This window comes from Diplotaxodon limnothrissa, linkage group LG17, assembly GCF_057381915.1.
Source record: "Diplotaxodon limnothrissa isolate DT_005_m linkage group LG17, D_limnothrissa_male_GT1.1, whole genome shotgun sequence".
In the NCBI taxonomy this organism is placed as follows: Eukaryota; Metazoa; Chordata; class Actinopteri; order Cichliformes; family Cichlidae; genus Diplotaxodon; species Diplotaxodon limnothrissa.
The window spans coordinates 17,202,924-17,256,161 of NC_140612.1; the positions used below are offsets into that span (position 1 = coordinate 17,202,924).

General features: G+C 44.2%; 6 protein-coding genes across 8 annotated transcripts in view; 2 read left to right on the plus strand and 4 right to left on the minus strand.

The window, feature by feature from the left end:
* Positions 1 to 421: 421 nt before the first annotated feature.
* calua (calumenin a) lies at positions 422 to 9,006 on the plus strand. 2 transcript variants are annotated; one of them, XR_014906991.1, is made up of 8 exons: positions 422 to 486; positions 736 to 967; positions 1,429 to 1,622; positions 1,715 to 1,881; positions 1,955 to 2,015; positions 2,606 to 2,805; positions 2,886 to 3,448; positions 8,983 to 9,006. XR_014906991.1 is itself a non-coding variant. In XM_085375505.1 (7 exons), exons 2-7 carry the CDS (start codon positions 747 to 749, stop codon positions 2,988 to 2,990), a joined length of 948 nt encoding a protein of 315 aa, XP_085231631.1. In that variant the 5' UTR covers positions 422 to 486; positions 736 to 746; the 3' UTR covers positions 2,991 to 3,455. The 2 variants fall into 2 exon arrangements, 1 of the variants encoding a protein (XP_085231631.1); XM_085375505.1 differs by lacking the exon at positions 8,983 to 9,006 and having other exon boundaries at positions 2,886 to 3,455.
* On the minus strand, positions 4,028 to 5,440 carry opn1sw1 (opsin 1 (cone pigments), short-wave-sensitive 1). The gene is made up of 5 exons (XM_085376395.1): positions 5,101 to 5,440; positions 4,856 to 5,024; positions 4,620 to 4,785; positions 4,241 to 4,480; positions 4,028 to 4,120 (listed from the first exon to the last, which is right to left on the minus strand). Exons 1-5 carry the CDS (start codon positions 5,438 to 5,440, stop codon positions 4,028 to 4,030), a joined length of 1,008 nt encoding a protein of 335 aa, XP_085232521.1.
* Positions 9,007 to 10,356: 1,350 nt separating the features above from the next.
* Positions 10,357 to 20,711, plus strand: tnpo3 (transportin 3). 2 transcript variants are annotated; one of them, XM_085375818.1, is made up of 23 exons: positions 10,357 to 10,602; positions 11,875 to 12,075; positions 12,475 to 12,548; positions 12,628 to 12,784; positions 13,063 to 13,206; positions 13,309 to 13,484; positions 13,570 to 13,708; positions 13,835 to 13,981; positions 14,319 to 14,426; positions 14,512 to 14,603; positions 14,684 to 14,823; positions 14,962 to 15,153; positions 15,330 to 15,430; positions 15,514 to 15,590; positions 15,667 to 15,727; positions 15,818 to 15,958; positions 16,302 to 16,418; positions 16,514 to 16,608; positions 16,696 to 16,852; positions 16,932 to 17,099; positions 17,190 to 17,302; positions 20,220 to 20,303; positions 20,394 to 20,711. In XM_085375818.1, exons 1-22 carry the CDS (start codon positions 10,483 to 10,485, stop codon positions 20,278 to 20,280), a joined length of 2,781 nt encoding a protein of 926 aa, XP_085231944.1. In that variant the 5' UTR covers positions 10,357 to 10,482; the 3' UTR covers positions 20,281 to 20,303; positions 20,394 to 20,711. The 2 variants fall into 2 exon arrangements, with proteins under 2 accessions (XP_085231944.1, XP_085231945.1); XM_085375819.1 differs by having other exon boundaries at positions 15,330 to 15,421.
* A 1,131-nt stretch (positions 20,712 to 21,842) lies between these two features.
* Positions 21,843 to 30,514, minus strand: irf5 (interferon regulatory factor 5). Its single transcript, XM_085376656.1, has 9 exons — positions 29,982 to 30,514; positions 29,596 to 29,866; positions 28,641 to 28,827; positions 28,537 to 28,562; positions 28,435 to 28,462; positions 28,044 to 28,355; positions 27,307 to 27,696; positions 27,119 to 27,237; positions 21,843 to 22,571 (listed from the first exon to the last, which is right to left on the minus strand). Exons 2-9 carry the CDS (start codon positions 29,767 to 29,769, stop codon positions 22,383 to 22,385), a joined length of 1,425 nt encoding a protein of 474 aa, XP_085232782.1. The 5' UTR covers positions 29,770 to 29,866; positions 29,982 to 30,514; the 3' UTR covers positions 21,843 to 22,382.
* Positions 30,515 to 33,707: 3,193 nt separating this feature from the next.
* Positions 33,708 to 42,211, minus strand: cdhr5-rs (cadherin-related family member 5, related sequence). Its single transcript, XM_085376667.1, has 14 exons — positions 42,139 to 42,211; positions 41,437 to 41,645; positions 41,302 to 41,358; positions 41,127 to 41,219; positions 40,912 to 40,998; positions 40,720 to 40,830; positions 40,354 to 40,518; positions 40,037 to 40,127; positions 39,856 to 39,962; positions 39,291 to 39,491; positions 39,093 to 39,215; positions 37,161 to 37,239; positions 34,716 to 34,909; positions 33,708 to 34,058 (listed from the first exon to the last, which is right to left on the minus strand). Exons 1-14 carry the CDS (start codon positions 42,209 to 42,211, stop codon positions 33,708 to 33,710), a joined length of 1,941 nt encoding a protein of 646 aa, XP_085232793.1.
* Positions 42,212 to 49,931: 7,720 nt separating this feature from the next.
* drd4-rs (dopamine receptor D4 related sequence) overlaps positions 49,932 to 53,238 on the minus strand; it is a 6,531-nt gene continuing 3,224 nt past the window's right edge. The window contains exon 4 of the mRNA XM_085375768.1: positions 49,932 to 50,134. Coding sequence (XP_085231894.1) covers positions 49,932 to 50,134 — 203 coding nt within the window. The remainder of the gene's footprint in view (positions 50,135 to 53,238) is intronic.

Below are 53,238 nucleotides of genomic sequence, written 5' to 3' on the forward strand. Positions count from 1 at the left end.
ACAACTATCCCCGGTCTCCCCTACTTTTACTTTATTTAAATGTTGCTGTTTGTACGTGAGATTATAGATAAAGTTTTATTGGGGATAACCACAGTGGGGGTCACGTGTTAAAGTTGCAGTTAAATAAACGTGAATGAAAGAATCTGCAGGAAATAAAGTTTCATCTTTTTTAAACTTCATGATTTTTCCGCCCCGCCCCCTGTATGTCAGCGCGCGGGTCTGCGGACGTGGCATGCGTGCTTCCTTCTTTCCTCTCGTGAAGAAGGACCAATGAGAAAAGAGTCCGCGGACAGCAACCCTCTGACATCACCGAGGGAGCATGACGTATAACTGAGGTGGACCAATCAGGTCGAGGGAAAAGTCTGACGCGGGCTCTGATTGGCTGCGGAGGCCCAGAGGCGGCTCCGCGGGGTCGCAGACAGCGGGGCTCGGTGTGAGGAACGAGCAGAGCAGCGGTCGCCAGGTGTAAGAGTAGCACGCGCACAGGTGAGAGGAGAGCAGGTGAGCTGATGCTCCAACAGCTGTAGCGAGTTTGAGGCAATCAGCAGTTTTATGAATATTAAACAGAAACTGTGATGTTTGTAAAACCAGAGTTTATTATCATGTGACTGACGTTTGCGAGAGAAGCTGACTGTGAGTGAAAATATTCAAAGAGGAATTTAAAGCTTAAAACGTAAACTTTGTTTCTGTGTGCGTGCGCGTGCGTATGTCTGTGTCTTTGTATGTGTGTCACAGTGTGTGTCAGGATGGTGCGTCCAGTGCTTGTGTTCCTCATCCTTGCTGTGGTGGTCAGCAGCAGCAGTAAGCCCACAGAGAGGAAAAGTCGGGTCCATCATGAGGAGCCTCTGAGCGCCCTTGAGCATGACGACCAGAAAAACTTCGACTACGACCACGAAGCATTTTTGGGTCAAGAGGAGGCCAAAACCTTTGAGCAACTTCCTCCAGAGGAGAGCCAACGCAGACTCGGGTGAGTTCAGGTCATCTGAAGCTTCGCCTGGTTTTTCTGAGTGATGAAGAGAAGCAGGCCGGCCTCGGCTCTCCACATTGAAGTACAGCCCGATCAGACTGTGGCTGAGCGCTGTGCAGGGACAGGGTCCACAGGGCATAATGAGAAATTCAGACAATCACTTCCTGTAGCTGTGTCATGCTGACCGTGAGGAAATAGACGTCCTCACTGGTCGAATCGTCTCCACCTCCAGCTGCTGCAGACGCAGGAGAAACTTTACAATTTCAACTCACATACTCAGCTCAGCTGTGTTCACAGAAAACTCAATACAATTAAAATAAAGTCCAGTGTATTTCCTGGACCTGTGAGCTCAGTTTGGGTTCAGTTAGGTTAGATATTTCTCAAGTCTAGTCTTTATTTTTGTTGCCTCTCATAAAGATGTTGTTTTTGGCTTTGCGCTCTGGTAATTCGTGTCTCTGCAGCATCATCGTGGATAAAATTGACACTAACCGCGATGGTTTCGTCTCTGAGGAGGAGCTGAAGGCCTGGATCAGAAATGCTCAGAGGAAGCACATCTATGACAGCGTGGAGCATCAGTGGAAAGACTTCGACTTGAACGGCGACGGCCGCATCAGCTGGGACGAGTACAGGAACGTGACATACGGCAGTTATCTGGGTCAGGACTCCATCTGAGGTTATTAGGTCTTCTTTGATAAATGTTATTGTGCTGTAATCAATCTGATCAGGTCTCTCATTGCTTGGTTCCAGATGACCCTCCAAAGGAACCAGAGTACAACTACACCTACATGATGTCGAGGGACGAGCGGAGGTTCCGGGTCACAGACAGGAATGGAGACCTCATCGCAGACAAACAGGAGTTTACCGCTTTTCTTCATCCTGAAGAACACGAGTACATGAAGGACGTCGTGGTGCAGGTGAGACTGATGTCGTGGGGTCATGTGACCCACTGTTTCGTTTCAAATATTTAACTTTCTTTTTTTGTCACAGGAAACGATCGAAGACATCGACAAGAATGGAGACGGGTTTATCGACCTGAAGGAGTATATCGGTGAGGTTTTATCGATCAGGTGGAGCATTAGAGGAAACAGGAAGCAGCTGATCTGAAGGTCAGGAGGTCAGGCCTTTACCTTATCCTGACAGACGGACTAGACAGTGATGGTCTCATGGAGCCTATGCATGCTTTTTGTGATGTCAGGCAGCAGGGGGCAGCACTGTGACGAGCTCGCTGCTGAATACCACAAAATTTACCTGCGGCTGAATTTATTCTGTGTGCTGCAGCTTTCCTTTTTATGATTAGCCAATCAGTGCTTGTTAGGTGGGAGTGTGTGTGTGTGTGTGTGTGTGTGTGTGTGTGTGTGCGTGCGTGTGTGAACAGACTGTAACCAAACAGATAACAGATTTAAGTTCCTCTTCTAAGTTTGGTCACTTCTTGTCACGTCCAATTGCCCCTCCCTGAGCCTGGTTCTGCTGCAGGTTTCTTCCTTTTAAAAGGGTGTTTTTCCTTCCCACTGTCACCAAAGTGCTTGCTCATAGGGCGTCGTATGATTGTTGGAGTTTCTCTGTATTATTGTATTGCCTTGAGGAAAATGTTGTTGTGATTTGTGCTATATATAAACAAACTGAATTGAATTGTCGTAGGTGACATGTACATGTCTCAGGACGGCGAGGAGGAGCCTGAGTGGGTGGCGACAGAGCGTCAGCAGTTCTCGGAGTTCAGAGACAAAAACAAGGATGGGAAGATGGACAAAGAGGAGACGATGGACTGGATCCTTCCCTCTGACTATGACCATGCCGAGGCCGAAGCCCAACATCTGCTGCATGAGTCTGATGCCGACCAGGTGAGGCTGAACCAAATGCGCCCCTCGCAGCTTTCGGTTTACCTGCTTGCATGTGTAACAGCTGATTTTTGTGTCTTCAGGATGGAAAACTGAGCAAGAAAGAGATTCTGGACAAGCATGAGGTGTTTGTCGGAAGTCAGGTGACAGACTTTGGAGAGGCGCTACTGCGACACGACGAGTTCTAGAAGGTCACATGATTGAAGCGTCGCTGGAACAAACTGCTTCTGAATTTTGGTGGAAACTTTATGGAGATAATTTATTTTTAGAGCCAAAGAAGAAAAAACAGTTTTGATGTTCAACAGTTACTGCCAGGTTGTTAGGCCAGACTTTTTTATTTTTCGTATGTGTTTTTGCTCCTCACGAGTTTCTGCAGTACAGAAGCGTAAAACACTGACCCGCCATTTTCACTAAAATCCACTTTTATTTCATTTAGCGTTGAAGAAAATTATGTCATTGGGACACAGTTGGACTAAAAGGAGTGCTCATGTGATTTCAGGTGAGAGCGCCTTACTGTCGTAGCTGTGTTGGTCATTTGGAAAAAAATCTCACGTAAACGTTTTACGCTTCGTCCTTCAGAGCGTTGCCACTTTGGAGCAAATAACAAATGGTTTTTATAAAGATTTAAAGATGCCTTAAAGCATAGGTGTCAAACTCTGGCCTACTGGTATTATACAACTACCATAATATATATATTGTTTAGTATTAAGCTTTGCTTGTTCCATATTCAGTTTTTCAGCAAAACTTGTTTGAGTCCATAAATCTGGAGGAAGATTTTTTTTTTTTTTTTCAGTAAATATTAATGTTAGCCCGCGACCTTGTTACAGTTTTGAATTTTGGCCCACTGTGTATTTGAGTTTGACACCCCTGCCTTAAAGCTTAAAAAAATCTACAGACAAAGTCTGAGTTTTATGTCGCATTTTTACCTGTTTATCAATAAAAAAAAATAAAAAAAGTGAAACTCAGAGTTTGGTTTCGTGAACGTTTTATTCAGAAAGTCTAAAGAAAGACACTTCACTGTTTTTAATGTTTATTTTTGCCTTTTATCTAAACACGTATGTTCTACAGGAACATAGATATCAGCTGATCGTGTGTACGTATAAACTTTATTTACATAACGATGAGAATACAGGAAACATTCGTCCTCCAAACTCTGACCTGTGAAGGTCCTCTTCAGCTCAGTCACGCCCTCTTAAAAGTTCTTTGTGTCACTTTGGTGTGAGCATTAAGAAGCTGTGGACACTTCAGTCTTTGTGGAAACTTCGGAGGATTCGTCCATTGTCTTTCCAAACACCATCTCCATGATACAGCCATTAAACTGAGAACAGAACAGAAGAACTCATCATCACTTCAGTAGCAGGGACAACTCAAACTGTCAGAGAAAAGCTGCGAAAAACTAAACCCTGCGTTCTGCACTGTGTTATCTGAGTGTGCTCACCTGTTTGTTCATGAAGACGTAGATGAGTGGGTTGTAGACGCAGGCGCTCTTAGAGAAAAACGCCGGGATGGTGACAAGTCGATAGTCTTTGTTTTCATCTGTGGAGTAGGCAAAGTAAAGAGCTGCCAGGGCGTACGGGCCATAGCAGGTGACGAAGGACCCCACCATAACGATGATCATTCTTGACACCTCCTTCTCCGCCTTCTGGGTGGAGGCTGACTCAGCCTGCTGGGCTGCAACCTGCAGAGGAAACAACAAGGCTAAGCTTTAATGGAGTGAAGTTCTCAAGCTCCAAACACACTACCAGCACAGAGACTCAGTTAATCACTTAGTGCTGGCTGATTGATTGATTGATTGATTGATTGATTGATTGACTCACTGCTCTCAGAGCACCCAGCAGCTGGGAGTAGCAGAAGATGATGATGGAGAGAGGCATGATGAAGCAGGTGACCATGAGGAAGTGTATGTAGCTGGTCGTGTTGTACTGCTCATTGTGAGTGTACCAGTCGGGTCCACAGGAGCAGCCCAGACCTTCAGGGATGTACCTACCAACACAGACAGTCAGCTCACCTGTGCAGGACACACACGGCCAGAATCACCTGATGCCTACAGTACCTGCTCCAGCCAAAGAAAGGTGGGCAGGCACAGCCGATGCCCATGAACCAGGCGAAGGCCACTGCAGCCAGAGCGTGATTTGAGCCAAACTTAAAGGCTCCGAACGGTTTACAAATGACCAGGTACCTCTCAAAGGAAAGCACCGCCAAAGACCAGGCGGTCACCAGACCTGAGGAGGAGGGAGAAACACACCATTGCACCTGCACACACCTGTACACATCCTGCCGATGGATTGGGTGGTTTACCTGCCACGGAGCCCACAGCACCCTCCAGAGCACACAGCGTGTGACCCAGGAAGAAGTAACCTCGCATGGAGGCTAAGAACACCTGACTGACAGAGAAGGTGACGAAGATGAAGCTGGAGAAGGAGATGTTGACAAGAATGAAGTTGAGTGGGACTCTGAGCTTCTTGTACTTCATCGTCGCCACGAGAACAATGAAGTTTAAAGGAGTGCCAGCAAAAAAAACAAAACCCATAAAGGCGGCCTGCAGGTAAAAGGCCCAGACAGGGGCCAGGTAATACTGGGGCCCCTCAAAGGGACTGACTTTGGAGATGTTCTCGTACAGTTGGAAGTGTTTTCCCATTGTGACCCTGAGCTCTTTGCCGCTGCCGCTGTGTCAGCCTCTTATATACGCTCATAAACCACTTACAGCAAAGATTATGCTGCTGGGATTTTTCTAAACTTTCAGGATTAAGAACTTCTGACTCCTTAATCTGCTTACAGAAGGTTTTCTCTGTGAACACACAGATCCACCCGAGTTCACCTCACTGCTCAAAAAAAACTTTGTGCTTTAACAGCCAATAACATGACAGTAAAACTTTAATTATGCTAAATGATTTATCTGTACTCTTTAAGTTTGGTTACACGTAATAACTAGAAACATTAGCATCCCGCCAACCAGCTCACTGTTGTGGAGAGGTCAGTGGGTGAGAAGCGAGGTACACTTGGACAGGTCACAGATTCAAACAAAGATCTCTTTTAGTGAGGCAACAGAGCTGACTGTTGCTCTGCTGCCAACTCTAAAAATCCTTCTTACAGATGAAGAGGTAAGTCCCTGCTGTGTGATATGGTTTGTGATGGGTTTATAAAGTTTTTAGTGTAATAAACACAAGCTGTTGTCAGGCCCACTGCAGGGCGATGAAGACGCCTGATGATGAAGAGCAGCAGCAGGTGGCTGACGGATCTAAATCCAATAAGAGTCTTTTGTTTTTCCGTGTGCTCAACTTCCGATGTAATCCGGATATTTCAGATTTACCTGACCAGGTGATCCTCCTCAATCCTCCAAATCCTTAAAACATCGTCACACAGTCAGATTAGAAGACTCACGACCACTGAAACGGTTAAAGGGGTTCAGCGTGAGGAAGACTGTGAGGAAGAGGAGGAGGAAGAACACTGAGCCTTTAAGAAGGAGCTGTCCTCCAACCTTCATCATTTCTCCTGCTCAGAGTCCGGAGAACGTCGCGGACAAGAAGAAACTGCACTGTCTCCACTTCTGTTGCCCATTTTCATCCTGGACCAGACTGAAGAGGAGACACATTTATTGACTGATCGATTGATCGATGGCTGTAATGATTGCTGACCTTTAGAGCGGGGGCTGTATCATAACCAGGCTGTGAGCTGCATGGAGCATGGGTATGATACGACCTCAGTTTGGAGGTGACTTGCAGCCTTAAAAGACTGATTAATCACTGATGTATTGACTATTGATTACTTGCTACTATGGATTATTGATTAAGCTCCTGGTGGTTCAGGTATGAAGACCGGAGATTATGTCTGCTGCTTTCACTGTTTAATGTTAGGTTTCTGTTTGTTGTGAGTCTGTGCTGTAACACTTAAAGGTCACAGTGGCCTCAGGTGTTCATGTATCCTGTATTATTTATTTTCATCTTTAATGTCTGTTAAATAAAAAAGAACCTGCTGATCAATGAAGTAATTTGATTGTGTGAATCATTACTTTACTTCAAACATTTAAATGAAACTCAGAAGCTGTTTTGGTTTAATTATTATTTTTTAATAAAATTCCTTTTTGGAGCATTGAGGCACACTATTATTCATCAGATTTATTATCCTGTTATTACAGTTATAACTTCAGAAATGTTTTTAACTTCCAAACTTCTGATTATTGAAACTGAATCAAACTCCAAGCAGCTCAGTTTTTTTCTGTGAATAAAAATGCCCCACTAAAATGACTTATTGATCAATCAATGCCCTAAATTTTGTTCACAGATGACTTGCCGTGTTTCTTTGGGTTTTAGAGCAGTTAAATTCGACTCGATCATTAGAGCTCCGAGCACGTCATCAGGTCCCTGAACGTCTCTTTATCCAGGATCTCTTTTCCTTATAGGGCTTCATTTATACTAACATCATTAGTCAGGGTCAGAGGTCACAGGAAGTGGGAGATGAATGCGAGAAATGAACCCAAGGTTTGTCAGTCTACCTGAGAGTAGTCGCCACAGCCTGCATCAGGTTTGGTTTAGTTACAAAAAAAATAAATCTGGAAGCATCAGAAACATGTCAGTCATAAGAACTTTAGCTCATATCATCAGCCGTTGTTGATCTGTCTGTAACTTCCAAGCCTGAACAGCTTCATTAAAATCAGAAATGAAGCTGAGCAGATGTTGCCACTGGTAAAACTCTTTAACATTGATGTCAGTGATGAAACTAACATTGTACCTGCTACTTGTTCATGTTCCCCTAATAAACGAAATGATCAAAAGTGTATTTGTATTCACTCAGATTATCTTTGATATTAAAGTTTGTTTGATCTGAAACAGTGTGACTGCACACGCACACACACTCAGGGTTAAATGTGATGATTTTAAATGTGTGTAGGTTCTTCAATATCCAGGTTCAGCATGTTAATTTAGTAATTACAAACATTTCAAGTGTAAATGTTTGTGAACATATTTATTTTTATTTGTACTCCTCCGTGTACGATCCCCTCCGTAAATCGCCTTGCTGTAGTGGAGGACTTTTGTGTCCCAAGTATCCATGGAGCTCTGTTGGCTTGGGGGGCCCGGTGGTAGGGCTGCTCAATCTGCTCAACATTTGGCAATAAACCCTATTCGGATTCTTCTGAAGTGTGGCTGGCCTCTCTGTCACAGACAGGGTGAGGAGTTTAGTCTTTTGAGAGGGGCTCAGAGTAGAGCTGCTACTCCTCCACATTAAAAGGAGCCGGTGCGGTTTTAGATACAGGCGACACGGGCGGTTGCCCGGGGCGGCATCGTGGTGGGGGGCGGCATCACGGGCATCGTAGTACTCATGCTGCCCCGACGTCAGCCAGCGCATATTGGGAATGGCATAGGCACCGATCGGTTTTCCCTCGCCCATTTGCTGGGAGTAAGGGCGCCCTCCGTTTGCCAGGTGCGCCTGCTTCTTGCGGCGCAGAGAGGAGAGGGCGGGGCGGCGGGGGATTCACTGGCTGGCTGGAGCAGCATCTAATAACCAACTCGCAAAATAAAACAAAATTAAAACAAACCAGCAAACATGAAAACACCAGACATTATGCTACAGACTTATAATTTGCACCGATGTTTTTTCTAAATTCTATACACAAAAAGTGAGCGCGAGAGCCCTCGGTGCGCCTGCTCGCTGCTGAAGTCAAAGTAAACTTTATTGTCATCTCCGCTACATACAGTCCAGTATATAGAGAGACGAGGCTCCAGTTACAGCAGTGCAAGTAAACAAACACTATATATAAGAAGAGTAAGAAAATAAATACACACTTTAGGACCAGGGGTAAAGGGATCAATAACATCCATCCATTCGCTTCCGCTTATCCTTTTCAGGGTCGCGGGGGGGCGCTGGAGCCTATCCCAGCTGTCATAGGGCGAGAGGCAGGGTACACCCTGGACAGGTCGCCAGTCTGTCGCAGGGCCAACACACAGGGACAGACAATCATTCGCACTCTCATTCACTCGCACATTCACACCTAGTGGCAATTTGGATTATCCAATTAACCTATCCCCAAGCTGCATGTCTTTGGACGGTGAGAGTAAGCCGGAGTACCCGGAGGGAACCCACACAAACACGGGGAGAACATGCAAACTCCACACAGAAAGACCCCGGCCTGATGGTGGAATTGATAACAATTTAAAATTTACAGTTTGATGATTTAAAGCATAGGTGTCAAACTCTGGCCCGCGGGCCAAATTTGACCCGCAGCCTAATTACATTTGGCCCGCGAAGCCATACCAAATTACTATTAGAGCTGGCCTACTGGTATTATACAGCTAATATATATATTGTTTAGTATTAAGCTTTGCTTGTTCCATATTCAGTTTTCCAGCAAAACTTATTTGAGTCCATAAGAAAAGATTCATTCTTATATCTGGAGGAAGATTTTTTTTTTCAATAAATATTAATGTTAGCCCGCGACTTTGTTCCAGTTTTGAATTTTGGCCCACTGTGTATTTGAGTTTGACACCCCTGATTTAAAGTCTCACACACATAAGCCATCAAAAGGGGAGGGGGGCCGGCTGCTTCCAAATAGAGCACATTTCATTCATAATGATGTAAATCCAAGCCCATTATGTATTCATGATTTGAATCCTGGGTTGTGTAAAATCTCAGAAATAAACCCTAGACAAAGTGAATCTGTGAACTAAGGTGTAGGTGTGTTAGATCATGTTGTGGTGATCCTCGAGCTGGGGGATATGTGTTCATACTGGAGTGCAAAATTAAAACCAATGGAAGATGGACAAGAAAAGTTCAATAATGGCAGGTCATCCTGAAACAATCAGAATCAGTATACTTTATTACTCCCTAAGGAAATTATGTGCGTTACAGCTGCTCCAAGAAGAAATGGTAAAAATAGCAACAGTAACAGACTAAACTCCAAACAATACATTATGTTACAGATTATAATATTAATTAGTCATTGTCAGTTGTTGATTCGTCCTGTTCTCATTGTATGACGAATTATGATTGCTGATTGGTAGCCGTTTGCATACTATGCATACTCTCTCTCTCTCTCTTCATATGTGTGTGTGTGTGTGTACAACAGTTTTATGTTAATGTACAATCCTTAATATGTTGTGTGTGTGTGTGTGGGGGGGGGGGGGGGGGGGGGGGCGCCAGAGGGACTGTTCGCCCAGGCTAGGACCGCCACTGTTAGGGATGCTCTCACTTCAGAGATAAAATCTCTCAGCTGAAATAGGATCATCTCGGTGTTCCCCCTGGATGAGCTGGTGAAGGTGACTGGGGTCAAGGAGGTCTGGGTTTTTTCGCTCAGGCTACTGCCCTCACCACCCAAACCCAGGTGTGAAGCAGAAGATGGATGGTTATGATAAGTTGTCATTAAATTCAAATTAATTTTTATTGTACTCCATTGTAATTTATTGTATCGTATTATTATTGTGTCCCTAGTTTTGTTTTATTTTAATATGCTGCATTTTATTTCATCATTTTATTTTTTAATTGCCCTCTCACAGAAGTCTTCTTCCGGGAGGACAAAGCGGAACTTCTTTTGGTGCCCGTGTTTCCGGTGGGACCGGGATTGCCGTTGCAGCGGAAAGCCTGTGAGATGGCGGTCGGCTCTCGGAGCGTTTAGGACCCTGAACCCGGATCCGAGCACCCGGACCCCGAGCTGTCTGCCTCACCGCGTCCCTGTGTCTGACCCGAGCTATGGAGGGCGGCAAACCGAGCCTGGCGCTGGTGTACCAGGCGGTCCAGGCCCTGTACCACGACCCGGACCCGGCCGGGAAGGAGCGCGCCTCGCTGTGGCTGGGAGAGCTGCAGAGATCGGTGAGAGGGCGGGGGGGAGAGGCCCGGGCGGGCGGAGGTCGCTTCGTGTTTTTGGGGATCTGTGTGAAGCGGATCTCAGGGTTTTACCTGTGTGAAAACGCACAGGTGAAGTGTAGTGCGCAGTCTCAGAGGAGCCACCGCTTCCGTTAGCATAACAGCTAAGCTAAAGAAAATGAATGGAGGAAAACATGCCGAGCTAGCTGCTATGCTAACTGCTAGCTGTCTGTATGTTACTTTGCCTGCCTGCGCACGTGTGTGTGTGTCTGTTTGTTTCTTTCTGTTTGTGTGTGTGTCTTTGTGTGAGAGAGTGTGTGTGTGAATGAGTGAGTGAGTCACCTTGCTGCAGGTGAGTAAATGAAGCGCTCCCCTGCCTGTGTTTGGACTTCCTGTTTGCGGTTCCGGCTTGTTTGTTTTTATTCAGCTGGTAGCATGTTAGCATGGTCACAGTCAGGTGACCTGGGGTAAAAGGTCAGCCACTGTGCGTGAGGGCTGAAGTTATGCAGGTGAAAGTTTCCCCCTGTAGCAGTCAGCTGATCAGTGAGCATGCTCAGTGGAGTGTTTGTGGAGCCCCAGCTCACAGCCTTCAGTCACGTGAGAACTAATTCGAGCGTCTCAGGTGGACCTGAGGAGAACACCTGAAGAGAACCAGGTTCAGTCAGGTGGTTGGTCTTTTGGGGACAACAGATCAAACGGTTCATTGTAATGTCAACTAGCTGGAAACGTGAGGCTTCTGGTTCTGGTCAGATGTTCTCCCGAGTGGCTGATGGGCATTAATGATAAGGAGCAGAATCAGCAGACAGCCCACGATTCAATCTTATGAAAATAATTCACTGAAGATTTTTTTTTAACATTTTACAGTGTGCGAGTATTAGAGTAATATTCGCAATCACCACCTTTAAACTGTAGATTATGTTGTCAAAGTTAAACTTTGTTAGTACCTGTTTTATACAACAATGTAACATCATCTCTTCATTTATTTTCTTACCAAGCTCACCAACATTTCACTAAGACCTGCATAAATGTTGCCGTAATACGAGTCACTCTGCAACTGAATAGAGTCAAGTTGGCAATTATGTGCAATCTGTTTGAGATAATACAGCAGTTACCTGATAAAGTTGCCTCCTTCAATTTAGTCAGAAGTCCTCTTGTTCATATTTTAATTAGTTTATTTATTTTTGTTTGGTGTCCCTGTATAGACAAAATATCATAATGTTATGCTGTGTCGATTGTTTTCTTCTCCCATCCTTCGCTATGACATCACTTCTTCCTCAGATGTATGCTTGGGAGGTGTCAGACCAGCTGCTGCAGCTCAAACAGGACGTGGAGTCGTGTTACTTCGCCGCACAGACAATGAAGATGAAGATCCAGACGAGCTTCTACGAGCTCCCGCCAGAGACCCACAATGCACTGCGAGACTCGCTGCTGACGCACATCCAAAACCTCAAGGACCTGTCACCCATCATTGTAACCCAGGTAACTGCACCTGTTCCGGCGGTATAAGCATCGGAGTCAATAGGACTTCATTGACTCTTGACTGATCCTCACCTTTTGTACTCGACTGTAAAGTTGTCTCAGTGGGGTTTCCCTGGAAACAGCTGATTATCGCTTCAGTTAAGAGGAATGTGTCCTGTAACAGAATCAGCCAATCAGAATCATCAAATATTTCTTACCTGTGATGTTTAATGTTGGCTTGAGCTGGTTAACACCTGCTTTAATACATCTGTGTGGTTGTTATCACACCTTGTCGGAGGGCGGGGGTTTAACTGTAAAAAGTAAGCTGAACTTGCAGTGACATCATCAGGGTTTAAAAACAGGAAGTTTGTTTGTGATAGTTCTTACTTGAGTAACTCAGACCATCACCCTTTCCCTCAGCTGGCTTTGGCGATCGCTGACCTTGCCCTGCAGATGGCGTCCTGGAAAGGATGTGTTCATACACTGATAGAAAAGTAAGAATTCACAAAATCGGCTAACACAATGTTTTCTCTGAAGCTGGACAGTGACTAACCTGTTCTTCTGTCTTCTCAGGTACAACAATGACATCAGCTCGATGCTCTTCCTCATAGAGATCCTCACCGTGCTCCCAGAGGAAGTTCACAGCCGCTCGCTTAGGATCGGAGCGAATCGGAGGACGGAGATCATCGAGGACCTGGCGTACTACTCAAGCACCGTGGTTACCTTGCTGGTGAGACACCTGTCTGACTCTCACCTGTCAGACAGCTCAGTAATATTTCTGTCTGAACACCACTGAATGTTGATCGTATCTGTTCACCAGGCCAGTGGCTGTTTAACTGTCACATGATTGCCACATTAGCTGCATGTTGTCATTAAGGTAGGGGTGTGGCTAGTAATAAAACCATAATGATAATGTGGCGGAAACTGTTATCACTCTAAAAACGGAGATGTCACTGATGATGTCACTAATCTTTATTTAAACAGGACTCTGACTTTATTTGTCCTCAGACAACCTGCGTGGAGAAAACGGGGAATGATGAGAAGATGCTTATTAAGGTGTTTCGCTGTCTGGGCAGCTGGTTCAACCTGGGCGTCCTCGACAGCAACTTCATGGCGAGCAACCAGCTGCTCATGGTGCTTTTCCAGGTCCTGGTAAGTGTGAGAGTGCCGTCAATGTCAATGATCTGATGATCACGTGAGCCTCGATCTTGAATCGTGTGAATATTTCTATGTTACCCCAAACTGTCTCCACAGCAGAGGGACGAAACCTCTACCAACCTCCACGAGGCGTCCTCCGACTGTGTGTGCTCTGCGCTCTACGCCATAGAAAACGTGGAGACCAACGTCGCATTGGCGCTGCAGCTCTTCCAGGGCGTCCTGACACTAGAGACGGCCTATCACATGGCAGTAGCCCGAGAAGATCTGGACAAGTGAGGACAAATCTAGTTCTGATTGTGGCATTCATGTGTTGTTTACATATTGTCAGTAACACGCGTGTTCAATTCTCATCCTCAGAGTGCTGAACTACTGCAGGATCTTCACAGAGCTCTGCGAGACCTTCCTGGAGACCACGGTCAGGAGTCCAGGACAGGGCATGGGAGACCTGAGGACCCTGGAGCTGCTGCTGATCTGTGCAGGACACCCCCAGTACGAGGTACGAACACACCCCATGGCATTGCATATGACATGGCATATGAAGCTCCTGTGTGTTCTAATTCGGATGTCGGCCTGTCTGGTCTGCGTTATGGTTCTGTGTGTGATTCTGTTCTCTGTGGTCCAGGTGGTGGAGATCTCCTTTAACTTCTGGTACCGTCTTGGGGAACACCTGTACAAAATCAACGACCCGACTTTGCACGCCATCTTCAGACCGTACATCCAGAGGCTTCTCCACTGTTTGGCCCGGCACTGCCAGCTCGATCCGGATCATGTAAGAACCAGAACCTGAACCTTTTCATGCTGCAGTCTGGCTCCAGATCCTTCTGTGTAAAGTTTTTATGATGCTGAGTTTGAACACACTGCTGTAAGTTGAACCCTGACTGTATTACCTGTCCTTGTTGTCTCCATGGTGGTCCACAATAATGCACACAGGTGTGTTCACCGTGAGTGATCAGTAATCAGTGAATCACTTTGAATGTGAAGTCAGGAACACAAACAAACTAAAAATGTCAGCGTCTGTCAGACTTCCAGCTCTGGCTCCACCCACAGGTGTTGGCTTCAGGTGTTCAGGTCATGAAATCTTAGTCTGAATTTTTCTCCGTCCACAGGAGGGAATCCCGGAGGACACAGACGACTTTGGCGAGTTCCGGATGAGGGTGTCTGACCTTGTTAAAGATGTCATCTTCCTGGTTGGCTCCGTGGAGTGCTTCGCTCAGGTAACTAATCCTCAGGTGGTTTCAGGCTGACAGGTGGGATCTGTTTCACCTTTATTCTTTCATTAACATCACTTCCTGTCCTCAGCTGTACTCCACGCTGAAAGATGGGAATCCTCCCTGGGAGGTCACAGAGGCCGTCCTCTTCATCATGGCTTCCATCGCAAAGAGCGTCGACCCGTGAGTATCTGTGTCACTGCCACGGGAAGTTCTCACAGACGCGTTCATCAAGTAAACATGTTCTCCATGTCTGATTTCAGGGAGAACAACCCGACGCTCACGGAGGTGCTGCAGCAGATTGTGTTACTTCCGGAGAGCGTTCACATGGCGGTGAGATACACGAGTATCGAGTTGGTTGGCGAGATGAGCGAGGTCGTGGACAGGAATCCCAGATTCCTTGGTACGGAGGAATGATCCTGAACAGTGGCAGTGTCCTGATGATGCAGTCAGCCATGTTTTAACTTCCTTGCCTTTCAGGATGTCGTAGCTTCACAGGTGCGTCTGGGAATACTGAATAATATTTTGTACTTCCTGTCAGACTCTGTGTTGAACTACCTGATGAAAGGTCTGCGAGAGAAACCGCTGGCATCTGCGGCAGCAAAGGCAATCCACAACATCTGCTCCGTGTGCAGAGATCACATGGCTCAGCACTTCCACGGGCTGCTGGACATCGCTCGCTCACTAGACTCCTTCGCCCTTTCCACAGAGGCTGCCGTCGGCCTGCTCAAAGGTACCTGCACTGACATCATCACATATTTGTACTGTACCTGCCTTGAATTTATCAGATACCTATGGTCACATTTAGAAGGTACAAGGTTTAAATCTCTGACACAGGTTTATCCTCATGAGTGGTGTAGATGCAGCAGGCTCATGTGTAATCACATCAGTGTACTATTACCTGTACAGGTACGGCTCTGGTCCTGGCTCGACTTCCTCTGGAGAAGATCGCAGAGTGTCTGAGCGACCTGTGTGCTGTTCAGGTTATTGCTCTGAAGAAGGTCAGAGGGGTGTGTGTGTGTTTGTTTGTTTGTTTGATTGTTTGTTTGTTTGTTTGTTTGTTCACTTATGTGTTTACTTGTTTGTGTTTTAGCTTCTGACTGAGCAGTCCACAAACGGTAAATCAGCTGATCCGACGGTGTGGCTCGACAGGTTGGCTGTGATTTTCAGGTGAGTTCTCCTGTTTGTTCACTTCCAGTATAACTTTAATGAAACAGCTGACGGTGGACACATCATTTCTCTGCAGACACACAAACCCGATCGTCGAGAATGGACAGACTCACCCGTGTCAGAAAGTCATCCAGGAGGTAACACACCTGCGCTCACCTGGAAGTCTGATTTGAATAGAGTGATTTGAATAGATGTGATAGAGGTACCTCTGGTCATGTGACTTGCAGATCTGGCCCGTATTGTCGGAGACTCTGAACACTCATCAGGCTGATAACCGCATCGTGGAGCGCTGCTGTCGCTGCCTCAGGTTCGCTGTGCGCTGTGTCGGGAAAGGCTCCGCCTCCCTGCTGCAGCCGCTTGTCACACAGGTGAGACCTCATATCGGACAGCGAGCAGGAAGCAGGTTCAACAAGCTCTGAGTTTAAAAATAAACTCTGAGCTTCCAGAACAGCTGATCAGAGCTTTTCCAGTCGGGTTTGAGTATGTGCACCATGATGTAGTCAATCAGTAATCAATCAAATGAAGTTTGTTGTTGAAACTTGTCACACAAAATAATCATCTGTGAACAGATTCAAAGCAGTTTGCCAGACTCCAGGGGGCGCTGTGACTAAAGTGTCAGCAATTCTGATTGGTTTAGAGAGAATCTGTGATCCCCGGTGATGCAGTGTTGTTTTGTTTCCAATGAAACGATCACATGTGTGTTGTTGTCAGATGGTGGGCGTGTATCAGGTGTATCCACACTCCTGCTTCCTGTACCTGGGCAGCATCCTGGTGGATGAGTACGGTATGGAGGAGGGCTGCAGACAGGGATTACTCGACATGCTACAGGTGAGCACACCTGGGCACTGAGGCTCCACCTTTCTGTTATGTGCTCATTGAGCTGGTCAGTGATGATGATGGTGGTGTGGCTTCCTCCTCCTCAGGCTCTCTGCATGCCGACCTTCCAGCTGTTGGAGCAGCCGAACGGTCTAAGGAATCACCCTGACACTGTGGATGACCTTTTCAGGCTGGCCACCAGGTGAGTCTGAAGCTCCGCCCATTTGAGCCCGATGGTGCCACGCTCCGTAGCTCTGCCCGTTTTCACCCGTTATCCTCTTCTGCTCAGGTTCGTCCAGCGAAGTCCTGTCACACTGCTCAGCAGCAGCATCATCATTCACATCATACAGTGCGCCATCGCCGCCACCTCATTGGACCACCGAGACGCCAACTGCAGCGTGATGAAGTTTGTCCGAGACCTCATCCACACAGGAGTCGCCAACGATGTAAGTCTAATGGAAACGTGCTGTAAACGCCAGTAATGTCACAGGAGTCTGCTTCACCTTAACACCTGTGGGTCTGCAGCACGAGGAGGACTTCGAGGTGAGAAAGCGTCTGATTGGTCAGGCTATGGAGCAGCACGGCCAGCAGCTCGTCACTCAGCTGATGCACTCATGCTGCTTCTGTCTGCCGCCGTACACGCTACCTGACGTCGCCGAGGTGCTGTGGGAGATCATGGTGTTCGACCGGCCGGTGAGTAGGTGGTAGGGCATCTCAAACCTGTGTGCATGCTGGGGGTGTCGGGTGACTCTAGGTGCTGATGATGGTGTCCTTGTGTTGCAGACGTTCTGCCGCTGGTTAGAGAGCGCCCTGAAAGGTTTACCGAAGGAGACGTCAGGCGGCGCCGTGACAGTCACCCATAAACAGCTGACTGACTTCCATAAACAGGTCACCAGGTGAGATAACCAGTGTTGGGCAAGTTACTTTGAAAAAGTAATTAATTATAGTTACTAGTTACTTCTTCAAAAAAGTAACTGAGTTAGTAACTGAGTTACAATATTCTAAAAGTAATTAATTACTTGAAAAGTAACTATTGCGTTACTTTAAAAAAAAAAAAAAAAACCTTTAACCCTCTGAGGTCCAGGGTATAATTGGCCATTTTTAACTACTTGATTTTCCCTCCACATTTTACCTTTAAAAACTATTTACTTTGCCTTGTTTGGTCTCATCCTTTTCAGCACAACCTCGCGTGTCTGAATTTACAGTCATGTTTTCATTTTTGACATACTGTGTTAACGCAGTTGATCTAAAATCAGACAAAAAACATAAAATCAGAGTAGAAAAAGTTATATTTTTTAATGTAACAACAACAAACATGTTTAATGATAATATTTCATAACTTTAAATGTAAATATAAATTGTCAATTTTAAAATCCTCTGCACAAGTTTTGCAAACAACAAAGTTATTTGCAGTCATTTACCTTTTACCCTTTGTTATAACCATTTCAAACTATTTACAGAACAATCAGCTGTTCTGCATTCAATGAGATGCCACGCAAATTATTTGTGCCACTCCAAAAAAATAATTTCTGTCCACTATAAAGGAGAACATCACAGCCTGATACCTGCAAGTCTGACAGCAGCAGGTGTATCATTGTTTTTATTCAGCAGTCGTGTCATTTTACTGACACACAACACCAAACTATCCTCTACACTACACATTAACTACACACTCCAAACACGCTAAACGTCACAAATCTCTCACATCTCTAAACTCGCTCTCTCTCTTTTTCTGCTCTCTCTCTCTCTCTCTCTCTCTCTCTCTCTCTCTCTCTCTCTCTCTCTCCGTCACTCCTAAAACTTCCCCCTCTCCCAAAACAACCAAATGTCATGTTGCCATTAGAGATGGACCGATCCGATATTAGGTATCGGTATCGGTCCGATACTGACCTAAATTACTGGATCGGATATCGGAGAAAAATAAAAAATGTAATCCGATCCATTAAATATCATGAAAGCACCTCACAAAACTTGCAACACGCCGTAACTCACCTCAGAACGTTAGCACGTCGGAGCAGTATGCATCACGTGATAGAGCGGCTGTGGCATGCGGGACCTGTCGGTGGTCTGGATAGCATGTGGAGCTTCGCTAGCAACCCGGCATTTCATCTCTGACAAAGTTATCCCGAGAGAAGTAAAGCAAGTGTGTAAGTCCATCTCTGAATGTTTGTAAAGCATTCCTGCGTTAAGCTTAACAAGCGACTGCCTCTCCTGCTGCTACTTCAATCATGAAACTGCTTAACGATCAGCTGATCGGCTTTTCTGTCGCGAGTCCGTGTCTCTAGTTTGCTTTTGGCCCACTTTGCACCAGAAAGAGGAAACCAGCGGCTGAACAACAGCAGCACGTTTAAGCTTGATCAGCTGTTGTTAGAATTTATTTAATATTACTTTCTACTCGAGGATCTTTTTCTACGTAGCTGACGCTGGTAACTGTGCAGGGGCGGATCTAGCAAAGTTTAGCCAGGGGGGCCGATAGGGCATTAACAGGGAAAAGGGGGCACAAAGACATACTTTTCTTTCTTATTCTCATTTCAAATGTCGAGCTTTTAATAAATAATTATCTGACACCCAAAGTTTTAATTTGATGCAAAATGAATAGAAGTCCATTACTGTATATAGTAACTATTAAGTCTAATATATATACCCTAGTAAGCTATAGTACTTTTTCCTTTGGGAAGGTACCATCTGTGCAGTCTGCAATTTTGTTGAAGAAAGATGTTGAATCTATTTAATATTTCTTGAAAAATAATTGATTTCTGTGCATTTTTTTTTTCACACTGCATCAAATTAATGTTGATTACGTCGATTAAGCATCATGAGGTGGAGTGTGAGGGGTGGTTCCCTATTTTTTATTTATTTATTTTTGTTGTTGCTGGGAGTTGGAACCCTATTAGTTAGGTTGATTAATATTTATGCTAAGTACTCTTTAAAAAACCAGAATAGGGAGGATGGTGTAGGTTTAAGTTTATTAGATTGATCAGTATTGCTGAACTATGAAATTTTTTTTTTGCATACAGGTATAACAGAATAGCTTTAGTGTAGTTGTTGTTTTAAACTTGAGTATGAACTTATACAAAATGCAGCAAGATATTTAAAAAACAGTTTTGTTGATTAAAAAACACTATATCGGATTCATATCGGTATCGGCAGATATCCAAATTTATGATATCGGTATTGGACATAAAAACGTGGTATCGTGCCATCTCTAGTTGCCATATCATTTTTTTGGTTGGTCGACATGGTGCATTTTTCCACCAACACGAACAGGCTGTTTTTGGGTTGGGTTAAACTGAACACAGCTTCAACGTCTGTTTGTTAAAAAATAGTAACGCATTCACAGACAGGCGTTGCTGACTGTGAGGCGTTCAGGGACAGGCGTTGCTGTCTGTGGCATTAAGAAACAGACGTTGCTGTCTGTGAGGCGTTCAGGGACAGGCGTTGCTGTCTGTGGCATTCAGAAACAGGCGTTACTGACTGTGAGGCGTTCAGGGACAGGCATTACTGACTGTGAGGCATTCAGGTAAGAGTGCGTGAGGTGTGTAGCAGGTTTTGTCGAGACTCACTCGTCTGATGGTGGAATGCAGACAAACTGGAGTCCGGATTGAGCGAGTCTGGACTTGTCCTGACCTGATTGGGAGGTTTCAGGTGTATGAAAAACACTATATGCACTGGTAAAAAAAACTCTTCCAACTGAGGAGTTTATTTCCTGTAAAATTGATCTCATGGTCTGGTTAAATGTTTTTGATAAACATTCAGTGTGTGGAACACCTGCATAGGTGACAAGTAGATAACCTCACATTTGTTGTTCTGCAGCGCTGAGGAGTGTAAACAGGTGTGCTGGGCCATCAGAGAGTTCACCAGACTGTTCCGATAGCTGCAGCCTTCTCGCACCGCCAGGTGAGCCTGTTCTCAAGTACACTCAGGTGTGTATTCAGCCTGAGTTTGTTTGCTTCTCTGATATGTTTAAGACTTCTTTTTTCCCCACAGGTAAATCTTTTTGTTGACGAGCATTCAGAGGTGACGGCAATAATCTGCGTCTGCAGACGAGGATCCAAAGGGATGAAGATGATGAAGGACTTCGAATGTGAACAGGGCGGCTCACTCTGAAGGACTGACAGATTGAAGACTGATTGGACAGAATGAGTCCACCCCAGCTCACCTGAACTCACCTGACCTCACCTGCAGCAGGTGGTGAGTGGGCGGGGCTGGGTCCGGCAGGTGGGCGGGGTCAGGAAGCTGCGGTCGTGAATCGGAGGATGTGCCTGGTCAACAGTTTTTAGAGATTTATTTTTGGACTTTGGTCGTGGTGGGGTTTTTTTTTTTTTTTTGTTTTTTTTTTTTTTTTTGTCCGTGCCATAAAAGGAGCCAAAAGATTTTCCATGATGCTCTTGGCTGCAGCGTGCTGCGGGAGGATTTGGCGTCACCTTTGACCTTTTTAACTTTGGTTGAATTTTAGTTGTTCTTCCACAAAGTGAAACAGAGTGAACTCTGGGTAATGAGGCGGAGAGACTGACACCATGACATCATCGGTGATGTAGCCTTGTTGTAAACAAATTAAAAAAAACAAACTGCTCATCCAGTGTGTCTGTTATTACTGTCACCTCACTTACCTGTGCCAGTTGGTCAGACAGCTGCATGGTAGCCAGGTGTTTGGGTTCTCGCTCTGGTTAGCAGGTGTTGGAAGGAATGAGGTTGGGAACCTGATGAATTGGCTCAGAAGGGTGCGGAGGCTTTCTAAAATAATAGAAACCTTCATCACAGAACTCTTCAAAGTCAAACAGAGCAAATCTTTTTGCTCCTCCATCAGAGACGCTCCAAGGTCGGTGACAGACTCGTGAAGGCAGTGCAGCAGCTATATTGGGCATCGGAGGGCGTGAGTGAGCTGGTGGTTTGCATCGTTCCAGGTCTCATGCTACAGCACAGAGAAGATGGAAAAAGTTTCTCTGTATGTGGAGCTGTTGGTCTGCAGAAGGCTCAGTTTAAATGCGTCACAGGTGTGATGTAAGCGCGGTTAAACCGTCACGCAGGAACAAATCCGTGAGTCAGACCTGAACCTGCTCAGGACCACATCCTGGAGCTCACTGAAGTGCTCTTCCTGTCCTCAGACCTCAGGGGAGTGTCTGAGTGGCTTCTTGCAGGAAATTCTCAAACTGACTGTCAGGAGCTGAAGTCTCTAAGCCCCGAGGAAAGGAGCCCCAGTCCTTCATTTATCCCCAGCTTGAATGCAGAGCCATGAACGCTGGGGAGGCGAGGAGCTTGTAATTCAGACACGTCAGTAAATCAAGTGTGACGTTCACTAATCTGTCAGATCCTCTGCATTGCCGAGCATCTCTTTTCCTAAGTCCTTATCTCCTTTCCTTGATGTTTTCCATCATTTGGTGAGGTGCGTAAGGTAAAGAGATCAGAGGTCATTCAAACCATCGTCTTTATTCAAAATACAAAAAACATTTGATTATTTCTGATGTAAACAGACACAGGTCATACTGATTCTGGAGCTGCAGGTCAGGTGAGCAGGAAGGTTCAGGTGTATGGCATATTTTTCCAAGACTGAAACTACTGATTATTAAATTCTTATTTACTCACAGCCCAAAAGCAGACACCTGCAGGTTCAGTCAGGCATCAAAACACTGGCTCACTCATTTAGTGCATTTAAATTGATGCTTCAGGTTTTACCTGAACAGGTAAACACCGAAGTAGAGTCTGACCCTCTCAGGCCTGCTAGACCTATTACCTGGTCTAAAAACAAAAACACCTGGTGTGAGAATACTGCAACGGCCTTTATTGAAATTTGAACATAGAAACCTCCCAGAAAGGTGTCGGCATGACAACAGAACAGGGAATACACCTGCAGACCTCCACCCGTTTGTCTCAAATGTTCAGTTTCTGTACAGCTGCACCTTCCCTCCAGTCAGGGTTTCCTACTGTTTGGGGGAGGGTGCAGTAAGCAGTGTCTGTGTCGGGTCCAGGGCCCCTGGTTCAGGGGCCGGTGGGGTTCCAGGGTCCTTGGATGTTTTGGCTCTGCAGGAGCCTCTGCAACTCTTTGAACTGTGCCACCGTCTGATCCTTCACATCGGGGTTTGAGATCTGCAGCCGGATGCTGTCCGTGGACCAGCTCAGCTCTCCGGAGAACATCTCTGTCAGGATCCGGGCCACCACAGGAATCACCTGAGGACAAAAACAACAAAAAACACTGTGAGACATCCACAGGTGTCTGGAGCTCCATGAACATGAGGCAGTCAGGAGGTTGAAAGGTGACTTGGCTTGTGTGTCTGCATCCCACACAGTGAAACTTTATTCCTAACGCTGGGTTAAAAACAGGAAGTGCACAGAGAGAAAGGTGTGGAGGGAAAACTACATGCTTCGAGGGAATTATTCATAAATGTGTTTAGTCGCACACCCACAGACAGGTGACCAGGAGAGGCTACAGAACAGATATTCAACATTTTACTAAAGAATCGGGTTTGTGCTTTGGGCAGAAAAAATTGGATTCTTACATGTGCGCCATGTGTCAACAGCATGTAGAAAGCAAGACTATCATGTCATATTTGACCTCCGACCTCACATTTATGTTCACATCTGCATTTATGTATCTGTTACCTCTTTAACAAAGTGCACAGAAACAGAAAGAGCTGCTGAGGTAACAAGAAATATACTGAAGTACAAAGGTGGAAAGTAACAAAGTACAAATACTTTGTTACTTTACTTAAGTAGAATTTCCAGGTGTCTGTGGGCCAGTGCAAGTGTGGGGAAGCATGAAGGCAGTGACACTTTTTTAAGTGGCAGCTAATTTCAAATGCAAGATTGTTAGTGAGTTTCCTTGCTAACAACCTAGCTGCTGAACTTCTCAGGGAGAGAAAAGAATAAGAGGTAACTTCAGTCAGAGGTGGAGGAAGAAGACAGAAGAGGAAGAACAAAGGGTATATTTAAAGGTGAGGCCTGCTCAGGGAGATTTAATGATTACATGTGATGTCATCATTTTAATCACATCTGTGTGTGATGAGTTTTCATATTGTGAAACGTGCTGCATAACAAATCAAGTAAATAAACTGTGTTATTCAAACATTGCATGAAGTGCAGATAAACAGGTTAGCGTGCTGATGTAATGTAGATTACATAAAGCGCAGCAGAGATTAATATGAAGTTAAGCTGATGGCGCTGAGATCAACACTGAATTCCACCTTTGTACTAACGGATACAACTGTGAAACATCTGCTGACACTGTGTTCAGGTCAGCTGATCACAGCCTGCACTGTGAGCTGGGACTCGCCCCCCGCTGAGCCCCCTTTACCTGTAACACGTTTTCCTGAAGGCAAACTCAGCCTCTACCATGGAGGCAACATAAACTACCTTTTTTAAATTCTTTGTTTACATCACAGATTCAAGATGAGTGCATTCATGAGAAATAAATTTCAGATTTGAATAGCGTTTTTCATTTATTCTCATTTACTAATACTATGTTATTATTGTATTAATATAACACAGGCTCCTTTTACCTTTGCATAATAATAGCTGATAGAGATGTCCTAATCCTAACCTAATGAGTACACGTCACAGCGTGTACTTTTTCACTTTTACTTGAGTAAAGACGTTGAATCAGTTCTTCAACGTTTACTGCAGTATTTTTAAGTATCTGCACTTCAACTTAAGTACAGAATGTACTTTTACCACCTCTGCTGTAATGTACTAATATACAATAAGTTCAGGGAAATCATGTCCAGTTACTTATGAGCTGCACCTGCATGTTTGTGTAATCAGAGTAAATTTGTCATGGAAATGTCTGAGTTTTACTGCAGTACAAACTTTGTGAAGTATGTTTTAAACAACAAAGATGACAAATATTAGCACAAACCTGTTCCCTGTTACATGTGACCTGACAGCTTCATGCTAGCATCACATATATCAACAGAGCTAAAACTGACCCAACAGAGACCACACATAATAGAGGACACACTCCTGACCTACTGATCTCCATGGGCCTGAGCATTTTAAAGGTTACTGTGTCTGATGTGGGCCTGTCTGATCATTACTGTGTTTTCTTTGAAAGTATAATTTCAGCCCACATAAATATGTCAACAGCAGTGATCACAAAACGGTGTATAACTGAAAACAGTAGTGAAATCTTTTACCAAGTTTTCCCATTAACACCTGACCTGTCCAGAGGTTCAGTCAATGAGCTCGTCAATAGCTTCAATGCTAAAATGTTAAATGTAATGGACACTATTGCTCCCATTAAGGTGAAGGTTATCTCTGGAAGGAAAAAGTCTCCATGGAGAAACTCCACACTGGTGAAAAATGAAAAAAGAGAGTGTAGGAAAGCTGAGCGCAGATGGAGAAAAACAAACCTCCAGGTTCATTATGACATCTATAAAGAGAAACTTCACAATTATAATTTACACCTGAGGAGTGCAAGGAGGTCCTACTTCTCTGACATCATCACCAAAAACAGCTCGGGTCCTATTTGCTATAGTTGACAGGCTAACAAACCCTCCTGTGTCAGTGGCAGCTGAACTTCATTCAACCATGGCCTGCAATGACTTTGCCAAATTCTTCACAGACAAAATCCAAAAGACTAGACAATAAATTGGTACATCAACAGCAGATAGGGTATGTACTGTATCCACTAAAAAAATGTTTAAACACCATCAAACAGTTTCACCCGATTAACAGCAAAGACCTGGAGGACATCTTAGGTCAACTGAACTCCTCTTGCTGTTTAGATGTCCTGCCAACAAGTTTTTTCAAAAAGGTCTCAAAGACTTTAGAGTCAGACCTGTTACAGATCGTCAACTTTTCCTTAATGTCAGGTGTGTTTCCAGAACCACTAAAAACTGCTGTAATAAAACCTATACTGAAAAAGGACAATCTCGACAAGACACAAATGAACAACTACAGGCCGATCTCAGATCTCCCATTTTTAAGTAAGATCATTGAAAAAGCAGTTTCTCAACAGCTTAGTTACTTCTTAAAACAGAATAACTGCTACGATGCCTTCCAGTCAGGTTTTAGACAGAACCACAGCACTGAAACCGCTCTGACCAAAGTGTTTAATGACATATGTCTGAATACAGACAGTGGAAAAATGTCAGTCTTAGTTTTACTGGATCTCAGTGCAGCATTTGATACAGTTGACCACAACATATTACTCAAACGACTGGAGAACTGGGCAGGTCTTTCAGGAACTGTACTAAACTGGTTCAAAACATACTTAGAAAACAGGAAATACTTTGTATCAATAGGTAACTTCACATCTGAGCAGACAAGTATCACATGTGGAGTTCCCCAAGGTTCCATCTTGGGACCCCCTCTGTTTAACATTTACATGCTCCCACTGGCAAAGATTATAAACAACAACAAAATAAACTATCACAGCTATGCAGATGACACACAAATATATATCACAATGTCACCAGGAGACCGAGGCCCTGTACAGGCTCTTGGTAAATGCATTGAGGAAATTAATGACTGGTTGTGCCACAATTTTCTCCAGCTAAAGAAAAACAAAACTGAAGTAATAGTCTTTGGTGCCAAAGAAAAACGATTACAGGTCACCAGAGAACTTCAATCTATACACCTAAAAACCACAAACCAGAAGAGAAATTTGGGTGTAGTGATGGATGCAGACCTAAACTTAGAAAAACACATTAAGACAATAACAAAGTCAGCTTACTATCACCTCAAGAATATATCAAGGATAAAAGATCTGATGTCTCAACAGGACCTGGAAAAACTAGTCCATGCATTCATCTTTAGTAGGCTTGATTACTGTAACAGCATCTTTACAGGTCTACCTAAAAAAATCAGTCAGACAACTACAGCTCATTCAGAACTCTGCTGCTCGAGTCCTCACTAAGACCAAAAAAGTGGACCACATCAGTCCAGCTCTGAGGTCCTTACACTGGCTGCCTGTCTGTCAGACGATAGACTTTAAAGTTTTGATGCTGGTCTATAAAGCTCTGAATGGTTTAGGACTAAAATACATCAGTGACCTCCTGACCCAGTATGAACCTTCCAGATCCCTCAGGTCATCTGGATCCTGTTTTTTATCAGTTCCCAGTAAGAACCAGACATGGAGAAGCTACATTCAGCTTTTATGCTCCATATATCTGGAACAAACTCCCAGAAAGCCTCAGATCAGCTGAAACACTCAGTTTATTTAAATCCAGGTTGAAGACTCACCTGTTCTCAGCTGCATTTGAATAAAGCACCAAATCCCCACTGTTTTACTTTTAAGCTCAAATTTCAAAACTTACATTTTAACTACTGGTTTTATCTACTATTCCTTTCTTTTTTTTCTATTTTAAATCATGCTTTTTATTTGTTTTTGTTTTTTAATGTCTCTGTAAAGCACTTTGAATCGCCTTGCTGTTGAATTGTGCTATACAAATAAACTTGCCTTGCCTTTTCATGAATTTCCAATGGGAGCTGACACTGACTATTTCCTGGCATCTGCAGGACTGAGCTCTGACTCGGGTCATGTTGTTTAGTTAGGAGTTTGGAGACAGACAGGTTCTTCACAGCAACATCAGCCAATAGGAAGTACTGAGGCTGCTCAGGAGGAGGTAAGTGATGTAGTGAAGGTTAACTGGAGGTGGAGGGGTGGAGCTCATAAAGATTCTGGTTCTGACGTGTTCGGACCCAAGGCTTCTTCATTTTTTTTGCACTTGTTATAAAACCGTTAGCACTGCCACTCAGTTTAAGCTCTGCCCCCTCACCTGCACCATAATAAGCTTCTTCTCTTTGGGTTTATTGTCGGGCCAGTCCTCCCCGAAGCAGAAGTAGATCTCGAAGGGCGGCGGATTCGGGGCTTCGCCTTTCTGGAACAAGATCAGCCCTGCGGACAGAAGCATGTCGGTTAGAACATATCAGGCAGCATGTCAACAATCCCGCACACCAAACTCACCTTGCAGGAAGTCATTGAGGCTGAAGACCTTGATCTTCTTCTCTCTCTCCATGGGGTTGGACGGGCCGTGTTCTGGCATGCCCGGTCCAGACCAGAACACCTTACACTGGCAAAGGCGGACGGCGTAAATGTCCTGCTCACAGATCTCCAGGATCAGGCCGCGGTCCATCACGTCCAGCAAGGCCTCGGTGTAAAATCGCTGTTTCTCGTTCTGCATCTCTGATGTTCCCGGGAACAGCACCTGCTGGAGGTTGACAGGTCCGAACAGGTCCACCTGCTCTGGGGTCGGTTCCAGGTGTCCGTAGTACAGCCGGCAGCCCTGAGGGTTACTGACGGTCAGAGAGCCCATTGTACGGCCCCGGTACTGGAACTTCAGGTCCAGATCTGTTACTATAGCAACACGAGATACAGGACCATTACTGTGCCAGTAGAGGGGGGACCATGAATTAGCAACAGTCACCACAGTAAAGCCACCAAAACAAATCGTTATCGGGACAAGAAATGACATCAGGGTATGAGATTTTGGTCATAAAGCACAGCCCTAATGTTCACCTGTGAATACGCAGGTGAACCTCATGGGTCTGTGAAGGTAACCCTGAGCTCTGCTTTGTGGTGCTGTATTGTTAAAGTGTGACATCAGAGTTGGTTTGATGGTAAACTGTCTGAGCAGCGCCACGTGTGGTAGCGTTTTAGCCCTGAATCTGTGACAGGAAACTGCATTAGAGGTCAGGACTCACGTGGGACGCTGCTCAGCAGGTCGTACTTGCAGGGCTGGTGGTTCTGAGGCTCTGCCTGGTTCTCGACGCCCACCATGCCGCTGGCCTCCATTAGGTCCGGCTCTGGTTGCGCAGTGGCAGCGTTCAGATCCTGAAGTCCATTATGGAGGAAGTGTGCCTGACCCTGGAGATCAGAGGTCATGGTGATGTCAGGAAGCAGAGGCACTGGGATATGCGGTGGTCCAAATGTCCCGTTAGGGGGTAGGCTGAACTGGTTCATCTCTGAGGGAGCCGGGAAGGAGGCAAAGGGGGCGGAGTCACTCAGCCTGGGGTCTAAGGAGACATGGCATCATCACATTACATCAACAGCCACAGTGTTTCCATGGTGACACTGAGTCGAAGGTGTACTTACTGATGGAGAGGTCCATCAGGTTCGGCATCTGAAAGGATCAAAGTGTTTCGGTCAGTCACGTGAGAACATGTCAGACTGTTTACATCATATGATCGTTCTCACCTCCTCGTCATCGTCCTCAGCGCCGTCTGAAACACAAAACAGGGATCATCACTTCCTGTCATCATTGCACATCAGAAGGTTACAGTCATGCAGGTGAAGCTCACCTGTGCTCCCGGGGTGCTCGCACACTTCGTAGATCTTGTACGGCTGGACCGGCGTCTCTTTGGTGCCATCATACTTCAGCTGAAACTCGCGGCTTTTGTTCAGAGCACAGCGCAGATTTGCCTTCCACTTGGCAGGGTCGGGTTCATCTACTCCCTCCTGGTACTTCCCCGTCTCCAGAGCCCATGCCTAGGACACACAGACCAGGGCATAACTCACATCTGACAGATAGGACTCACCTGTGCTCAAGCTGAGAGATGTTTTGCTGTGCCAGCAGTTTCCCTTTGTTTCCAGTGTTTATCATAGGCAACCCTACTCAAAGTCAATAAACACTCAGACTGACACACAAAAGAGGAAGCAGTCAGCAGAGGAGGAGGAAGTGACATCATCACCTGTGTTCAAACTGAAGTTGTTCAAAAACTGTGAAACGAAACTCCGCTGGAAGGAGGAAGTCAAACGCCTACTTCCTCTTCACATGTGTCACTCAAGAACCCGCTTGTAGTTTTTACTTTGGTTTGTCTGTGTGTGTGTCCGTGTATGTGTGTGTCCTTGTATCTGTTTTTGTGTGTGTTTGTGCACATGTGTGCATCTGTCCGTCTGCATGTGTTTGTATTTGTGTACATGTTTAGACATCTTGTGAGGACAGAAAAAATGGTATGCTACTATACTTGTAGGGACTAACAATTACCTATGAGGACAAAATGTGTCACCATGTGGTATTAGTGACAGGGTTACAATTAGCTTACTTAGGATTAGGCTGTGGGTTAGGATTCAGCATTCATTTTTGATGGTTGGGGTTAGGGAAAGCATTATGAAATGAGACGAGGTCCTCACAAAGATATGAAAACGAGTGTGCGTTACTATTTTCTGTAAAAAAAAGTTTTTTGAAACTTGAAACATGATCACAGCAGATGCTATATCAGAGGTTAGAGGTCAGGTGTGAAGGGTTAACCTGACCTTGAAGATGGTGTTCTCCTCGTCTGACACGGGCGTGTGGCGCGTGGCGTGTTTCCAGGGGATCTGGAAGAGGCGGTGGTCCGCGCTGAGCCACTGCAGACCGGGGTACCTGCCGCTGTTCACCTGAGCCAGCAGCCAGGGCTTCAGGCGGACACGCCGGGGCTGGACGCTCATGCTGGGAGGACTGGGAGCGAGAGAGGATTCGCTCAGACCGCGGAAACGGTCCCTGAGCACGAGCCGCTTCTGACACTTCGGAGCTTTGAATTGATAACTGTAATAAGTGAAAAATTGTCGAGGAATTGGTTTTTGATCGAACTGTTTCACTCCGCGCGGGTTCACGAGCACAGATACATGACTGCGTGTGCGCGCTGGGCGGATGGACTCACCTGGCCGGGTCCGGTCCTGGTTCAGAGTCTGCGCGCTGTGTTCCTCCTCTGCGGCGTGACGTCAGCAAACAAACAAAGAAAGGAACAAAAACAAACAAACAGAGGGCGGCGGAGCGCTGAAGGGCCGGAGAAAAGTCCCGAGACAAACTCGTCCTCAGTCCGATCACATGACGTCAAGTTAACTTGAAGGAAAACTGCTTCCGGTGGCAGATCAGCTCTCGACAAAATAAAGCTTCCGCAGAAGTTATTTAAAAAAACAGAAAGAGTCAAACTGATGCACAGTTACTTAAATAGCCATCCCCGAGGAACCCTAACCATGCATCTGTTTGAGAGGAACCAGGGCCCTGTGCTTCGTACGTCGCTTACTACATCCAAGATCAAATGAAACATCCAAGACCAAATCATCGCGCTAACTCTGAGCTCGCTATTCCGGTTCCCCGAACACACCTGTTGTTGACGATTAGTATAGCTGGATGAAGTAATGTGAGATCACTGGGTGGCCCAACAGGGGCTACGCATCGATAGTAGAAACATTGATCGGCAACCCTTTGATTGGTCGGCGAAAATGTCGAAGGAGCGCGCTCGGTATTTTTCGGCAGCAGAGCAAGAACTCTTGAGTGAGGGATTTCAGGAGTTTCAGAGTTTAATTAAAACGCAAGGAAACACTGCAAAGGCTGCAAAAGCAAGGAGAGAGGGCTGGCAGAAAGTTGCTGACAAATCAAACTCGTAAGTAATTCAATAATAACAATAATAATGGAGTGGATTTATATAGCGCTTTTCAAGGCACCCAAAGCGCTTTACAATGCCACTATTCATTCACTCTCACATTCACACACTGGTGGAGGCAGCTACGGTTGTAGCCACAGCTGCCCTGGGGCAGACTGACAGAAGCCAGGCTGCCATATCGCGCCATCGGCCCCTCTGGCCAACACCAGTAGGCGGTAGGGTAGATTTATCATATCACACCATATTATCCAATATTATATTACATTATATTATATTATAATATGTTATATTATATCCCCTTTCACATTAGAGCCACAACAGGACCCACTAGAACATGGGAACAAGTAAAAGTGAAATATAAGAATATTCTACAGAATGGTAATATTTATCACTTATATTGCTTGTCGTCTCTTGGAAAGAGACCCTGGAATACTCTGTTTGTTCATAACAGCAACCAAGAAAAGGGCAGAGCAAAAAAAAAAAGACAGGTGGTGGTCCTGCACCCCCTCGTCAACAAGTTGGTTAAGTGAATAATACCCTCACGGGAAAATCGATATCTCTCTATGAGCACACTGTCGCGCTGAGCTAAAGGATCCTGTCTGTCCCGCAATATACGCTGAATTCTGAGGACTCTCCTTATCAATCTTGCACCTTCCGCAATGGGTGGCTCGCGTATACGGACAGGACATGGCTGCGACAGACTTCCCAAATCCACCTTCGCTTTTATAGCCTCTCATCTTGATTACACGAAGTAATTTACAATTACTACTCTGAAATATGAATTACATCTGTAATAATCACATACATGTAATAGAATGTTAATAGTATATTTCCCTTTTTTAGGGAATGACCTGTATGTATCTGTGTGAAATCAATAAAAGGATCAAGTGCTGCATTATCTTTAGTTACATTGATGTTATTTATTTATGGTGAAACAGTGGTGGAATATCGCTGTTGCTTTCGTATGAATGACGCGGACATACCTGCGGCCTGATCCTGTAAACATCCTGTTTACATAAAGTAAACCTGCTCCCCAGCAGGTTTACGCTTACGGCTCTGTTGCTATGACAGCAAGTCCCGGATGGGCTTCGGGGAACCGAACGATCCAGGATCACGCGAAATCGTCAACAATCTCATCCAGCTAACTCACTTAGCGCGGTACGAAGAACAGGCCCCTGGACAGAACCACACCGCAACAAACAAACATCCTGACAGTTCTAAACGCTAAATCTTTTATTGTGAAGGTGTGTCAGGCGGCATCCGGCGAGTTACGCCTCTCTTCAGGTAACTTTACGGACTTTGTTTTCTTTGGTAGTCTCCAGGATCCTCCCTTCCTCCTTCCGGAAACTTAAAACAAGCGTTTAGTTTTTGTTGACCTGTTTATCACAAACAATCAATATCCATTCAGAAAGAATTAATCAGAATAAAACAATAAAGAGCACAACAGAAATTTGACAGATACCAATGAAAAATATTAAATAAAATGTGTTTTATTATCAGACATTATCAGTGCAGGTAATCAATACTGATCCGTTTTATAAATTTTTCTTTATGTGTTTAATATGCTTTTTTCTGCAACACGATGATGTCACAAGGACTACCGGTCACGTGATCTCTCACTGGAAACATGATAACTGTTTTTAGTGTGAAGAAGAGCCAGGGAGAAGTGAGGAAGGTGAAGAGCTTTAGCTTCCACCTCGAGAGCTGCAGTAGGGGATGATGATTTTTTTTTTTACAACCAAAAAAAGAAGAAACTGATCAATAGTCCTGATTGATAAACATGAACACAAGACTGACTCCTCAGGTGACAGGTTAGGGTAAGGTAAATGTAATGTATGTTTGCACTGATTGCCGATCACGCTTCAACTGAGTCGTCCTCGGTCAGAAGGAATGGTACTCCACAGTGATGTAGTTCAAATAACTTTACTAAGGAGGTGGCAGATGACATCAACAGGATGTACAGCGTTGGTAGGGAGGCATTACAGTATTCACATGCAGGTAAAGGGGGTGTGAGTGTGTATATGGGTGTGTGTGGTCATCTGTAAACAGAAAAACAAACATTTGTATTAACCACTATGGATAGCAGTGTACCCCTTCTACAGTACTGTGGGTTTCCAGCGTAATGTTATACAATCTGCCATAACCTCATGGCCACTAGATGGCACCCTAAGACCATAAATTAATTTCTGGCTCGGATATACATTGGCAAACCAGACCTCTGCAGATTACAACGCTTCAGAGAATAAACATAGTAAATAGTTACATCCACCTACAACCACAATGCTTGACAGTAAGTCATATATGGAATGAAATCTGGGCTGAACACAAGCCTGCCTGTAGTAGGTCAAAAAACATATCTTAGCGATAGCAACGGGACTAGCCTCTTACGTAGCAAATTACACAGATAAAGTCAAACAAGCATCACTCTCATCTTACAATACTCACATGGTAAGCACGCACACAGTATTAACTCACACAGGAATGCAAGTAAATACGTTATCCTCCGACACACCTCCCATCTGTGCAGAACTGCACTGAACACGTTCCCAACCGGAAGTACAGATACCGAGGTGCATCATGGGTAACGTAGTATAAACAGTTACAATGAACAAGCGGACTTTTAACAGTAAAGGATGGATGGACAGACAAATGGATACCTGGATTGATGATGGCTGGATGGACGGACAGATGGCTGGGTTGATTTTACAAATGTGTCTGTAAAATCCTGATTTATTAAAGTCGAGATCTGATTATCAGAACAAAATTAATTAATCTTCTGGAAACAATAAAAAGACTGACATCATTAAAAGTTTGTTTTTATTTTTGAACTTTTTTTCTCCACAAAAAACCCCCAATAAGGCCGCCAGAAGAAAAAAAAGTGAATCACGAGTATGACTAAAGTACAGTTTGGATTCCTGCTCTTTAATTGGCTGAATATGTGACTAGTTTCTTTCTGGTTTCTGATTGGTAGGGTTTGGACACCAGTGGCATCTCCTCTGATCAATCAGTCTTCATGTTTTCGTCTCTCTGAGGCATCCCAGTGTTGACTGCTGGTATGTCTTCACCATGAATACTTGCGGGCTCAACTGGCAACCTCAGATCCTCCCAGGTGTGAGCTCCACCTTCATGTTTCTCTGCAATAGTAAACAGGTGTGATGATGATGATGGAGGAGGAAGAGGGGGTCTGGTCCTGCTCTCTCCAGGCTCGCTGAGCTGTGATGATGATGGAGGAGGAAGCAGAGATGGCCTCCTGGTGTAAACTCCTTGTCTGCCATGAAAACTGCCAGACTGACGAGTAAAAGCTCTGCTGCCGTGTGACGACTCGTCCACGAAGACAGGTGGGCTGCTCACCTGAGAATCACACAGCACAGGTCAGTCTCTCACCTGAGTCAGACTGCGCATAAAGTCCTGCTATAAACAGGAGCTAAAGAGGAACCAATGTGTTAAATAGTAAAATCATGACATCAATGAAAGCTGTGTTTGAGGACTTCAGGATCTACTGTTCACCACATGACACGAGTACTGAAACCACAGGAAGCGACATCACATTCAGAATAACTCACCATGTGAAACCACAGTAACCTCTGCAGAGAGATGACACACATGACTCAGTTTAATATCTGAGACACAACAGATTTTATCATCTGAACCTGTGAGCGGAACAAACCTCAGAAACAGCAGTCTGAATATGTGATGCTGCAGAAACGCTCTAGACAACAGTTTAACATCTCAGTCTGACTCATAGCTTCATGTTTCAGGCGGTTCAGCAGAATGAACACAGCATTTATTTCCTCATGAAATTTCAAACAAAAGACTATTCAAAGATTTCTAACCTGTGGTTTAATAAAACGGGTCAAAGAGGCAGCTGTCATAGGCTTCAACACCAACTCCATGAAAGGTGGATGGGTGGATGATGAATTACATCACATTAGACCCTCATGCTCTCTGTCCGGCTGGTGTGTGAAATTCAAACACCCCCTCAGGTGTGTTAAAGGTTTTACTTCGTACCACATTGGGATGTTTTCCGAAGGCGATGGCGGGGTGATCCTCAGGGTTCTGCACGCGTCTCCTATGGACGGTCCAAAGTAGCAGAAACAGAATCGCAGAGAGCAGCACGATGAGGATAAGCACAGCGATTCCTCCTGCCAGCGTGCTGTTCACGTCTCCAAACAACTGTTGCTCCTTGAACGCACCACTTGGCACTGAAACACAGAAGTTATTTCAGTAAAAGCATCATGGGAGCTGTGAATGTGTGTGTGTGTTTATCTAATAAAGGAAACAGATCAATGTCCTTCCTACTCATCAAAGAATTAGTGATCAGTTACCTTTGACCGCTCGCATTCAGTCCCCTCTTGTAAGTAAGTAAGTAAAATTTTATTTATATAGCACATTTCTAAATAAAAGATCACAAAGTGCTTCACAAGGTATAAGACAAAAACAGACAAAAGTTAACAAAATGCAATTCTAAAAAGATGTGTTTTTAGTTGTTTTTTAAAAGTGAGTCCGCAGATCTTAAGTTCTGAGGAAGAGCGTTCCACAGTCTGGCGGCCACAGTGGCAAAAGCTCTGTCTCCCTTGGTTTTCAGCCTTGTATGCTGAATAACAAGTAGGCCCTGATCACAAGACCTCAGGGACCTACTAGGGACATAGGGCTGTAAAAGTTCAATGATGTAGGCTGGTGCTTATCCTTGAAGAGCTTTAAATGTCAGAACCAGTATCTTAAAATGGACTCTGAATTCAACGGGGAGCCAGTGCAGCTGTATAAGCAACGGTGTTACATGAGAGTACTTAGATGTTTTTGTCAGAAGCCTTGCTGCAGCATTTTGGACAATCTGCAGACTGCAGTTTTTGTTTAGACATGTAAACAGTGAATTACAGTAGTTCAATCATGGTGAAATGAATGCATGAATAACAATCTCCAGTTCAGTATGAGATACTAAAGGGCTCAATTTAGAAATGCTTCTTAAATGATAGAAGCAGGACTGAACCAGAGATTTGACGTGAACATCCAGGGTAAGAGCAGAATCAAAGGTTACCCCTAGGTTCCTGATAGACGATTTCACAAATGTTGAAAGAGGACCAAGAGCATTCATTATGTTAGGTACATGTCTGTCTGGAGCACATACAAGGACTTCGGTCTTTTCTTCATTAAGTTGGAGGAAGTTGTCAGCCATCCAACCTTTGATGGATTCTAAGCACACATTTAGAATCTGCAGCTTAGAAACATCTTCTGGTTTAAAAGAAATATATAGCTGGATGTCATCTACATAGCAGTGGTAGCGAATGTCCTCAAAGGGGCTCAAAATATGCCGGAGAGGAAGTAGATATATTAAAAACAATAAGGGCCCCAGCACAGAATGTTGTGGCACACCATAGGACAGGGACGTGGAAGATGACCTGTACTTAGAGACCGCCACAGAAAAGTATCATTCATAGAGATATGAGGAGAACTACTCTAAGGCAGACCCAGATACACCAACCCAGTATTTCAGCCTTTCAAGAAAAATGTAATGGTCAACGGTGTCAAAGGCTGACGTGAGGTCCAACATTAGGAGTACAGAACATTTTTCTGCATCGTTTTGCATCAGAATGTCACTGGAAACTCTAAGAAGGGCTGTCTCAGTAGAATGAGCTCCACGAAAGCCAGACTGAAATTTGTCAAATATATTATTGAATGTGTGAATGTGAGTGTGAATGGTTGTCTGTCCCTATGTGTTAGCCCTGCGACAGACTGGTGACCTGTCCAGGGTGTACCCCGCCTTTCGCCCTATGACAGCTGGGATAGGCTCCAGCGCCCCCCGCGACCCTGAAAAGGAGAAGCGGAAGCGAATGGATGGATGGATGGATGGATATATTATTATGTTTGTCTAAAACTGCTGTAAACTGCTTAGCCACAACCTTCTCTAATATCTGAGCAATTAACAGTATTTTTGAGATTGGTCTGTAATTGCTAGTGAGAGATGGGTCCAGCGTGGGTTTTTTTAACAGGGGGTGTATAGCAGCAGTTTTAAAATAAGCATGGACTTTACCAGACCCCAGTGAGGTGTTAACTATGGTGAGCACACAGGGACCAATAGAGTGGAAGACATTTTTGAAATACGATGCGGGTAAAATGTCGAGTGAACAGGAGGATGCTTTCATTGCATTAACTATTTTTACCAGCTCTGATAGTGAGACGGGTAAAAAGCTTTCTAAAATGACAGGCCGAGATGGCGTAGGAACTGACAATGCAGATGCTGGTGGGGACAATTTTTTCCTTACATTACTTATTTTTTCTAGAAAGAAAGAAATGTTTCACAGTCTTCATTAGAAGGAATAATGGCAGCAGGTGGAGCAGGAGTAACAATATCAGTAATAGTGTCAAATAACACCTTGTGTAATGTCACAGCTTCATGTTTGTAATATGTGTGTTTGTATGTTCATATTAACGCATGTTCTCAGGTTTCATGCTCACCTGCTTGGCCTCTCTGCAGGACTTCGATGTCCACTGAAGCTGACACTTCTTCTCCCGACTCTTCATCTCTGGCGATGACCTGCAGAGCGGACATTAGAGCATTGTTCACGGGTCAGCCTTAAGGTTAAAACCAAAAATCATCCAAAGTAATGATTAAAAACTGTTGTGTTTGTTTGATTTTTCTAGACCAACATTAAAGTGTTCAAAGAGCTGAAGGGGATTCACACTGTGAAGCTTTTAGTCCTGATCTTCAGTCTCTCCTCCTGCTGATTCTGGTGTTTGGATCACTTCCACCTGAAAGATGTCTCACTGCAGCCCGAGGCCTTGTTATTTCACAGAGATGTTTTCTTACAAATCCAAACAGATTTATTTTTAGCATTCTTTGACTACAGGGGGACTTTTCTTTCTTCAGCTTAGTTTGTTTCTGTAGAATCACACTAAAACTGAAAAATTGTACTGCAGTGAAAAAAAACTACTTTGCTGTCTTCCTATTGTCTCCTCATCGGTTGAGGCTCTGCTTTTTAACCACCTGTCACTGCCATCAGACAGGGGTTTTGCACCCTTTTTTTAAACATCTGCAACTCCCGTAACCCCCAAACCATTTGCTCAGTTGAAAGAATTCCAATGGTTCCTGAAAGCAGTGAGTCTGTGCTTTTCACTGATATTAGGGTCATTACTGTAATCTGCTAAGCATGGTGTCACAGCAGCTCCACAGAGACGTTTTTGCTGTTTGCTGTGTTGTTTTCAGTTTTATTTGCCAAGATTTGGATGTGGCGCCCTGCCTGGGGTTCCAATAATGACTCCAATATCAGTGAAAAAGCACAGAGTTAATGCTTTTTGGACCTATTGGAATTTTTCGATACCGCCAAATGTTCAAGAGTTATTGTAATATGACCTAAAAGTTCTAAAACCCAGTTTTAACAAGTTAATGTGCTCCAGGCCTCTGTTTCTAGTTTCATTGGATAAAAGTATTTATTCTCAGCCTCTTCAGCCTTTTATTCTGTGAAGCATGTCTTTAAGTTTTTAAAAACTTGTGGTGCAACTGCACTCTGTCCGCTCACTGGGTGCTGGACACCAAAAATTGAACGTCCCAGAGAAGAATCAATGTGGATCTGAAGCTGAGGTCCAGAACTTTTTCAGAGTAATCTAAACCAGGTAGCAGTAAGAGTTACTGAGGATCACCTCAGACCTCTGGGCTGACCTTGGTCTATTTTCAGCATCTTCTTCCTGTCATATGGTGCCGTTTGTCTCTCAACATGAACTTTACTGATATCACTTTAGCAGATAGCAGATGTTCCTCCATCTTTCTGTGCTCATAAGTTTATATTAGCGTAACTACCTCTCTGCAGTTAACCATCAGCTACACTTTCACTGATGTTCCAAACATGGCTGTTAGTTTCTTGCTTACTCCATATTTGAGGCACAGCTGTTTTATTTCAATCGGCACATGATGTATCATCGTGAGATATAAACTATCTAATTTCCTGATGTTAAACATTATTCTACCAAGCACACTGATCATTTTATTGGAGGTGAAGGAAACTGGACCTGGTAATGGTCACTGACCTCCTGCAGACACTGATACACACAGAGAAACCATCCAGGATAGATCCACCCTTTAAAATAATTTCAGGTTCAGCTAATTCAAACCACATCCAACCAACCTGGGATTAAAGTTAACAAACTGAAAATCACCTGATTCCCATCTTACAGGTGAAGGTCAGGCCCATCAAGCCTCTACCCCTCATTATTGCTTATTCAGACTTCTGATATTATTTTAAGGTGGAAAAATTCCACCTATAAGACCATGGATCCACTCTCTCAATGAGACATTGAGTTGGTGCTAGCAGCGGCAGCTAATCGTGATACTGGTGGTGACAGTATACTGGTGGTGTTTAACAGGTGAGTTGGTTTGATCTATGTCTAACTCACCTGTAGGATTTGTCTGTCAAAGGCGCGTAGTTGGTTTGTCTTGGCGATCAGAACCCCCTCCTTTGTGACTTGATACAATTCGGATGGAGGATGGAGCAAATAGTGGATATTTGGGTTCCTGCCCTGTGATTTGACAGTAGAGATGACTCACTGATATGATGATGTAAGTAACACAGGTAGTGTAGCATGTGTTCTTACATCAGGGAAGTCACGGTCTGACACCTGGACCTGCAACACCTGGTTCCCATAGGTGGAGACGATGGAGGCAGGGCTAGAGCTCTGGATGATGAAACCTTTGTAAGTAGTTCTGTTGAAGGCCGGAGGAAATGCGTTCTCATAGAGAACTCTGACCAGAACTGACGCCACACTGTACTTCAACCTGTCATCCACCTGGCATACCTGTACAGGTGAGAGGGAAAGTAGATGTCTCACAGTTTTCAATTCAATTCAATTCAATTCAATTTTATTAATACAGCCCCAAATCACAATATCAGTCACCTCAAGGCACTTTATATTGTAAGGTAGACCCTACACTAATGCATAGAGAGAAAAACCCAACAATCATATGATAAGTGCTATGAGTTTGGCAACAGTGGGACGGAAAAACTTCCTTTTAACAGGAAGAAACCTCCGGCAGAACCCGGCTCAGGGAGGGGCAGCCATCAGCAGTGACAGGTAGGGGTGAGAGAAGGAAGACAGTATAAAAGACATACTGTGGCCAATTGCTGTGAATGAAGCAGAAAACAGGAAGGTATGTCGTTACCATGATTGTGAGCATGTAGTTTGTTGTCAGTCGTTGATCATCTGCTGCTCTGGTTAACCTGATCTCACCTGTTGTGTTGTTGATCGTGAACCTGCCCTGATCATCACCTGTGGGTGAAGCAAACACACCTGTACACACATGTTTGTACATGAGTCTAATGGTGAGTGTGAGTGAGTCTGACCTGAGAGGATGGTGTAGGTGAGAGGAGCATTGATCCCTTTGTCTCCATCCTCTGCTGTGATTGGGCCAGGAGAAAAGTCCAGACCCACGTCCTGAAACAAAAAATAAATAAATAAATACCTGCAGGTATGTGGACAGGTATAAAACTTGTTCCCTAAATGCTGGGACGCTAAAATCTAAATGACTTGAAAATATTGTGATACTGAAAAACATCTCCAGAAACATTGGGCTGTTTTTATTGACATTTTTTTGGTCTGGTAATGTTTTCAGAAGCCAGTTTGTAAATAATTGCATCCACCTGGTTCCTCGGGTATTTACCTGGTGTTTCTGTGTGATGTTGGTTGTGTAGGTGGGATTCATGCAGACAGGCACACCTGGAGACACAGGTGTGCAGGGCAAGAAGTGAGGATACTGGTCATCACCATCCTCGATGTTGATGTTGAGAACAGCAGATGTGTTGAACTTGTCCACAGTGTTTGATTCCTGTCAGGTATGTAGAGGTGTGACATTATTTTCACTTTTCTGTGATAATTTGACGATCAGATATCACAGGGTTTGTTTTTTTTGTTGAATAGTCTTGCATTCCTGCTGGTTAGAGTGTAATGTCCTGTGATGACTTCGCAGTAAAATAAAACCTCTGACCTCACCCTGATTACCTGGATGTATCACCTGTCTAAATGTTACCTGGGCCCACATGATGAGCTGCAGGTGAGTTCTCGTCTCATAGTCCAGAGGTTTGTTCAGAACTACCTTTCCAGTATTGGGCAGGTCGATCCTGAAGAACTCGGCATCTTGCTGCAGGCAGACAGATGACAGGTGAGATAATAAAGAGCTGCAGCTCGTGGTCAAGCAGCAATTGGTGGGCGTTATTCTTACTGATGACGGGTCGATGATGTAGCTGATCATGTCCCCATCTGCATCAACAGCCTTCACAGTGAAAACCACCGAGTTCACTGCTGTCAGCTACACACAAAACAATGAAAAATCCTGTTTACACAGGTGAGGAAACACCTGAGGCACCTGTTAAAACGATGTACATGTGATGGATGCTCATTGGCTGGTTAAGATGAAGGTAATTTTTCTGGTTGTACCTCACTGATGGTGAACGGCTGAATTGTCTCCAACAGGAAGTTTGGTTTGTTGTCATTTTCATTCAGAATCTCCACCAAAATCCTGTAGTTACCCTGAAACAGGTGCAGACTCACCTGAGCGACTCTGAGTCATCAAATGTATTTACCGCTCAGCACAGGACCTCAGGTGACTTACCTGTATGATGTCATTTTCATAGCAAATTAGCTCTGCAATGAGCACTGATCCCTCCACCTGTCAGACAGAGATCCAGCATGAGGTGAGACATTTTAAGATGTATTTCTGCTGCAGGTGAGAGGTGTTCAGGTGTACCTCTCGGTCGAGGACTCTGAACACTGAGGAGTTGAGTCTGATGGTCCGGCCCTCTAAGTAGAACCAGTTGGCGTTGCGTCCCGACAGACACAGGCGGATGGTGTTAGCTCGTGGACCTGCAGTGATGTTGATGCTGGAGATGAATTCACCTGTTGGACTATTCTCTCTGACTGAGGTGAAGATGTCGGAGCAATCCCGACATAGGCTCGCTGAGGATGAAGCAGAGGATATCTGATGTGTCCGTGGCAGTGAGGACGATCAATAACTGATTATGGTTTCATTGATCCGGTTCTGTTGTTATCTAAAGACATATTTAAAGACAAACTTCTCAGGAGTGTCTGAAAGTAGAGAGTTACTTTTTTAGTCCTGATTAGGACTTCAGGATCTTTTTATCACATCACCTTAAACCAACCTTAGATTACTAGCCACATTTAACCAAATCATGCTGCACCGTATTTACCTCACATTCCCATTATTTTACAGTTGCCAGTTACCCAATCGAGCACGTCTTAGGACTTGGAAGGAAGCCAGGATATCCGACAGAGCCCACACAGGCATAGATCATGCTCAAAAAACCCTAATCCAACATTGAGATTCAAACCGGGAACCTTCTTAGTAACCGCTGCACCACCGTGGACAAAAAGGCACTGACGACGGCAAAGTGCCTGATATCAGAGAAAAGCCGTTTTTGAATTGTCTTACCTATAACAACATTATAAGAAAGTCTGAGAGCCACCTGCCACAGCAGCAGCCTGCAGGACCTCAACATCTTCATCTTTGACCTCCTCCACCTGGTAACACAAAGTCAGTGAGCAGTATAGGTAAAGAGCATCAACAAAGTCAACCAACCAACAATCAACACAACCAGCCAAGTTTCTCAGGTAGGGAGGGCTATAGCCTATCCCAGCTGTCTGAGGGTACACCCAGGGGACTGTGGGAGGAAGTCAGAGTACATGCAAACTCCACACAGAAAGGCCCCAGTTGGTCAAATTGAACTTAGGAACTTCTTGCTGTCAGGCAACAAGTGTGGCTCAGTGGAATATGTAAAAAAAAACCTATATATCTTGAAATATATTTGATATATGAAGTTATGACTGAGATGAAATGACCTTAGTCTCTACACCATCGTCTAACTGCTGTGGATTTCTCTCTAATATTGTTGTTCATCACCTTATAGTATAAAACATCTGGCTCAGCTCCGTTGAGGTGATTTGTTAGCCTGTTTGTGTGAGTTCTCAGATTCATTTCACTTGTTTCATAATCACTGTGTGAACGTAACATCTGAGCAGATTTTATCTATGAGCTGGAAATACGAACTCAGAGGTCACAGTGTAGTCTGCTGTGTTCACATGTGACAAAAAGGTCCTGAGGTGGAACTCTGCAGTGGTCAAACAGAGCTGACCTCAGAGCGGTGAACAAACAAGACGTGACCAAACTGAAAATATGAGCCCTGAGCTCTGCCGCGGTCCACTAAAATGTCACATGATCATATTTTTTATGACCTTCAGCTGCAGCTGTGGAGTCAAAACTGGATGAAACTCAAGCTGTGGTATTTTTTTTTAAAATTCGGATCAGCGAGAGGAGGATCAGAGGCTGACACCGCTGCTCATATGTCTTTATCAGGTCATCACGACTTTATACGTGTTCAGCTGAAAATCATCACTGCACCTTATCCAGGTTTTATTTTGAAAGGCTCTGCTGTGTTCTCTCCATCTACATCAGGGATGCTCCTGCAGCCTCGAGGATGTGTAGAGTCTCATAAAAAACAGACTGATGATGAAGGCCTATGATTGAAACGTCCTCCTCGAAGGTTTCCTGCTGGTGAACAGTTTCCTGCATTGGTCTCCTCAACCACGAGCTCAGCTTCCTTCTCTTCAGTCCCTGTGTGCTCAAACATAAACCTCACACCTCAGTTTGATTCAAGGTCCCATCACAGGCTGAAAAAGCTTGATCAAACTTGATGGAACAAAGTGTTTAATGTTCGCCATACATGCACACACTCACGCACACTCACACACGCACAATCATTTGTGCGTGTGTGCGGATTTGAAAGAGTTTAACATCCCTGATCGAAAGTGTAAGAGAACAGAGGAATAAAATGACACAAATCACAAGGAGTAAAACAACACAGCGACAGACACACACGACCAGAGTTTTTACAGCCGTTGGTTCAGATCGCTGCGTGTTGGCCTGTGTTAACCCTTCACCTGCCACTTCACTTTTTCCTCTTACCAACTCTTCATCCTCACACAGACTCACCTCGCTCTCTTCTGCTGGCCTACAGTCGGCCGATGTCTCTTGACCTTGCTGCTGATTTCATCCTCATGTCATCACACATTCATGTTTTTGTGTTTCAGCCTTGATCTGTTGTTCTGCTTTGTCCCCAGAGAACAGAGCGCCTTGTCACTGTGTGTGTGTGTGTGTGTGTGTGTGTGTGTGTGTGTGTGTGTGTGTGTGTGAGAGAGAGAGAGAGAGAGAGAGAGAGAGCATTAGAGGCTTACCCGGCATTAATGAGCAGGATAAGTAGGCCAACATGCTGCAGGACTTTGAAGCAGCAGGATCCTGTTGGTTCCACCTGCTGCTGCTTTCAGAGCTTATTTCAAACACACAGAAGTAAAACATCCACATCCTTGGAGACGCTGTTTTAGTCAGTATTTCCTGTCAGAGAGCCAATAAGCTCTCAGCTGACTCCTTTATTGTTAAGTTTTGTTTGTAGAAGAAGAAAATGTTTAATTAATGTGGTGTTACAGGAGGCTCTGAGTGGGGTGGGCACACAGACAAACACAGAGCCATAAATGAACACGTCCTGTTTCACAGGTCACAGGACTGAACATGTCACATGACTATGAGTAACTGTCACTGCCATCTGCAAGGATTCTAATCTTGGGTTGAGTTACCACCTTGTCACATGTCAGAAGTTCTTTTGTCTCATTGGTTGTGGCTGCTGTCACGTGTACAGTTTTCCTCACTGACGTTCATGAACATTCAGTTTCCTGTTCGTCATATCTGTCCAGGTTCTGGTAGTGTTGAAAGCCTGAAAAGGAGGCAATTTTTCTTCCTTTTCGTCTGGTGCCGTGTTTGATCCATTCGCTTCCACATCTGGAAAGTCTAAAACAGCTGTGATTCTTGCATTCAAGCCCTTTATTTTGGCAGGAATGAAGTCGGCTAGCTCAGGTGTGGGGATACTCTTAATGGACTTAATGAAACAGTCGCTACTGAGCATGCTCTTTGAATGGAGGCGAGCATGCTCTCATTAATCAAATGACAGCAGTTTTATCGGGGAACCTGGATCAGGACTCTGAGGTCCACCCTCATCCTCACCTCCTCCTTTTTGGGCGGTCAGAGAACAGCTGGAGGAACCAATCAGAGTCAGTGACCTCTGATCCAAACATAGTTACAAACACATACACATCCATGTGCGTGTCAGATGTTTGATCACTAATCACGCTAAAAGAAAGCTTTAAGGCTGTAACCGTGGGGATGAGTGTAGTTTCACTGAGTGTATGGATAAACTGATTCCTGACCTGCACCTGCACACAAAAGAAGCCTAATCGGTTCTCTGTGCAAACAGTAATCTGTTAAAATATGATACTTTAAAAGATAAAGAGAAAAACAATCACCTGTGAAGATTTTTTTTCGAAATTAATGTTTGTTTTGTTAACCTGTCAGTCAAGCACTTTTGTGGCAGTTTCGGGCATTAACATGCTATTCCACATCCAGACACTAGAGGGCGTTTATCATACAGGTGGTAAGTGTGTGAAGCAGAAAAATAACTCTTTGTATTGTGAAGCTAACACCGCTCAATGTGTGTGTGCTGTTTCTGTTCTTTACCACGGGTTAGTAAATATGCATTAACATTATTGAAGACTAGAGAGATTACTTACTAAGCTTACTAAGTGGAAAACTTAGTAAAAGAAGTGCTTTGTTATGAGAATTGTGTATGAATTGTGATTTTTGGCTGTAGCTTACTTGATGCTAATGCTAGCAGGCTTGGCTTAATGTAGAATAGTGTGTGTGTGTGTGTGTGTGTGTGTGTGTGTAAGTTAACCTAAACCAAACAAGAAACTGCTGAACTACTGCTGAGCTCAACAGTTTTCATACTATGTGGTATTTTTCTGGCTATGAGAACATTTTTGTACTTTAATGCCGGCTATTAGTTAATGAAGTTACTTTATCATTAATGGTGACTGCCTAGGTTCAACTCAGTAAGAGAGCCCCCCATTAAAAGGAGCATTGCACTTTATATAGTTTGTAGATTGCATTAAAACAGTAAGTTTAAATTATTTTTGTAAAGGAGGTGAAAAAATAATAAAAGAGGTGTCACATTGTCAGTTGATTAAAAAAAAACATATCATGTAAATTGTTTAGTGCCATAACAAGTATTAAAACAGTTAAAAACAAACCAATTTATTATGTTTAACAAATACAGTTAAAAAGGCAGATGGGAGGACAAGTGTGTTTATGTTAATTCATTTTTTAAAAGAATGTGTTTATTGTTGCACTTTGTGGTTGTAATATTATTAATGGACTCAATAAGCCTTTTCATTGTGTTTTGTCAAAGTTGTGGAAATCCTAAGAGATTCATATAGTCTCTACCCCAGGAAAACTATGACCATGTCTTACACTATTACCATGTCTTGTAAGTGGGACTGAAGCAGAAGGCCATTGGTTTACATTCAGTGTAGTAATACCTGCAGCCTGTTCATAGATACTGTTGATAGAAAACGTGTGTCATTTGGTTCCTCAAACAGGGAGTAATTTCACAGCTTCATCGATGACATCGAGCATCATTTTCTGTGCAGAGTAGTGAACAGAGTCGCCGATCAGCCCTGAACCATCACGTTTCATTCTGATAGCAAACGGCAAGCTTCAGATATTTCTGACTGTTTCAGTCTGCAGATGGGAAACCTGACCGATGAGCTCAGATTACAAACACTCAAAACACCAAACCATGCTGGGAGAGTCAGCGCCACACACGGTGCTCCTCTTCTTCTTCTTCTTCTTCTTCTTCTTCTGTGGCCTGACTCATGTCAGTGACTCATTGCTTTCACAGTGGAAAGGACCTGCTGAACACACTCAGGTGTGAATCCTGTGATCAACACTGTGTGTCCAGCTGTTCTTCTCCACATTTAAATCCTGTTTTAAAACCTGGAGCACCCCTACCCTTCACCATTATCCTGCACCTTCGTCTTTCTCATCCTCATCTTTCCGCCTTCAGCATTATTTAAAGGTTAATTTGTCCGGCTGAGCTGCTGTGTCTTTGTTCTGCTGCTCTGACCTTTATGTGGATCTCAGATCTGTTTCTGGTTGTCTGACCAAGGCCAGAGCTTCCTGTTCCTCCTGAATGATCATTTGGATATGAGATAAGTGAGAGGAAGCTGAAACAGCGATCCTGCTGCAGGGAGGTCACTGTGTACTGATCATGGAGGTGATCCAGCATTGAGGTCATTAGTACAAGTCTGGGAAGATCTGCCAGCTGTGTTCATGTTCCCCTGAAGGTCCAGTTTTTAAAGCCTAAGTAAAAGCTGATTTTTGATCACAGTGAGTCCCACTTACCCAACATGTTAACAATGTTAACTATGGTAAACATTCACGGTTTCAGAAACTAGACTACATTTTAGGTCACCTCCAGAGGCCTCAGGGTTCAGGTGTTATTACATGCATGTCCGCAGTACCTCGGTGGAGGTTCAGTTGTATATCTGGTAAATCAGTCCTGACAGGACATGTTGATGTGTCTCTCCTCCTTCAGCTGCTGCTCAGCAGCTTCTTCTTCATATACTATCAGGCCTGAAAGCCTCTGTCAGCACACAGAGAGCTGTTCCTCTAATTTTCAGTCCACTTCTAGTGTCATTTTCATGCCTCAGTCTTTCCTCCCTGTTTCCCTTCATTAAGAACAGCCTCTTGACAGCTGAGAACAATTCTGGCGAGACTTGAGTGAACAGTAGATGATCAGCTGAAGGTCCAGATCATCTCTCAGCTCCTCTGTCAGGTCTTTGCTGGATTTTTTTTAATGACTTTCAGATCCTGTTCATCTGTTGTAGAAAGGTTTAGCCCTCACACTTCTTCTGTACATATTTCTCTCTTATTTTTAGGGACACACTGCACACCATGCTGAAAACCAATTCCAAGTTGTCAGCTAACAGCTCTTGTGGAATCACCTTGTTGTGTTTGTGTGACATGCTGCTAGTAATAAAGAGCCTAAAGACACAATTTAAACCTGGTTCTTTCCTCAGGTGTCTATTATATGCAGACATAACACTGGTTCATCCTTGATTTAGGAGCCTTTTCATGCTTGATTGATTCAGAGGTCAGAGTTCTGTCAGGGTCTGGGTAGTTTTCCACTGCATCGGTTCCTCCCCTCTGGGTGGAGTCTTTGTTTTTCCTCACCTGATGGCAATCACACCGGCAGTATTTATGACCTGCGCACAACTAGTCTTCGCCAGATTATCTGCCAACTTTAGTCAGTTCTCGGCCTCACGTCTGTACCTTGGTGTATCATCGTGTGTACTTACCTTATTCCTCTGTTTTCTCGTCAGCATCTGGAACCCACCTACCAAGTCTCCTCCGTACAAGCTCTCCTGGATTCTGGTTTGCAGCTGCCGGTAACGTCTCCCCTTTCAAACTGCCAGTCTCTCTGGCCTGCCTCCCTGCATTTCACGCAGTACTCACCTGAACCTTTGTCTCCTGTCTTCCCCCTCCAAGCAACCTCCACCTGCAAGCACGTAAGGCAGCCCAGTGTAATTATTCTCGGATTAACAGCTCTCTGTTGGATTCCCGTGACTGTTCTCTCCTCTGTTTCAGTGCCCTGGCCAGCCAAAGTTTCCCCTGCCCAGTCCCTGCACCCAGTCGTCACTGCTATCTAGTCATAGTTTTGTTATGGTCATAGTTTCTCTTGCCTCAGACGTCTAGTTTAATTTCCTTAATAATAGTCTAAGTTTTCTGTTAGCTTCCAAGCGTTGTGAATAAAGACTCTTTTGTTACACCGAGTCCATCCCTTTTCCACGGGCCACTGTGCCGTGGCAAGTTCAGGCACGCAAACTTCTAACACACAAAAAACATTCCAATACAAGGACTGGTCTAAAACAGTGAAAAGCAGCCTTTAGAAAGCTGCAGAGCTATTGCTCAAGAATACTTTAACAATACAGAAAAATCTGGCTGCTTGGATTATAAAGTAATGAGGGGTGGCCCAAGACTTTTGCATACTGTGTTTCAGCCCTTCACTCATTTTTATTTCCAGCCTTTGTTCATGTTTTTATGGTGTTTTCATCACTGCTGAGCATGAGTGTGTGTTTCAGCTCTCAGTTTGTTTTGCAGAGGGTGGCCGAGGCCCGGGTGTTTGTACGGGACAGTTAATAAAACACGGCCTGGGAATTGGTCTGTGAAGTGAAGAGCTGCTGCTGTCTGTGTGCTGTTCATGCTTCAGCTACATCACAGACACCCTGAGTCTGCAGAGTCTTGATGAAGCTCAAAGCTGAGATAGAAAAGCTCTCTGTTTTACTCTACATGTTTTTATTGAGTAAAACTAAATCAACACACAGATGAAGCAAAGTCAGCTCCACAACTTAGTCATTTGAGCAGAATAAAGCCCTCTGATTTCCAGATGGACTTCTGAACACCCATGTTTATTACATGTGTGGATGAGATGCTCCCCATCACCATGGTTACCTCTGGTCATTAAGGGGTCTCCCCACTCTGATGAAGGAGGTCATCACATCAGACTGTGATGAAGCTACTTCAGAGACACACAAACTCAGATATCTGCAGGAGTGCTCTGACAGGTGCAGGCAGTTCCACCCACACAGTGGGGTGTCATTACTTTAAAACAAAAGGTGAATGAGCAGCTTCACTGACAGCCTGCAGACAGGCGATGCCTTGGATGCGACGAGCACGAGAACAGGTGAACAAACTGGAGCTTCTCTGATGAATCAGTGGCTCTGGGCTGCATCCTGACTCTTCTTCTGCATCTTTTTAATGAGCTGCCAGACCTCCACCTGTGACATAAAACTCACCTGGCCAAGACCCCCACCCCCAGGGCAGTCACATCCTGCTGGGTATCTGCTGTTACCCCACAGATCAGCTGCTCCCATCAAACAGTCTTTAATCTCTTTATTGTGTTTGTTCAAATGACACAGAAGTTTGCTCAGCTACATTTCATCACCTTCATGCCACAGATCAGAATACTACAAACACCATCTGTCCTCAACGAGCTTCACCACAAAACTGACGGAAACATCCAGGTCCACATGAAGCTCTCTGCTTCAGTCACAAAAACACTGTACAAACAGTCAAAGTAAATTCTTATGAGCTGCAAACTTTAAACACGGAAACAGTCAGATATCAGAAACATGTTTGCAGGTTTTATGCCTCTGGGCTGTAACATCTCCAAACTTTTAAAATAAGAGCACGCACACATTAAAACCTTAAGAAGTCTGAGAGTGTTTGAGTCGAGTTGAGTTCCACGCTGGGGCTTCTTCCTGTTGGATGTTGATCTGCTTTCACGTCTGACAGCAGAGCAGTTTGTGAAAGACGTTCCTGAACTCTGCATTGAAGGCCGTGTAGATAATCGGGTTGACAGCGCTGTTCACATAGCCAAGCCAAGTTACCACGGAGATGAGTGTGGGACCAATGTTGCATGACTGGCACAAAACTTTGGTGACATGGACAACAAAGAACGGAGTCCAGCAGGCCAGAAACACACCTGAGACACAGAGAGAGAGTTTCAGTTCAGTTTTGTTTATATAGCCCAAATAACAACAACAGTTGCCTCAAGGCACTTTATATTGTAAGGTAAAGACTCTACAATAATACAATGAAAACAAAGAAAACCCCAACAATCATATTACTCCTTATGAGCGAGTGTTTTGGCGACAGTGGGAAGGAAAAACTCCCTTTAACTGGCAGGAACCTCCAGCAGAACCAGGCTTAGGGAGGGGCCGCCATCTGCCGTGTTCGGTTGGAGTGAGGAGAGGAAGACAGGACAAAGACTTGTTGTGGAAGTGTGCCAGAGATTAACAATTAGAGCAGGGCGATATGGCCAAAAATATTTATCACGATATATATTTGAAAATTTGCGATAACGATATAACTGACGATATAATTGATGCGAGACAAAATACAACTCCACAACATTACTAGCGCAAAAAGACAACCTTCCATTTATTTTCACTTAAACAAGAAGCTGGTTTTTATGTACATTAAAGCTTTATAAAAATGTAACAGTGCAAATGCAAATTCCTTGCTGAAAGTTTAACCAAAAGGCATTTCCAGTAGAAATGGGCTGACATATCCTGAGCATAACCATGTATAATATCCACTGAAGTTAAAAAGAGGTGCTTTGCAACATTAAACTGCAGTGTGCAGTATGTATTTTTTGGACCATAAGGTGCACGGGATTATAAGGCACATTAAGCGAAACAAAGCAGTCAGATAAATCAAACTTTATTAAACTCATTCTTCTTGCTTCCTCCACTTCTGTACCATTGATTCCTTAATGTTGAATTCTCTGGCAGCTGCTCTATTCCCATGTTGTTGCAGTATATTAATGACTAACCTCGTATTGTGGATGGATTATCTCAGTTGTTCTCCTGACTGAAGTTTGGTCCGTTTACAGCATCCTGCCATGCGATTGCGTTTGTCTCTAACCATGAAGAACCTTCACGTTCACTTTTATAAGTGGAAAAGTGTTAGTGTTCGTCCTCCAGCTTCACTGTTTATGTTATGCTAACATAGCTGTGTCGCTAGCGATCACGTAGCACATCATTATATACCAGCTAGCCCAACTTCAGTAACCCTACAAACGTCACTGCTGTTTAGTTTCCTGTCTTCATTTATGTTGGAAGTGATAGCAGAGCTGTACGTTTGATTTTTTTCAGAAATCTCTCAGTCAGAACATGCAATATCATGCTTAGGTAACTAGCGAAACTAGCGAGCTAACTTCCGCTAGCTTCCTGCTAACTTCTAACTCCGTTAAATGTAATAACTTTTGTTTTCATGGATGCCTGGAAGTTAAACTTTATAGTTACACCTGGTAAAGCAGCAATGCTGATCGTTTTATTAAAGATGAAAGAATTTAGACAGTTTTTAACTCTAAGTGATGCTGCAGTGTTGTTTGACCTGAAGCATACGGAGTTTAGGACCCAGATTACTCCCAGATTTAAGAGCATCTTAGTCCGACAAATACGACAATAACAACGGCCGCTTGCATGTTCTGCAAAAAAATGTGCTTTGTTGTGTATCTGACGGACAAACACCAAACCAGTTCCACATCACGGAAGTTGCACCATTTTTACAAACCAATTCTGGTTCATCAGTTTCACTCAACAATCGGCCATGTGCGTATGAAAACAAAGGCACTGCGCATGCGCGTTTTACTCCCATTCTATCGCGATATTTCATTTTCCTATCGTTGCCTAACATTATACCGGTATTACCGTGAACGGTATAATATGGCCCAGCCCTATTAACAATGACTATTAAGTTTGAATTTTGAATAAACCTGGTGAATTACATTTTAGGGAAAGAAGTTTAAATTCACAGAGACTCCAGTCTTCCTGCAGACCAGTTTATCCAAAATGACTCCTACCTCTGTTTTTACTCAACACTTGATCTGTTTGATGTTCCTTTGAAGCTCTAATTGCATGTTTTCTCTTTAACTAAATCCTTCACACCACCTTCAGCCTCATGGTTTTGGATGAGCTGTGAGTGTTAAACACTTTGTGGTGTGAATTAAAGCAGTTTCCACAGAGATACAAGAAGAGGTTTCTATTTTTACTGAGATTCACTCAACAAAACATTACGGTTAGTGCAGAGACGTCCAGCAGAGACAGCTCTCGTTTAGATGAAAAGACACAACAACAAGCCGTGCTGATGAGCTTTTGTGTTCACATTTATCTCAATGTCCATTTCTTAATGCAACAACTTTGAACATAATGATGTTTGAAACTGTGTCTGCGCTCATTTGCTTGTTAATAATAGTTGGAAGTTTCTGACAGATTGAATTCTTGTCTGTAAACCTGACTTATGAGACCTGGTTTCTGATGCACTGGCTCTATTTGGGTCGACTGATCCTTCAAAGTTAAGGATGTTGCAGATCAATACACAGTTTGATCACCTCCATCCTCTGATCAGATGTTTCTGTCTGACTTGGGTGGTCTTCTTTTGGCACTGCACAGCAGAGCTCATTTAATGGTTTGATGAAGAAGATGTGCACTCTCCACTAAAACATCAAATGAGGGAATGTTTATGGTGCATTAACAGCAAATATAAAGTTTTTTACACAGTGCAAGTCCAAACCTTAGATCTTGCTTTTACACAGAGAAAGTAAAAACTATTTGAGTTAAGTAAGGTAAAACAGGTTTGGTGTGAATGCACTGTAAGAGCTGAGTCAAAAGAATGTATGTAGACCTTCAAAGCTGTTCTGGCCCCATGTGTTCTAGTTACACTTCTGAGAGCTTTAGTTTTATAGAAATATCTCTGGAAACGTTAGACCTGTTGCTGCTTCAAACCTCCATTTGTATCAGATTTGCACCCACTTCAGAAGTAGACCTCCTTTACACTTGGATCTGCCTCAGAGCTGGGAATACAGTATACAATGAAAAAAAAGAGTTTGTTCAACTTTTTTGTACATAAACTGTAAAGTCAGTATTTGGTGTGACCACCTTTATTCTTCACCAAACCCAAAGCTATCTTAGGCTGTTTTTTCCTAACCTTTCTTTCTTTCAGAACCAGGTACGACTTCAGATCTGGTACTACTCAGACCTACTACTGGCTTAGAACTGGTCTTATTTTCTACCTGTTTGTGTC

Excerpts from the sequence above, each read along its gene's own strand:
- cdhr5-rs (XM_085376667.1), bottom strand. The coding sequence starts at position 42,211 with ATGAAGATGTTGAGGTCCTGCAGGCTGCTGCTGTGGCAGGTGGCTCTC. Across the intron at positions 41,359-41,436 it reads TCAGAGTCCTCGACCGAGAG|GTGGAGGGATCAGTGCTCAT; the intron begins GTACACCTGAAC and ends TCTGTCTGACAG. Across the intron at positions 40,831-40,911 it reads ACATCATCGACCCGTCATCA|CAAGATGCCGAGTTCTTCAG; the intron begins GTAAGAATAACG and ends GTCTGCCTGCAG.
- irf5 (XM_085376656.1), bottom strand. The coding sequence starts at position 29,769 with ATGAGCGTCCAGCCCCGGCGTGTCCGCCTGAAGCCCTGGCTGCTGGCT. Across the intron at positions 28,463-28,536 it reads CTGAGGACGATGACGAGGAG|ATGCCGAACCTGATGGACCT; the intron begins GTGAGAACGATC and ends TGATCCTTTCAG. Across the intron at positions 28,356-28,434 it reads CCTGATGGACCTCTCCATCA|ACCCCAGGCTGAGTGACTCC; the intron begins GTAAGTACACCT and ends ATGTCTCCTTAG.
- tnpo3 (XM_085375818.1), top strand. The coding sequence starts at position 10,483 with ATGGAGGGCGGCAAACCGAGCCTGGCGCTGGTGTACCAGGCGGTCCAG. Across the intron at positions 12,076-12,474 it reads CACCCATCATTGTAACCCAG|CTGGCTTTGGCGATCGCTGA; the intron begins GTAACTGCACCT and ends CCTTTCCCTCAG. Across the intron at positions 14,427-14,511 it reads CCGTGGAGTGCTTCGCTCAG|CTGTACTCCACGCTGAAAGA; the intron begins GTAACTAATCCT and ends TCCTGTCCTCAG.
- opn1sw1 (XM_085376395.1), bottom strand. The coding sequence starts at position 5,440 with ATGGGAAAACACTTCCAACTGTACGAGAACATCTCCAAAGTCAGTCCC. Across the intron at positions 4,786-4,855 it reads CCTTTCTTTGGCTGGAGCAG|GTACATCCCTGAAGGTCTGG; the intron begins GTACTGTAGGCA and ends CTGTGTTGGTAG. Across the intron at positions 4,481-4,619 it reads TGCTGGGTGCTCTGAGAGCA|GTTGCAGCCCAGCAGGCTGA; the intron begins GTGAGTCAATCA and ends TTTCCTCTGCAG.
- calua (XM_085375505.1), top strand. The coding sequence starts at position 747 with ATGGTGCGTCCAGTGCTTGTGTTCCTCATCCTTGCTGTGGTGGTCAGC. Across the intron at positions 968-1,428 it reads GAGAGCCAACGCAGACTCGG|CATCATCGTGGATAAAATTG; the intron begins GTGAGTTCAGGT and ends GTGTCTCTGCAG. Across the intron at positions 2,806-2,885 it reads ATGAGTCTGATGCCGACCAG|GATGGAAAACTGAGCAAGAA; the intron begins GTGAGGCTGAAC and ends TTGTGTCTTCAG.